Source organism: Alosa pseudoharengus, unplaced genomic scaffold (assembly GCF_046254945.1).
Source record: "Alosa pseudoharengus isolate Yale_2024_CS ecotype anadromous, Long Island Sound unplaced genomic scaffold, YU_APseudo_1.1 YU_APseudo_1.1_scf_1, whole genome shotgun sequence".
Lineage (NCBI taxonomy): Eukaryota > Metazoa > Chordata > Actinopteri > Clupeiformes > Clupeidae > Alosa > Alosa pseudoharengus.
Genome location: NW_027468564.1, coordinates 57,995,811 through 58,067,899, shown reverse-complemented (window position 1 = coordinate 58,067,899; position 72,089 = coordinate 57,995,811). Strand labels below are relative to the sequence as shown.

At 43.6% G+C, this 72,089-nt stretch overlaps 2 long non-coding RNA genes across 4 annotated transcripts; both read right to left on the bottom strand.

The window, feature by feature from the left end:
• Positions 1–27,252: 27,252 nt before the first annotated feature.
• LOC143116495 (uncharacterized) lies at positions 27,253–28,290 on the bottom strand. Of its 2 annotated transcripts, none has more exons than XR_012985812.1 (3): positions 28,260–28,290; positions 27,878–28,026; positions 27,253–27,714 (listed from the first exon to the last, which is right to left on the bottom strand). It is a non-coding gene; the product is annotated as an uncharacterized LOC143116495 (long non-coding RNA). The 2 variants fall into 2 exon arrangements; XR_012985808.1 differs by having other exon boundaries at positions 28,117–28,280.
• A 3,989-nt stretch (positions 28,291–32,279) lies between these two features.
• Positions 32,280–34,512, bottom strand: LOC143116484 (uncharacterized). Of its 2 annotated transcripts, none has more exons than XR_012985806.1 (5): positions 34,260–34,512; positions 33,154–33,283; positions 32,974–33,039; positions 32,474–32,563; positions 32,280–32,353 (listed from the first exon to the last, which is right to left on the bottom strand). It is a non-coding gene; the product is annotated as an uncharacterized LOC143116484 (long non-coding RNA). The 2 variants fall into 2 exon arrangements; XR_012985804.1 differs by lacking the exon at positions 34,260–34,512 and adding an exon at positions 33,397–34,228.
• Positions 34,513–72,089: the final 37,577 nt, after the last annotated feature.

Sequence of the window (72,089 nt, the reverse complement as noted above, 5' to 3'; positions counted from 1 at the left end):
AATCATATGAATCATTGATATCCATTGCAACACCCAGAGGAGTAAAAAATAATTTTACAAAATAGGGGAATGCCGCGATCAGCGGACTTTGACCTATGCACGCACGCACGCAGTAGCCGGCAGTCACGAGACTCTAATCATGTATAATGAGCACTGCATTAATCAGCGTCTCCGTAGCACACATGGGAAAGGCAGCGCTGTGCTACATAGCACTTTAAGAATGGCATCGCCGGTTCGAATCCGGCCTGAAGCACCGTCCGGCAGTTTCCGCGGACTCACGTTGTTTTACGCGACGGTGCCCTCTGCTCAGCGTCTTCCCGATCGCCCGCGACATCTTATGAAGCAGAGAACCTGAGTGTTTGTAACTGTTTGCGTCCTGTTTCTTGTGTTTTTTTACTGAGGGCAATCATATGAATCATTGATATCCATTGCAACACCCAGAGGAGTAAAAAATAATTTTACAAAATAGGGGAATGCCGCGATCAGCGGACTTTGACCTACGCACGCACACACGCAGTAGCCGGCAGTCACGAGACTCTATTCATGTATAATGAGCACTGCATTAATCAGCGTCTCCGTGGCACACATGGGAAAGGCAGCGCTGTGCTACATAGCACTTTAAGAATGTCATCGCTGGATCGAATCCGGCCTGAAGCACCGTCTGGCAGTTTCCGCGGACTCACGTTGTTTTACGCGACGGTGCCCTCTGCTCAGCGTCTTCCCGATCGCCCGCGACATCTTATGAAGCAGAGAACCTGAGTGTTTGTAACTGTTTGCGTCCTGTTTCTTGTGTTTTTTTACTGAGGGCAATCATATGAATCATTGATATCCATTGCAACACCCAGAGGAGTAAAAAATAATTTTACAAAATAGGGGAATGCCGCGATCAGCGGACTTTGACCTACGCACGCACACACGCAGTAGCCGGCAGTCACGAGACTCTATTCATGTATAATGAGCACTGCATTAATCAGCGTCTCCGTGGCACACATGGGAAAGGCAGCGCTGTGCTACATAGCACTTTAAGAATGTCATCGCTGGTTCGAATCCGGCCTGAAGCACCGTACGGCACTTTCCGCGGACTCACGTTGTTTTACGCGACGGTGCCCTCTGCTCAGCGTCTTCCCGATCGCCCGCGACATCTTATGAAGCAGAGTTTGTAACTGTTTGCGTCCTGTTCCTTGTGCTATTTTACTGAGGGCAATCATATGAATCATTGATATCCATTGCAACACCCAGAGGAGTAAAAAATTATTTTACAAAATAGGGGAATGCCGCGATCAGCGGACTTTGACCTACGCACGCACGCACGCAGTAGCCGGCAGTCACGAGACTCTAATCATGTATAATGAGCACTGCATTAATCAGTGTCTCCGTAGCACACATGGGAAAGGCAGCGCTGTGCTACATAGCACTTTAAGCAATGGCATCGCCGGTTCGAATCCGGCCTGAAGCACCGTCCGGCAGTTTCCGCGGTCTCACGTTGTTTTACGCGACGGTGCCCTCTGCTCAGCGTCTTCCCGATCGCCCGCGACATCTTATGAAGCAGAGAACCTGAGTGTTTGTAACTGTTTGCGTCCTGTTTCTTGTGTTTTTTTACTGAGGGCAATCATATGAATCATTGATATCCATTGCAACACCCAGAGGAGTAAAACATAATTTTACAAAATAGGGGAATGCCGCGATCAGCGGACTTTGACCTACGCACGCACACACGCAGTAGCCGGCAGTCACGAGACTCTATTCATGTATAATGAGCACTGCATTAATCAGCGTCTCCGTGGCACACATGGGAAAGGCAGCGCTGTGCTACATAGCACTTTAAGAATGTCATCGCTGGTTCGAATCCGGCCTGAAGCACCGTCCGGCACTTTCCGCGGACTCACGTTGTTTTACGCGACGGTGCCCTCTGCTCAGCGTCTTCCCGATCGCCCGCGACATCTTATGAAGCAGAGTTTGTAACTGTTTGCGTCCTGTTCCTTGTGCTATTTTACTGAGGGCAATCATATGAATCATTGATATCCATTGCAACACCCAGAGGAGTAAAAAATTATTTTACAAAATAGGGGAATGCCGCGATCAGCGGACTTTGACCTACGCACGCACGCACGCAGTAGCCGGCAGTCACGAGACTCTAATCATGTATAATGAGCACTGCATTAATCAGCGTCTCCGTAGCACACATGGGAAAGGCAGCGCTGTGCTACATAGCACTTTAAGAATGGCATCGCCGGTTCGAATCCGGCCTGAAGCACCGTCCGGCAGTTTCCGCGGACTCACGTTGTTTTACGCGACGGTGCCCTCTGCTCAGCGTCTTCCCGATCACCCGCGACATCGTATGAAGCAGAGTTTGTAACTGTTTGCGTCCTGTTTCTTGTGCTTTTTTACTGAGGGCAATCATATGAATCATTGATATCCATTGCAACACCCAGAGGAGTAAAAAAATATTTTACAAAATAGGGGAATGCCGCGATCAGCGGACTTTGACCTACGCACACACGCACGCAGTAGCCGGCAGTCACGAGACTCTAATCATGTATAATGAGCACGGCATTAATCAGCGTCTCCGTAGCACACATGGGAATGGCAGCGCTGTGCTACATAGCACTTTAAGAATGGCATCGCAGGTTCGAATCCGGCCTGTAGCACCGTCCGGCAGTTTCCGCGGACTCACGTTGTTTTACGCGACGGTGCCCTCTGCTCAGCGTCTTCCCGATCGCCCGCGACATCGTATGAAGCAGAGTTTGTAACTGTTTGCGTCCTGTTTCTTGTGCTTTTTTACTGAGGGCAATCATATGAATCATTGATATCCATTGCAACACCCAGGAGAGTAAAACATAATTTTACAAAATAGGAGAATGCTGCGATAGGCGGACTTTGACCTACGCACGCACGCACACAGTAGCCGGCAGTCACGAGACTCTAATGAGCTCTGCATTAATCAGCGTCTCCATAGCACACATGGGAAAGGCAGCGCTGTGCTACATAGCACTTTAACCATGTCATCGCAGGTTCGAATCCGGCCTGAAGCACCGTCCGGCGGACTCACGTTGTTTTACGCGACGGTGCCCTCTGCTCAGCGTCTTCCCGATCGCCCGCGACATCTTATGAAGCAGAGAACCTGAGTGTTTGTAACTGTTTGCGTCCTGTTTCTTGTGTTTTTTTACTGAGGGCAATCACATGAATCATTGATATCCATTGCAACACCCAGAGGAGTAAAAAATAATTTTACAAAATAGAGGAATGCCGCGATCAGCGGACTTTGACCTACGCACGCACGCACGCAGTAGCCGGCAGTCACGAGACTCTAATCATGTATAATGAGCACTGCATTAATCAGCGTCTCCGTAGCACACATGGGAAAGGCAGCGCTGTGCTACATAGCACTTTAAGAATGGCATCGCAGGTTCGAATCCGGCCTGAAGCACCGTCCGGCAGTTTCCGCGGACTCGCGTTGTTTTACGCGACGGTGCCCTCTGCTCAGCGTCTTCCCGATCGCCCGCGACATCGTATGAAGCAGAGTTTGTAACTGTTTGCGTCCTGTTTCTTGTGGTTTTTTACTGAGGGCAATCATATGAATCATTGATATCCATTGCAACACCCAGGAGAGTAAAAAATAATTTTACAAAATAGGGGAATGCTGCGATCGGCGGACATTGACCTACGCACGCACGCACACAGTAGCCGGCAGTCACGAGACTCTAATGAGCTCTGCATTAATCAGCGTCTCCATAGCACACATGGGAAAGGCAGCGCTGTGCTACATAGCACTTTAACCATGTCATCGCAGGTTCGAATCCGGCCTGAAGCACCGTCCGGCAGTTTCCGCGGACTCACGTTGTTTTACGCGACGGTGCCCTCTGCTCAGCGTCTTCCCGATCGCCCGCGACATCTTATGAAGCAGAGAACCTGAGTGTTTGTAACTGTTTGCGTCCTGTTTCTTGTGCTTTTTTACTGAGGGCAATCATATGAATCATTGATATCCATTGCAACACCCAGGAGAGTAAAACATAATTTTACAAAATAGGGGAATGCTGCGATCGGCGGACTTTGACCTACGCACGCACGCACACAGTAGCCGGCAGTCACGAGACTCTAATGAGCTCTGCATTAATCAGCGTCTCCATAGCACACATGGGAAAGGCAGCGCTGTGCTACATAGCACTTTAACCATGTCATCGCAGGTTCGAATCCGGCCTGAAGCACCGTCCGGCAGTTTCCGCGGACTCACGTTGATTTACGCGACGGTGCCCTCTGCTCAGCGTCTTCCCGATCACCCGCGACATCTTATGAAGCAGAGAACCTGAGTGTTTGTAACTGTTTGCGTCCTGTTTCTTGTGTTTTTTTACTGAGGGCAATCATATGAATCATTGATATCCATTGCAACACCCAGAGGAGTAAAAAATAATTTTACAAAATAGGGAATGCCGCGATCAGCGGACTTTGACCTACGCACGCACGCAGTAGCCGGCAGTCACGAGACTCTAATCATGTATAATGAGCACTGCATTAATCAGCGTCTCCGTAGCACACATGGGAAAGGCAGCGCTGTGCTACATAGCACTTTAAGAATGGCATCGCCGGTTCGAATCCGGCCTTAAGCACCGTCCGGCAGTTTCCGCGGTCTCACGTTCTTTTACGCGACGGTGCCCTCTGCTCAGCGTCTTCCCGATCACCCGCGACATCGTATGAAGCAGAGTTTGTAACTGTTTGCGTCCTGTTTCTTGTGCTTTTTTACTGAGGGCAATCATATGAATCATTGATATCCATTGCAACACCCAGAGGAGTAAAAAATTATTTTACAAAATAGGGGAATGCCGCGATCAGCGGACTTTGACCTACGCACGCACTCACGCAGTAGCCGGCAGTCACGAGACTCTAATCATGTATAATGAGCACTGCATTAATCAGCGTCTCCGTAGCACACATGGGAAAGGCAGCGCTGTGCTACATAGCACTTTAAGAATGGCATCGCCGGTTCGAATCCGGCCTTAAGCACCGTCCGGCAGTTTCCGCGGTCTCACGTTCTTTTACGCGACGGTGCCCTCTGCTCAGCGTCTTCCCGATCACCCGCGACATCGTATGAAGCAGAGTTTGTAACTGTTTGCGTCCTGTTTCTTGTGCTTTTTTACTGAGGGCAATCATATGAATCATTGATATCCATTGCAACACCCAGAGGAGTAAAAAAATATTTTACAAAATAGGGGAATGCCGCGATCAGCGGACTTTGACCTACGCACGCACGCAGTAGCCGGCAGTCACGAGACTCTAATCATGTATAATGAGCACTGCATTAATCAGCGTCTCCGTAGCACACATGGGAATGGCAGCGCTGTGCACTTTAAGAATGGCATCGCAGGTTCGAATCCGGCCTGAAGCACCGTCCGGCAGTTTCCGCGGACTCACGTTGTTTTACGCGACGGTGCCCTCTGCTCAGCGTCTTCCCGATCGCCCGCGACATCTTATGAAGCAGAGTTTGTAACTGTTTGCGTCCTGTTCCTTGTGCTATTTTACTGAGGGCAATCATATGAATCATTGATATCCATTGCAACACCCAGAGGAGTAAAAAATTATTTTACAAAATAGGGGAATGCCGCGATCAGCGGACTTTGACCTACGCACGCACGCACGCAGTAGCCGGCAGTCACGAGACTCTAATCATGTATAATGAGCACTGCATTAATCAGCATCTCCGTAGCACACATGGGAAAGGCACCGCTGTGCTACATAGCACTTTAAGAATGGCATCGCTGGTTCGAATCCGGCCTGAAGCACCGTCCGGCAGTTTCCGCGGACTCACGTTGTTTTACGCGACGGTGCCCTTTGCTCAGCGTCTTCCCGATCGCCCGCGACATCTTATGAAGCAGAGTTTGTAACTGTTTGCGTCCTGTTTCTTGTGCTTTTTTACTGAGGGCAATCATATGAATCATTGATATCCATTGCAACACCCAGAGGAGTAAAAAATAATTTTACAAAATAGGGGAATGCCGCGATCAGCGGACTTTGACCTACGCACGCACGCACGCAGTAGCCGGCAGTCACGAGACTCTAATCATGTATAATGAGCACTGCATTAATCAGCGTCTCCGTAGCACACATGGGAAAGGCAGCGCTGTGCTACATAGCACTTTAAGAATGGCATCGCCGGTTCGAATCCGGCCTGAAGCACCGTCCGGCAGTTTCCGCGGACTCACGTTGTTTTACGCGACGGTGCCCTCTGCTCAGCGTCTTCCCGATCACCCGCGACATCGTATGAAGCAGAGTTTGTAACTGTTTGCGTCCTGTTTCTTGTGCTTTTTTACTGAGGGCAATCATATGAATCATTGATATCCATTGCAACACCCAGAGGAGTAAAAAAATATTTTACAAAATAGGGGAATGCCGCGATCAGCGGACTTTGACCTACGCACGCACGCACGCAGTAGCCGGCAGTCACGAGACTCTAATCATGTATAATGAGCACGGCATTAATCAGCGTCTCCGTAGCACACATGGGAATGGCAGCGCTGTGCTACATAGCACTTTAAGAATGGCATCGCCGGTTCGAATCCGGCCTGAAGCACCGTCTGGCAGTTTCCGCGGACTCACGTTGTTTTACGCGACGGTGCCCTCTGCTCAGCGTCTTCCCGATCGCCCGCGACATCGTATGAAGCAGAGTTTGTAACTGTTTGCGTCCTGTTTCTTGTGCTTTTTTACTGAGGGCAATCATATGAATCATTGATATCCATTGCAACACCCAGGAGAGTAAAACATAATTTTACAATATAGGGGAATGCTGCGATAGGCGGACTTTGACCTACGCACGCACGCACACAGTAGCCGGCAGTCACGAGACTCTAATGAGCTCTGCATTAATCAGCGTCTCCATAGCACACATGGGAAAGGCAGCGCTGTGCTACATAGCACTTTAACCATGTCATCGCAGGTTCGAATCCGGCCTGAAGCACCGTCCGGCGGACTCACGTTGTTTTACGCGACGGTGCCCTCTGCTCAGCGTCTTCCCGATCGCCCGCGACATCTTATGAAGCAGAGAACCTGAGTGTTTGTAACTGTTTGCGTCCTGTTTCTTGTGTTTTTTTACTGAGGGCAATCACATGAATCATTGATATCCATTGCAACACCCAGAGGAGTAAAAAATAATTTTACAAAATAGAGGAATGCCGCGATCAGCGGACTTTGACCTACGCACGCACGCACGCAGTAGCCGGCAGTCACGAGACTCTAATCATGTATAATGAGCACTGCATTAATCAGCGTCTCCGTAGCACACATGGGAAAGGCAGCGCTGTGCTACATAGCACTTTAAGAATGGCATCGCAGGTTCGAATCCGGCCTGAAGCACCGTCCGGCAGTTTCCGCGGACTCGCGTTGTTTTACGCGACGGTGCCCTCTGCTCAGCGTCTTCCCGATCGCCCGCGACATCGTATGAAGCAGAGTTTATAACTGTTTGCGTCCTGTTTCTTGTGCTTTTTTACTGAGGGCAATCATATGAATCATTGATATCCATTGCAACACCCAGGAGAGTAAAAAATAATTTTACAAAATAGGGGAATGCTGCGATCGGCGGACATTGACCTACGCACGCACGCACACAGTAGCCGGCAGTCACGAGACTCTAATGAGCTCTGCATTAATCAGCGTCTCCATAGCACACATGGGAAAGGCAGCGCTGTGCTACATAGCACTTTAACCATGTCATCGCAGGTTCGAATCCGGCCTGAAGCACCGTCCGGCAGTTTCCGCGGACTCACGTTGATTTACGCGACGGTGCCCTCTGCTCAGCGTCTTCCCGATCACCCGCGACATCTTATGAAGCAGAGAACCTGAGTGTTTGTAACTGTTTGCGTCCTGTTTCTTGTGTTTTTTTACTGAGGGCAATCATATGAATCATTGATATCCATTGCAACACCCAGAGGAGTAAAAAATAATTTTACAAAATAGGGAATGCCGCGATCAGCGGACTTTGACCTACGCACGCACGCAGTAGCCGGCAGTCACGAGACTCTAATCATGTATAATGAGCACTGCATTAATCAGCGTCTCCGTAGCACACATGGGAAAGGCAGCGCTGTGCTACATAGCACTTTAAGAATGGCATCGCCGGTTCGAATCCGGCCTTAAGCACCGTCCGGCAGTTTCCGCGGTCTCACGTTCTTTTACGCGACGGTGCCCTCTGCTCAGCGTCTTCCCGATCGCCCGCGACATCGTATGAAGCAGAGTTTGTAACTGTTTGCGTCCTGTTTCTTGTGCTTTTTTACTGAGGGCAATCATATGAATCATTGATATCCATTGCAACACCCAGAGGAGTAAAAAATTATTTTACAAAATAGGGGAATGCCGCGATCAGCGGACTTTGACCTACGCACGCACTCACGCAGTAGCCGGCAGTCACGAGACTCTAATCATGTATAATGAGCACTGCATTAATCAGCGTCTCCGTAGCACACATGGGAAAGGCAGCGCTGTGCTACATAGCACTTTAAGAATGGCATCGCCGGTTCGAATCCGGCCTTAAGCACCGTCCGGCAGTTTCCGCGGTCTCACGTTCTTTTACGCGACGGTGCCCTCTGCTCAGCGTCTTCCCGATCACCCGCGACATCGTATGAAGCAGAGTTTGTAACTGTTTGCGTCCTGTTTCTTGTGCTTTTTTACTGAGGGCAATCATATGAATCATTGATATCCATTGCAACACCCAGAGGAGTAAAAAAATATTTTACAAAATAGGGGAATGCCGCGATCAGCGGACTTTGACCTACGCACGCACGCAGTAGCCGGCAGTCACGAGACTCTAATCATGTATAATGAGCACTGCATTAATCAGCGTCTCCGTAGCACACATGGGAATGGCAGCGCTGTGCACTTTAAGAATGGCATCGCAGGTTCGAATCCGGCCTGAAGCACCGTCCGGCAGTTTCCGCGGACTCACGTTGTTTTACGCGACGGTGCCCTCTGCTCAGCGTCTTCCCGATCGCCCGCGACATCTTATGAAGCAGAGTTTGTAACTGTTTGCGTCCTGTTCCTTGTGCTATTTTACTGAGGGCAATCATATGAATCATTGATATCCATTGCAACACCCAGAGGAGTAAAAAATTATTTTACAAAATAGGGGAATGCCGCGATCAGCGGACTTTGACCTACGCACGCACGCACGCAGTAGCCGGCAGTCACGAGACTCTAATCATGTATAATGAGCACTGCATTAATCAGCATCTCCGTAGCACACATGGGAAAGGCACCGCTGTGCTACATAGCACTTTAAGAATGGCATCGCTGGTTCGAATCCGGCCTGAAGCACCGTCCGGCAGTTTCCGCGGACTACTCACGTTGTTTTACGCGACGGTGCCCTTTGCTCAGCGTCTTCCCGATCGCCCGCGACATCTTATGAAGCAGAGTTTGTAACTGTTTGCGTCCTGTTTCTTGTGCTTTTTTACTGAGGGCAATCATATGAATCATTGATATCCATTGCAACACCCAGAGGAGTAAAAAATAATTTTACAAAATAGGGGAATGCCGCGATCAGCGGACTTTGACCTACGCATGCACGCACGCAGTAGCCGGCAGTCACGAGACTCTAATCATGTATAATGAGCACTGCATTAATCAGCGTCTCCGTAGCACACATGGGAAAGGCAGCGCTGTGCTACATAGCACTTTAAGAATGGCATCGCCGGTTCGAATCCGGCCTGAAGCACCGTCCGGCAGTTTCCGCGGACTCACGTTGTTTTACGCGACGGTGCCCTCTGCTCAGCGTCTTCCCGATCACCCGCGACATCGTATGAAGCAGAGTTTGTAACTGTTTGCGTCCTGTTTCTTGTGCTTTTTTACTGAGGGCAATCATATGAATCATTGATATCCATTGCAACACCCAGAGGAGTAAAAAAATATTTTACAAAATAGGGGAATGCCGCGATCACTCTAATCATGTATAATGAGCACGGCATTAATCAGCGTCTCCGTAGCACACATGGGAATGGCAGCGCTGTGCTACATAGCACTTTAAGAATGGCATCGCCGGTTCGAATCCGGCCTGAAGCACCGTCTGGCAGTTTCCGCGGACTCACGTTGTTTTACGCGACGGTGCCCTCTGCTCAGCGTCTTCCCGATCGCCCGCGACATCGTATGAAGCAGAGTTTGTAACTGTTTGCGTCCTGTTTCTTGTGCTTTTTTACTGAGGGCAATCATATGAATCATTGATATCCATTGCAACACCCAGGAGAGTAAAACATAATTTTACAATATAGGGGAATGCTGCGATAGGCGGACTTTGACCTACGCACGCACGCACACAGTAGCCGGCAGTCACGAGACTCTAATGAGCTCTGCATTAATCAGCGTCTCCATAGCACACATGGGAAAGGCAGCGCTGTGCTACATAGCACTTTAACCATGTCATCGCAGGTTCGAATCCGGCCTGAAGCACCGTCCGGCGGACTCACGTTGTTTTACGCGACGGTGCCCTCTGCTCAGCGTCTTCCCGATCGCCCGCGACATCTTATGAAGCAGAGAACCTGAGTGTTTGTAACTGTTTGCGTCCTGTTTCTTGTGTTTTTTTACTGAGGGCAATCACATGAATCATTGATATCCATTGCAACACCCAGAGGAGTAAAAAATAATTTTACAAAATAGAGGAATGCCGCGATCAGCGGACTTTGACCTACGCACGCACGCACGCAGTAGCCGGCAGTCACGAGACTCTAATCATGTATAATGAGCACTGCATTAATCAGCGTCTCCGTAGCACACATGGGAAAGGCAGCGCTGTGCTACATAGCACTTTAAGAATGGCATCGCAGGTTCGAATCCGGCCTGAAGCACCGTCCGGCAGTTTCCGCGGACTCGCGTTGTTTTACGCGACGGTGCCCTCTGCTCAGCGTCTTCCCGATCGCCCGCGACATCGTATGAAGCAGAGTTTGTAACTGTTTGCGTCCTGTTTCTTGTGCTTTTTTACTGAGGGCAATCATATGAATCATTGATATCCATTGCAACACCCAGGAGAGTAAAAAATAATTTTACAAAATAGGGGAATGCTGCGATCGGCGGACATTGACCTACGCACGCACGCACACAGTAGCCGGCAGTCACGAGACTCTAATGAGCTCTGCATTAATCAGCGTCTCCATAGCACACATGGGAAAGGCAGCGCTGTGCTACATAGCACTTTAACCATGTCATCGCAGGTTCGAATCCGGCCTGAAGCACCGTCCGGCAGTTTCCGCGGACTCACGTTGATTTACGCGACGGTGCCCTCTGCTCAGCGTCTTCCCGATCGCCCGCGACATCTTATGAAGCAGAGAACCTGAGTGTTTGTAACTGTTTGCGTCCTGTTTCTTGTGTTTTTTTACTGAGGGCAATCATATGAATCATTGATATCCATTGCAACACCCAGAGGAGTAAAAAATAATTTTACAAAATAGGGAATGCCGCGATCAGCGGACTTTGACCTACGCACGCACGCAGTAGCCGGCAGTCACGAGACTCTAATCATGTATAATGAGCACTGCATTAATCAGCGTCTCCGTAGCACACATGGGAAAGGCAGCGCTGTGCTACATAGCACTTTAAGAATGGCATCGCCGGTTCGAATCCGGCCTTAAGCACCGTCCGGCAGTTTCCGCGGTCTCACGTTCTTTTACGCGACGGTGCCCTCTGCTCAGCGTCTTCCCGATCACCCGCGACATCGTATGAAGCAGAGTTTGTAACTGTTTGCGTCCTGTTTCTTGTGCTTTTTTACTGAGGGCAATCATATGAATCATTGATATCCATTGCAACACCCAGAGGAGTAAAAAATTATTTTACAAAATAGGGGAATGCCGCGATCAGCGGACTTTGACCTACGCACGCACTCACGCAGTAGCCGGCAGTCACGAGACTCTAATCATGTATAATGAGCACTGCATTAATCAGCGTCTCCGTAGCACACATGGGAAAGGCAGCGCTGTGCTACATAGCACTTTAAGAATGGCATCGCCGGTTCGAATCCGGCCTTAAGCACCGTCCGGCAGTTTCCGCGGTCTCACGTTCTTTTACGCGACGGTGCCCTCTGCTCAGCGTCTTCCCGATCACCCGCGACATCGTATGAAGCAGAGTTTGTAACTGTTTGCGTCCTGTTTCTTGTGCTTTTTTACTGAGGGCAATCATATGAATCATTGATATCCATTGCAACACCCAGAGGAGTAAAAAAATATTTTACAAAATAGGGGAATGCCGCGATCAGCGGACTTTGACCTACGCACGCACGCAGTAGCCGGCAGTCACGAGACTCTAATCATGTATAATGAGCACTGCATTAATCAGCGTCTCCGTAGCACACATGGGAATGGCAGCGCTGTGCACTTTAAGAATGGCATCGCAGGTTCGAATCCGGCCTGAAGCACCGTCCGGCAGTTTCCGCGGACTCACGTTGTTTTACGCGACGGTGCCCTCTGCTCAGCGTCTTCCCGATCGCCCGCGACATCTTATGAAGCAGAGTTTGTAACTGTTTGCGTCCTGTTCCTTGTGCTATTTTACTGAGGGCAATCATATGAATCATTGATATCCATTGCAACACCCAGAGGAGTAAAAAATTATTTTACAAAATAGGGGAATGCCGCGATCAGCGGACTTTGACCTACGCACGCACGCACGCAGTAGCCGGCAGTCACGAGACTCTAATCATGTATAATGAGCACTGCATTAATCAGCATCTCCGTAGCACACATGGGAAAGGCACCGCTGTGCTACATAGCACTTTAAGAATGGCATCGCCGGTTCGAATCCGGCCTGAAGCACCGTCCGGCAGTTTCCGCGGACTCACGTTGTTTTACGCGACGGTGCCCTCTGCTCAGCGTCTTCCCGATCGCCCGCGACATCTTATGAAGCAGAGTTTGTAACTGTTTGCGTCCTGTTTCTTGTGCTTTTTTACTGAGGGCAATCATATGAATCATTGATATCCATTGCAACACCCAGAGGAGTAAAAAATAATTTTACAAAATAGGGGAATGCCGCGATCAGCGGACTTTGACCTACGCACGCACGCAGTAGCCGGCAGTCACGAGACTCTAATCATGTATAATGAGCACTGCATTAATCAGCGTCTCCGTAGCACACATGGGAAAGGCAGCGCTGTGCTACATAGCACTTTAAGAATGGCATCGCCGGTTCGAATCCGGCCTGAAGCACCGTCCGGCAGTTTCCGCGGACTCACGTTGTTTTACGCGACGGTGCCCTCTGCTCAGCGTCTTCCCGATCACCCGCGACATCGTATGAAGCAGAGTTTGTAACTGTTTGCGTCCTGTTTCTTGTGCTTTTTTACTGAGGGCAATCATATGAATCATTGATATCCATTGCAACACCCAGAGGAGTAAAAAAATATTTTACAAAATAGGGGAATGCCGCGATCAGCGGACTTTGACCTACGCACGCACGCACGCAGTAGCCGGCAGTCACGAGACTCTAATCATGTATAATGAGCACGGCATTAATCAGCGTCTCCGTAGCACACATGGGAATGGCAGCGCTGTGCTACATAGCACTTTAAGAATGGCATCGCCGGTTCGAATCCGGCCTGAAGCACCGTCTGGCAGTTTCCGCGGACTCACGTTGTTTTACGCGACGGTGCCCTCTGCTCAGCGTCTTCCCGATCGCCCGCGACATCGTATGAAGCAGAGTTTGTAACTGTTTGCGTCCTGTTTCTTGTGCTTTTTTACTGAGGGCAATCATATGAATCATTGATATCCATTGCAACACCCAGGAGAGTAAAACATAATTTTACAATATAGGGGAATGCTGCGATAGGCGGACTTTGACCTACGCACGCACGCACACAGTAGCCGGCAGTCACGAGACTCTAATGAGCTCTGCATTAATCAGCGTCTCCATAGCACACATGGGAAAGGCAGCGCTGTGCTACATAGCACTTTAACCATGTCATCGCAGGTTCGAATCCGGCCTGAAGCACCGTCCGGCGGACTCACGTTGTTTTACGCGACGGTGCCCTCTGCTCAGCGTCTTCCCGATCGCCCGCGACATCTTATGAAGCAGAGAACCTGAGTGTTTGTAACTGTTTGCGTCCTGTTTCTTGTGTTTTTTTACTGAGGGCAATCACATGAATCATTGATATCCATTGCAACACCCAGAGGAGTAAAAAATAATTTTACAAAATAGAGGAATGCCGCGATCAGCGGACTTTGACCTACGCACGCACGCACGCAGTAGCCGGCAGTCACGAGACTCTAATCATGTATAATGAGCACTGCATTAATCAGCGTCTCCGTAGCACACATGGGAAAGGCAGCGCTGTGCTACATAGCACTTTAAGAATGGCATCGCAGGTTCGAATCCGGCCTGAAGCACCGTCCGGCAGTTTCCGCGGACTCGCGTTGTTTTACGCGACGGTGCCCTCTGCTCAGCGTCTTCCCGATCGCCCGCGACATCGTATGAAGCAGAGTTTGTAACTGTTTGCGTCCTGTTTCTTGTGCTTTTTTACTGAGGGCAATCATATGAATCATTGATATCCATTGCAACACCCAGGAGAGTAAAAAATAATTTTACAAAATAGGGGAATGCTGCGATCGGCGGACATTGACCTACGCACGCACGCACACAGTAGCCGGCAGTCACGAGACTCTAATGAGCTCTGCATTAATCAGCGTCTCCATAGCACACATGGGAAAGGCAGCGCTGTGCTACATAGCACTTTAACCATGTCATCGCAGGTTCGAATCCGGCCTGAAGCACCGTCCGGCAGTTTCCGCGGACTCACGTTGTTTTACGCGACGGTGCCCTCTGCTCAGCGTCTTCCCGATCGCCCGCGACATCTTATGAAGCAGAGAATCTGAGTGTTTGTAACTGTTTGCGTCCTGTTTCTTGTGCTTTTTTACTGAGGGCAATCATATGAATCATTGATATCCATTGCAACACCCAGGAGAGTAAAACATAATTTTACAAAATAGGGGAATGCTGCGATCGGCGGACTTTGACCTACGCACGCACGCACACAGTAGCCGGCAGTCACGAGACTCTAATGAGCTCTGCATTAATCAGCGTCTCCATAGCACACATGGGAAAGGCAGCGCTGTGCTACATAGCACTTTAACCATGTCATCGCAGGTTCGAATCCGGCCTGAAGCACCGTCCGGCAGTTTCCGCGGACTCACGTTGATTTACGCGACGGTGCCCTCTGCTCAGCGTCTTCCCGATCGCCCGCGACATCTTATGAAGCAGAGAACCTGAGTGTTTGTAACTGTTTGCGTCCTGTTTCTTGTGTTTTTTTACTGAGGGCAATCATATGAATCATTGATATCCATTGCAACACCCAGAGGAGTAAAAAATAATTTTACAAAATAGGGAATGCCGCGATCAGCGGACTTTGACCTACGCACGCACGCAGTAGCCGGCAGTCACGAGACTCTAATCATGTATAATGAGCACTGCATTAATCAGCGTCTCCGTAGCACACATGGGAAAGGCAGCGCTGTGCTACATAGCACTTTAAGAATGGCATCGCCGGTTCGAATCCGGCCTTAAGCACCGTCCGGCAGTTTCCGCGGTCTCACGTTCTTTTACGCGACGGTGCCCTCTGCTCAGCGTCTTCCCGATCACCCGCGACATCGTATGAAGCAGAGTTTGTAACTGTTTGCGTCCTGTTTCTTGTGCTTTTTTACTGAGGGCAATCATATGAATCATTGATATCCATTGCAACACCCAGAGGAGTAAAAAATTATTTTACAAAATAGGGGAATGCCGCGATCAGCGGACTTTGACCTACGCACGCACGCACGCAGTAGCCGGCAGTCACGAGACTCTAATCATGTATAATGAGCACTGCATTAATCAGCGTCTCCGTAGCACACATGGGAAAGGCAGCGCTGTGCTACATAGCACTTTAAGAATGGCATCGCCGGTTCGAATCCGGCCTTAAGCACCGTCCGGCAGTTTCCGCGGTCTCACGTTCTTTTACGCGACGGTGCCCTCTGCTCAGCGTCTTCCCGATCACCCGCGACATCGTATGAAGCAGAGTTTGTAACTGTTTGCGTCCTGTTTCTTGTGCTTTTTTACTGAGGGCAATCATATGAATCATTGATATCCATTGCAACACCCAGAGGAGTAAAAAAATATTTTACAAAATAGGGGAATGCCGCGATCAGCGGACTTTGACCTACGCACGCACGCAGTAGCCGGCAGTCACGAGACTCTAATCATGTATAATGAGCACTGCATTAATCAGCGTCTCCGTAGCACACATGGGAATGGCAGCGCTGTGCACTTTAAGAATGGCATCGCAGGTTCGAATCCGGCCTGAAGCACCGTCCGGCAGTTTCCGCGGACTCACGTTGTTTTACGCGACGGTGCCCTCTGCTCAGCGTCTTCCCGATCGCCCGCGACATCGTATGAAGCAGAGTTTGTAACTGTTTGCGTCCTGTTTCTTGTGCTTTTTTACTGAGGGCAATCATATGAATCATTGATATCCATTGCAACACCCAGGAGAGTAAAAAATAATTTTACAAAATAGGGGAATGCTGCGATCGGCGGACTTTGACCTACGCACGCACGCACACAGTAGCCGGCAGTCACGAGACTCTAATGAGCTCTGCATTAATCAGCGTCTCCATAGCACACATGGGAAAGGCAGCGCTGTGCTACATAGCACTTTAACCATGTCATCGCAGGTTCGAATCCGGCCTGAAGCACCGTCCGGCAGTTTCCGCGGACTCACGTTGTTTTACGCGACGGTGCCCTCTGCTCAGCGTCTTCCCGATCGCCCGCGACATCTTATGAAGCAGAGAACCTGAGTGTTTGTAACTGTTTGCGTCCTGTTTCTTGTGTTTTTTTACTGAGGGCAATCATATGAATCATTGATATCCATTGCAACACCCAGGAGAGTAAAAAATAATTTTACAAAATAGGGGAATGCCGCGATCAGCGGACTTTGACCTACGCACGCACGCAGTAGCCGGCAGTCACGAGACTCTAATCAAGTATAATGAGCACTGCATTAATCAGCGTCTCCGTAGCACACATGGGAAAGGCAGCGCTGTGCTACATAGCACTTTAAGAATGGCATCGCCGGTTCGAATCCGGCCTGAAGCACCGTCCGGCAGTTTCCGCGGACTCACGTTGTTTTACGCGACGGTGCCCTCTGCTCAGCGTCTTCCCGATCACCCGCGACATCTTATGAAGCAGAGAACCTGAGTGTTTGTAACTGTTTGCGTCCTGTTTCTTGTGTTTTTTTACTGAGGGCAATCATATGAATCATTGATATCCATTGCAACACCCAGAGGAGTAAAAAATAATTTTACAAAATAGGGGAATGCCGCGATCAGCGGACTTTGACCTACGCACGCACGCACGCAGTAGCCGGCAGTCACGAGACTCTAATCATGTATAATGAGCACTGCATTAATCAGCGTCTCCGTAGCACACATGGGAAAGGCAGCGCTGTGCTACATAGCACTTTAAGAATGGCATCGCTGGTTCGAATCCGGCCTGATGCACCGTCCGGCAGTTTCCGTGCACTCACGTTGTTTTACGCGACGGTGCCCTCTGCTCAGCGTCTTCCCGATCGCCCGTGACATCTTATGAAGCAGAGAACCTGAGTGTTTGTAACTGTTTGCGTCCTGTTTCTTGTGCTTTTTTACTGAGGGCAATCATATGAATCATTGATTTCCATTGCAACACCCAGAGGAGTAAAAAATAATTTTACAAAATAGGGGAATGCTGCGATCGGCGGACTTTGACCTATGCACGCACGCACGCAGTAGCCGGCAGTCACGAGACTCTAATCATGTATAATGAGCACTGCATTAATCAGCGTCTCCGTAGCACACATGGGAAAGGCAGCGCTGTGCTACATAGCACTTTAAGAATGTCATCGCAGGTTCGAATAAGGCCTGAAGCACCGTCTGGCCGTTTCCGCGGTCTCACGTTGTTTTACGCGATGGTGCCCTCTGCTCAGCGTCTTCCCGATCGCCCGCGACATCTTATGAAGCAGAGTTTGTAACAGTTTGCTATGTAAACATCCCACAACTCCTTCGATATTTTACAATAATATCCAAATGGTCGTTACTTGACATCAGAAGCAATCGCTACCTGTAATTGCCTATGCGAGGAGTCGGCAGCAGTAGGCCTATGCAGCATTCATATCAGTCGAGCGGTAAAAAAGTTCAGCGAATTTAGCTGCTGTTGGACTTTACATTTCTGACATGGGATGCTGCCAATTCGCGGGGTATCAGACATGGAAATATGTAAAATGCGAGACATTCGCGCAAATAATGATGTGCTGTTAACATTCACAAAACAGCGATTTTTGAAAACTTCCTCGTGAAGAACAGGACCTTCAAGATATGGTCACAAGATTGAATGCAACATAAAACAATTACCATTTTAATTTTATAATCCTTATTAATGCCAACATTTCATGTCAATTAATCTCTCGGTGTGCTTATTTTTCCGGTGTGAGCGTTGTATGTTGGGTATTTCTCTTACCCCTCGGTTTCAAGTAAGCTCCCGATCTTACTTGGTTTTAAGGGGTATCTACCCCTTGCCCTTATCCCTACCCCTCGATCGAAATGAGAATTGAGATAGCCCTTCGTCTCACGTGCACGCGCAAAACTAAGGGGAAGGGGTAGGGGTAAAATAGAGAATTGAGATTGGCCCAAAGTCTGGGTACCTGATGCTTTCCCCTGCCAATGGCAACCTGATGAGTGAAGCCATTTCCGCTCTTTGTATAGAAATGTGGCCTTAAATGTCTTTGTATTTGCCTTTAGGCTGGTAAGGCACAAAGACCTTGACCAAACAGCCAATTATGAGATAAGAGACCCTTGTCCAATCTTAATAAAACTACAAGCTGACCTTATGCTGATCCACCACTCAAGGGGACAGTGAGTCAACACATTTTACATTTACATTTACTGTATTCATTTTAGTCAAAGCGCTACAGTTACAGTAGTGGGGGTGTGAGATAAACATGGCCTGCTCCAGGAATAAGCACAACCTGATTTTTCTTCTGTTGAACATTGCAGCTCCTGTTCTGCTGGTCTCCCAGGTGGCCTTGGAGTAATAGCAGTAGCTAGTCGACCTGTCTTGACCATTGATATGACTTTTCTATATATCTTGACACTGCCTGGATAAAGGCTTTAGAAAAGGCCAGAGAATGAAAGCAGGGGGCATCTGGAGGGATCACTCATGGACAGTGATGGTTTAGTGGTTTAAGAAACTCCCTTGGATAAAAGTGTCAGCTAAATGAATCAGTCATGTTGTACTTTACGAAATTCTACACTGATTTGACTCTAGGATGGCCTTTCGCCACTTACTAATTCTGTCATACTGAGACCACAATCAAAACAAACCGCAACTGCATACTCACCCCAGGGGACCTGGCCCCTTTAGTTCAGCATACTTAAAAGATTGGTTGAAAATGTTCTGTGGCTTTGTGGTTTAGATGCATAATTCAGTACCCTTTTCAGGTCATTTTTGTAATCCAAAGGCAAGCACAAAGCTTTCGCAGAAATCAAATAATCTCTGCCACACTATCATCTTCAAGAGGCCTTACAAGGGGAACAGCAAAGGGTTGAAGTCAGAAACATTACATGTGGACGCTGATGATCAAACAGATGGTCAGGTGGCACCCACGTTTTCCACTCCACCCACCGGATGAGCTGGCTGTAAACTATGAGGACACCATGCTCTGCTGTCTGTGGAAAGGCCAGCCATTCTAAAGCCATTCTCAGTTAAACTGCTGAATTTCTCTGTTCAAAGAAAAAGGCACATTACTCAAATTAATGTATTGGATTTGACTTTTGCATTGTCTTGCATACGTATTAGAGGCTTTGGCTTTGGTAATATTTATATTTCCATAAAACTGATGGTGTAATTGTAAATGACCTCCTAAAAGCACGTAGCTTAGAGCAAATCAGTTGTTGTTGAAGAATTCATACATTTCCCTCTAGCAAACATCATATGACTAATCAGCCATACTTTGCTAAACACATGCTGTTTCAGTTCATTAAAGGTGCCATGTGTAATGTCCGCCAAAAAATCAATTCATACTCCACATTCCATAAAAGATGGGGGCAGTATACCTCCAGAAAGTGAGCTGGTCTACCCTACGGTAACAACCGAGACATGTGTATTGCAGTTTGGCTGGTGGTTATGTTGCCCGCATACCGCCTCCCATGGCCGAAACTGGCATTATGACACCTGTCGGGCTGTGGCTAGTAATTTAGCATGCTAATTCAGGTTGATATCCCTGCAGCGCTATACCTTGTCATTTTTTAAATGACATTATCGCCCTAATTTCTTCTCATTCTTTTGATGTGTGTAGCTCATTTCTTGGATATTTTTACCTCAAGTCTTACACATGGCACCTTTAAGTTCTGTTTTCAGGCCTTTATTTATATTTCTCTGACCATAAAAAATAAATACACCAAAAAAGTGAACAAAAAAAGTAAACTATGTAATGGTGAGGGCAGGATTCTGGGAGCCAATCAGATTGTGGGATTCCCACAGCCAATCAGATTGCAGGATTCTGGGAGCCAATCATAGTCTGTATACCAAAAAGAGGGTAGCACAGAGATTCACTTAGTGCACACATGTATTTTTAAATCACATATATATTTTTAAATCACAGTGATGACAGTGTGACATCTAACACCTTAAATAAACATAGAAATTGTTTAGTATTTTGTATTCAATTATTATACTATAGGCCTTATATACTATAGAAATCCTATAAGCGTAGTATGACTTTAGCCTAGTTATTTTTCGTAAGAGACTGTTACTCGTGGTAACGCTTATGTTGGAGTGCGCAGACAGATGCTTTATGACCGAGGTCCAAGTTTGGCTAGAGGAGGGAATATGACATAGCCAGTTGCCTTTTGGTGTGCCACCCAAGATTTGCAATGGCCTCAACTGGCCACCCTGTTGCAGTTTTTTTTAATTGCTAAAACACAATTTCTGAAACCTTGCTCCATTTGCTTAAAACATTAAACACAAAACCTCATCTTCAAGCACTATTTACAAAACCTCTGACTCCTCTTGCAAAATCAACTTGCGCCTAAAAACAGTTTTACCTGTGCTCAAAATGAGGGATGCACCGATCCGACTGTTTCAGTCTCGAACAAACATGTTTGATATTGTCGTAACGGCAAAACTAGAAAAGGACTGACTCCGACTGACTTAAAACTGCTAAGATTGGCACCTTACACTTCACGATCTAGTTGACGGGAGCGCGCCGCGATTCCAGTACAACTCCCATGATTTCTGTCCGACTTTGGAAATTTAGTCGCCGACTGTGAAAACAGGCCAAAATCGTACAATGTAAGGCCGCCATAAGAGATGAAAATCAGGATCTCACAAAACAGGACGTTCCTCGGTTTGGCAACAGTCAGAGAGCAAAGATGACCCACGCACAGCAAGAGACAATCTGACAATGAGTCACAAGTAGAGCAGGGTATAAATAGCTGTTACGGCCCTAGTGTGTTTTGGCCGTCTGTCTCTGTGTTTTGCCTTTGCCCTTGTTTAGGTCCCACCTACTGCTGATTGCCGGAAAGGGAGTTCCTAATTGGGGTTGATTGGACAGCCCTTAAAAGACCCAAGATGGCATTAGTTCAGTGCCTTTGAGCCCGCCAGCATCCACGGTTGTGTGAGCCGTGGATGGCTGTGTGTATTATGGTTTATGTTGTGTATTGTCCTGAGCTGTTGTCATGCTGTGTGATCTTGACCAGCTCATTTTTAGATTACTACAGTGGTAGTGTGCCGAGTGCGGCAATTACTCCCAGTGGGGAGAGTGGCTACGATGTAGCAAAATACTGGCCAAGTGTGGCCAGGGTGTGCCGGGTTCGGCAAGACTACTCCCAGTGGGGAGGTTAGTATTTGTATGTTTATGTGTTTGTTTGTTACTATTTGGTTTAGGCCTAGCCGTCTTCATACTTTAGTGTGATTGTCTGTTTGAACTTTTATTTTGATTTATCAATAAACCGATCATCTCAATCATTTACTTCCTTGTTTTTTTTTTTTTACTGTTCTCCTTTATTTAAGTTAACTAGTTACGCAGCCATATGCCCCTAGGCATTTTAACATCCAGGCGTTGGGTAAAACGAGCAAATAAGTAACAGGTGAGGACCAAAAAATGGCGGGAAAGAGAACAAAGGCAGGAAGTAGGGGTGTGGCCAAAAGCACATGGAATACCAAAACAAAAGCAGACATTAAAGGAGACATATTATACCTCTTTTTAAACAAGTTAGAATAGGTCTATGGGCCATACAAAACATGTTCATAAAGTTTTTTGCACAAATTCAATCTCACATAAAGAGATCTCTGCAGCCTAATTCTTGCCAGCTTCAGTCCCTTTCAGAATGAGCCGTTTTAGGGCTCCGTCACTTTTATGCAAATAAGCTATTGCTGGCCACGCCCCACCTGTCAGATGTTTACCCTGCTCGTTTTCTTCACGTGAAAACCTCCACTGCTCGAGTGAAAATGACGGATTACAGAGGCGCACTCCAGCCCAACATGTTCGACCCAGAGTCTGACCCAGATCAAGATGAAGAGGAGCCACCTGCAGAAACACCTCCACGAATGCTGCAAGCAGTTGCTGAATGGTTTGTTAACTTTTTAAATCAATGTATTTATCCTCCATCTGTGCTACGTGTCATGTTAGGCTTGGCTATTAGCCTTGACCCTTTTCAGCCTGTTACGAAGTAAACATAATGTAATTTTTAGTGACATAAAGCCAGTCTTTTTACAATATTTAACATTTGCTTGCATTTAAAAACTTCACTAGATTCACAGCACTTGATTAGCTTATATTATTAATTATGTAGGTGTGCATGTGGAAATTGTGGGGTAATGCCAACTGAGGCAGAGTATATGCTGCCAGGAGATTCCACAGGTAACATTTCTAAGCTACAGAAAGGCCTGTAGATATGTCACCGTGTTACTAACTTATTATGACCGCCGCGCAGCGAAGCGGCGGTCATATAGGTTTAGTCAGATTTTTTTTTTTTTTCTTTTTCGCATGTCCAAATTTCTGTCAATGATTCCCGGGACACTGAAAGACCGGGGTAGACGAAACTTGGTGGGCATGTAACCCCATATGGATAGCATGGAACCATCGTTTTTCGTTTTGATCTGTAGCCCCCCCGCTGGACTGCACCCCCCGAAAGGAGGGTAGGGCAGACACAGTTTTCTGTGAATATCTCGAGAACCGTAAGGTTTAGGAGGACCATTTTTTTTTTGTATGTTGATCGATCTCAAGGGGCCATGTCAACCCATCCCATAACCACTCATTTCATGTATAGCGCCACCTAGTTAAACACAAAAAAGTAAAAATGAGGTGTTGTAATCGCAGGTATCTGTGACCTAACATAGTCAAAACTGCACGAAATTGGAAGTGTAGGATCATTATGACACCCTCTGAATGCACGCCAAGTTTCGTGGAATTCCGTTCATGGGGGGGCCACACAATAAATTAATTTATGTTACTATACACCAACTGGCCTGTAGGTGGCCGGAGACAGTTTTCTGTGAATATCTCGAGAACCGTAGGGCCTAGGAGGTCCACCTTTTTTTTGTATGTTGATCTCAAGGGGCCATGTCAACCCATCCCATTACCACTTATTTCATGTATAGCGCCACCTAGACCAATTAGGTGTTTTCATCACAATATCTCTGGCTGACATTGTCAAAACTGCACGAAATTGAAAGTGTAGGATCATTATGACACCCTCCGAATGCATGCCAAGTTTTGTGTACTTTCGTTCATGGGGGGCCTTACAATAAAACAATTTATGTGTACATTTAGTGACGTACACCAACAAGGATTCCCGGGACACTGAAAGACCGGGGTACACAAAACTTGGTGGGCATGTACCCCCACATGGATAGCATGGAACTGTCATTTTTCGTTTTGATCTGTAGCCCCCCCGCTGGACTGGACCCCCCGAAAGGAGGGTAGGCCAGACACAGTTCTCTGTGAATATCTTGAGAACTGTAGGGCCTAGGATGACCATTTTTTCTGTATATTTGCCTCCAGGGGTCATGTTAACCCAGTTCATGTGCACACATGTGCACAAACAGATACACACACACACATTCACAGTAATCATACGTATGACCAGGGCCGGCCCGAGGCATAAGCGAACTAAGCGGCTGCTTGGGGCCTCCTGGCCACCAGGGGGCCCCCAATCGAGTTTCTTTTTTTTTTTTTTTACATAATAAATAACGTAAACAAGTGACATCAATGAATGAATAAATGAAACAATTATCATTCAAATCAAGAAAATTATGATTTCATGATCAATATGCCTGCCTACTGCTACTGTGTCTGCCAGCCTTTGAGTCACGCGCATAAAGTGCTAGACACCTCAGGTGCATATACAATTCGTGCAGACACTGCATCAAGTTCAACAATCGGAAGAGACGGTAATGTTAAGACAAGTCACAAAAAAGGACGTATCTCTCTGGTGCCGAAAACAGAACGAAGAAAATGACAGAGGAGGAGAAAAACGAGCAAGATACAGGTATGTTTTGCATGATTATTTACAGTATGTTTTGTGCTTGAGGTAGCTAGCTAGCTGTCATGATCTAATATAAGCCATCACCAGAGCTAAATCTCCGCCATCAACAGAGAAATGTCTCCCATTAATATATATTTATCTAGATGTATTTCAGATGTCAAGGATATTGGGATTGTTTTGGATGTTCAATCAAGCATGTACCCTTGCTCTAGGTGGGCTTATTATGTCGTAAATTAAAGTTAGCTAGCTGACTGAAGTGGACATTAGCACTACAGTAGCTACATGAAAACGTAGCTGAAGGCAAATTTACCACAGAGGGATTGTTTCTGATTTCGTACCTGAAAGTGTTGATAGTTTATTACTGCTCTATAATATGTGACATAGTGGTAAGTCTGATACCAACAACAGACTAAGCCCAGGCTCCCAGTCACAACCCAACCCACTGACTAACGCGACTCTGGGCATCGGTAACGTTCCAGCTTCATAGGCAAAGATGGAACAGCAGTGCGCTCTGCTCTAAGATCTTTGGAGAGAGATGGTAGTGTTTGAGAAAATATACCATGTTGGGTGGGGAGACTTCTGTGATGAAAATAAACTTACATTTGATTAAGATAGTGGCAAGTGATGTAGCGGTGCTACCCTAATATTTAGGCTGCAGTAGATCACCATGTTAAGCGTTCACCATACTGCAATTAAGTATACTCTTTTGATTATGCCTCATTTGCCAATAGAATATGAATTGTTACATGTGGAATTGCTTGTTATTTGAGTGAAGTAATGATAGCAAAATAAACTCATTCTGCTCGATCAACTAGCACTTATGCAATATTTTTTTTTTTTCAGAGACACTGTTGAAGTCCTTTGGAGCACATCTCTACCTCTACCTAACTCTACCTACCAGAAGGTGAGGTTTTCTTGATGGCAAATGGTTACATAGCCTGTTAATATGACACGACACATTTAACATCGTTTTTTTATTTTTTTATTTATGTATTTATTTAATCATTGCAGGTTCGTCCACTGCAGAGTTGCAGATGCCTAAAAACCAGGAACGAAGTAGGAATAATTATCTATTTTTTGGGACATTTTATTTTTGATTATTAATGTTTGTCTATTTTGTTTTTATTTTGTAGTTGAAAATTGCTCATTTAATGCACATTTGCGGATTTGTTCAGCAAATCTGTTGAAAAACAAGTCATTAAACTGATGTACTTGTTTACAACAAATACAAATGCTGTTGTATTTTGTTATTTGTCAATTCAACTTCAGTAAACCACCCTTAGTGCTTCACTTTGAATATGAATGTTTCAAATAAATCTGTGATTTTAGTACCCTCTAAGATTAAAAGGTGACAGGGTTGGTGTAAATAACAACTATATTAATACATTGGTTTACCAAGCACATGGGGCCAGAAGTCTAGATTGGAGCCCCAAAACATTTTTGGCATGTGAGCAAGGATGGATTACTGAATGAGCCTACCGAGCCCAAGAGGTCAAGGGACCCTGAACCCCAAGTAGTTGTGTGAATTCACTACCAATAAGTCAAAAAGCAAAAGGCTATGAATCTGAACAAATTTAGGTACTGCCCTTCTCCAGCTGACCATCCCAAAAATGCACCAGAATACAGGAAATCACATCTAACCCCCCCCCCCCACACACACACACACACACCCACCCGTTTGTACCCACATTTGCACAAACAGGGTAGGGGGAGAGGGTCCTTATGCATCTGTGTCCAGGGGGACAGTAGTTCATAATCAGTCGCTGTATTAATACATAACCTCACTGTATTAATTTATAATATGACATTATAGTGTGAAGTTGTTAATTATCGCCAAGCACAGGTGACTGCGTTGTGGGAGGGGGCCCCCAAATCAAATTCTGCTTAGGGCCCCCAAAAGGCTTGGGCCGGCACTGCGTATGACACATACTCACACAGTAGACATATGTACGCTTCCATGCACAGGCACATACGCAGGCACGCACACACACACACACACACACACACCCACACACATAACATAAACATAACACAAACAATCAAGAATTTCTCATAATTATGAACAGGCAAGATGGAGGTGGGGTTGTATAAAATGAATTTTACATGTGAAATCTATGAACTAATCATGTTTTGGTACTTGTTGTCTAGCAGATACCAGTGAGAATTGAGTGTGGATAATGCAATTTAGTGAGACAGTTAGAATCATATAGGCCTTTCAGCGTGATTTCTTTTTGTGGAAAAAATGTGCTGGACTGGGCGGCGGTCATATTTTGTACCGCTCTGCGGTACATCTAGTTTACAAATGAGCTAGCGAGTATGCCATATTACTCACTCATTTACGAATAATGCTAGCGACTGTGCTAGCATAGCACTCACCTTACCTTACCATTATAGATCACACAACGTCTGCAGCAGCTGGAGGAGATCCCTCAATGCATAATTGATCATCCATGTTTATACCCGGTGTGCCTGAATGTTTATTCTCTTCAGAACGCACTGAACATCTACAGACCTGACCATGGGGCCTTACGGCTCCGGGGAATAGAGCAGTACGTGTTATTTATTAGGCTACTTATTAGTTTTTCCAAGTGTTCATGAGAAGTGATAGGCTACCGTTTTTATCAGCAAAAGCAGATGTTAGTCTATGTTCATAGGTCACTAATGGCCTTACACACCAACACATGCCCCAATTGTTGTTGTCTTTCTTTTTATGTATGGCTATTGTCTGCAAATTCAGCAGGTATCAAACATACACACATAAGACATTACAAAATATATTTATTACAGAAAACAGAAATAAAACATAATATTTCCTTGAAATATGACAATTGCACTTTGCATTTTTGACAGAACTGACAGATTATGTAACCTGCTAACTAATGCAATGTTTTTTTTTAGTCGTTACAGGTATCTTGCCTACAGGAGCTTTGTCAGTTGGTGTTGGGGTTTCCTTGGACGCAGAATAAGGGTCGTCAATCCGTCATGTGTGGTCCTGCGTGTTCGTCGGGAGTTTCCTGACAGCCAAGGACAATACGTGGGCTTCAAACTGCCTCCCCTGGATTGAAGCGAGAAACGTAGTTGGCGATCACCTCCTCCTTCTCTGGGTGCTCAAACTCTGAGGACAGGTCCGGAGGAATGCTTATTTTCAGGAGTTCCTCCCTGTATGCTTCTGGGTCCATAAAGACCTCGCCCATGATGAAGCCCATCAAGTGTTCCACATACCCTGTGCAATATTTCACAAACACTTCTGTAACTATGTACATAGTTTGTAGTATTTCATTGTACATTTATTTATTGTTTTGTTCATTGTAAAGCCACTATAGTGCAATAGCATACATAATGAACAGATCTTTTATTGTTGATAAATAAAAGATTATGTAACTTACGGAATGTTGTCTCAGTTTTGATGGGTTTCACCCTGCACTCTCCCTTCCTGTACTTTGGGAAATGCATCCTGTAGAGAGGGTCCCCAGAGGATGAGGTGGCCTGGTCTCGTGCAGCATTCTCATTGTAATGCAGAGCAGCCAGGTAGAGTCTTGCGCAGTAAAGAGAAAACCAAACATGAAAATAATGGCATGCACATAATATGTATCATTACCATCTGTGCAATCGAAGTTCCCGTTACCTGCAAAGCATCCCAAGGAAAGGAAACACCACATTTTTTGGAGCAAATTGCAAGATCACACTGTGAAATGACTCTAATGATGAGGTCTGGTGGTGGGGGCTAAGCTTAGCAATGTCCTTGAGGACTCTTTTGGCACTCAGCACCTTCTCCAGCTGGTAGAACGCTGGAGTTCCTACAACAGACAAAAAACATTGTTGTTCTATCACAAAACCATGATATGCCAACAGTTGCAATGGGCTAATATAACCAAATTAGTTGAATCCATATGACTGACTTCCAATACACTAGTTCTGATTGTCAACTATAAAGGACTTGTACAATGTGTTTGAAGGAACACTTGTAGGTGCATTGCCCTAAAGACCTAATAGTAAACAGAGATTGGAAAGAAAAGGGTTGTTGAAAACAAATGTAATTGCACCTAAAGCTGGCACTACCTCTGTATTATTTATCATTTCATGCTTTATTCAACAACTATGACCAAATTCACTTACCCTTTGAATTTTAAAGAATGAGGCTCCACTCACATAGACTGCCACAGAGAGCTGAACATTGCCAGCTGGTGTGTTGTTGAGTAGAGGTTGGCTGTCCCAGGTTCGGCGGTACTCACAATGGGGGCACTGCTGCACCACGGAGATGAATGTCCCGAGCCGTCTCGTTTGAATGGTGCACGGATGCTTGCACACAGGACACACCTTGAACAGCTCCATGATGCAGGTCTCGTAAACTATATATTTACTCACTTCATGGATTGGAGTAGATGGCATATCTCTGTAAATGAATAAATAAAGAAATAAAACGCAACAAGTGATGGTACATAATTGGGTACAAACAAATGACAATAAGTTACTGAGGTAACAGCTAGAGGCTTAACCTTATCAGAAACATTTGTGAGAGATCATACTTTGTACCTTCACTTCTGAAGTGAGGCTGAAGAGTCCGCAGAGAGAGCTGTGTACCAACAGTACGTTTCAGAATCTCTGGGTGATCTGTTTGACAACCAATTTCTCTTGTTGCCGGAAACTGTGAAGTGCAAGCCTGTAGGAGGAAAGAGAAGAGGGATGAGAGCAGAGATGAGTAACATTTTAATACATTGCATGGGTACAGTACAACAATTTATGCTCAAATTCTGACAAAAAGCTTGCATTCAGCAGCTACAAAGCCTAAAGACTGATAAAACGTATAGCTTCTTGAGGTCTTGAATTTCATCTTATCAGAGCATACACTCATCAGTCATATTGTTTCACCATGAGTACCAATTGACCGATCCCAAGCCCCTCCTCCCATTGTCAGTCCCATAGTTACTGTTGCTAAGTCAGACAAGTTTGCAGGAAAGTGTGCGAGAACGCATGTTCAACATGGGGACGCAGCACCCCCATTTAGCCTAGTGCAACAGTGTATGGATTTCTGGGCGTCAATATTGATTTATTCAAAAAACAGAGGTCAGAAAGGCCTTCAGTATGCAGAAGGACACATTCACAATGTCCGCTGTCATCAACGAGGTGGAACACCACAAATTGAGGACAAAAAAATCCGGTGTCGTGGATCCTAATGGGATGCATGTTAACTGGATAAACAATTAGCACGTTATCCCGAGCAGGTAGTTTACCTTATTTGCTGCAGATGTGACTCTGATTCAATAAACAGGTCTGTGCGAACATATGGTGTTGACGTGTCCATAACAAAATCTAACCATATTTCGAGGATTAGTAAGACGGGACCAAGTGCTGCAGATCCAAGTTCACGGAACTTGGGAGAGTGACTAGCCTGTTAAGCAGCTCATGTTGGGGAGGTGGAGAGAATTCCACACAGCAAAAGGACTCCGCGGCGGATGTATGACGGCATCCGGAACGGACCCGCGAAACGGACCCGTATCGGAGTCCAGATGCTCTCAGGAACGGATCCGCTACGAAGGCGGATCGCGGACCCGCCGTGGCTCCGCGCTGCATCCGCCCCGCATCCGCGATTAAAACCTTACCTCCGCGGCGGGTCCGTTTGGGACCCGTAAATTGATACATACACCCGCCGCGGACCCGCAACGGACTCATAAAGGCTCATCTGGCCCGGGTCCGTTTCGGACCCGTTTATCTCATTTTCAAAATTCCTTCTGTTTTTGCTGTAGGATTAAATAGGATAAACTATAGGATAAAAGTAAAACTATCACTAGGCCTAGCCTAGGCTACTACAGCAAGATAGGCCTACGATTAGCATCGCCTCGTATTTTTAACTTAACAATACTGTCAATAAACCTAACAGAAAAGGTTTAAGTCAAGACATCAATTTACTGTACAAACGTGATCACTACTCAATGGAAATATAAAATGGACATTTATGGAAAGTTACAGGTTATAAGCTATTCTGTTTTTGTTAAGTAGCCTACGTTGCCTAGGCTACTCTACATTCATTTTGAGGTCAAAACCTAATTTAGTGCTTTATCAGCCTAGGTCAGTGCAGACATGAAATATTTTATCTAATAGGCTACAACTTCAATGAAATGCTGCGCTATGCACATCTAAAATATCAGAAAATGAATAACTGGTGAATGACAAGAAGTTCAATAAAAAGATTGTTTAATGCTTATTTCTCCTACTAATCCATTTGTGTGGATGGAGGCGGAACATGTCTCCTCGTTGCCCGATCCACCGCCAGTTGAAACACCTAATTGCGTGCTTGGTGACCTCAGCGTCCGTGGCTGACCGTGTCACCATGTTTTTCCTCACAGCACCTGTAATCAAACAGACAGATATGTTTATGTTTATGGTATGTAGCATCCAAAGCCAAGTATGCTTACACAATACAATATATGAGATAGGTATTAACCCTTAGAACCCTAAGCTGTTTTTAGGGCATTTTCACTACCTTTATTCATAAGGATTTATTCTGGTCATTGTAAGTGCCACACACATATATTATATATTATTTTTTTCAGGAGAGTTTAGGCTATTCAGATCTGCCATCATTTCATGTATTAATACTAGCATTGATTTTATTTTGATTTTTAAAGAATTAAAATATAAAAAGTGTATTATAAAAATTCTTATATTTCGACATGTATCTCACCACAGCAAGCTCACAGCTCTACATGCATTTCATGTGTGTGCAGGGCAGACTGTCCTGAATCGGGCAATATAATTGCCATGTTGGAGGGATACTCTGGGGCTGAGCAATTTACAGAAATATTTGCTGTGTGATTTACGGAAATAAATGCCATTTTTTATTTAGTGATGAAAAATGACCTTTCTGCGCTCCATATCTGTGACACGAACTGATCTGACCTGACTTGACCCGAGGTTGCGTGTTAGCCTGCGTGCCTGTGTGTATGCAGTCATAATAATTCTCAACTCTTTACTGCATTGCCATGAACAAAGTAAAGGCAAAAAAGGTGTTTATTTGTTGAACAAATTGGGATGCAATGTGAGCCTTGAATTGGATGCCATGCAGGAATTTGCTAGGAATATGAACATGCTTTGCCATAGAGAAACACATGATAGCATTGGATTATAAACATGCTTTGCCACAAGAACAGACAAAAACGTGGGGTAAGTCCAGCTATATGAAGTTATTATTTTGCTGTCACTTCGTCTGTTTTATAACCCAGAAGGATGTACTTGGTATCAAATGATAGCTCTGAGTCTCCTCTTTCATCTGACATGCGTGGCATATCTATGCGATCACGGGTCCGCGAGTAATTCAAACGAGAGTAATGAGTGTGCAGCGTTGGTTTGTGTACATGACGTTATTATTTTGCAGTCACTTCGTCTGGTTTTATAAGCCAGAAGGATCGATAAACATGGTACCAATGGATAGCCATGTGCCCCCTCTTTCATCTGATATGCTTGCCATATCGATGCGATCACGGGTTCGCGAGTAATTCAAACTAGAGTAATGTGTGTGCAGGTGAACGCAGAGAAGTATAGACTGTAAATATGATGCAATTTGATTTAATTTCATTATTTTTTTTAATTTTCATACTTGATCGTACAGACAAGTGTGTAGTCTCGTTGGAAAGCCCCACTTCTGCTCTGTCGTGCAATAAAGGTTTCATCTCGCTGCGATGAACCATTCCGGAGCAATGTAACAGAGAAGAAAGGGTGTGTTTTTTGACGCACTTTGCGTCAATCGGGTTCTAAGGGTTAAGGAGATAATATTTAAAAAGAAACATGACTTACAAAGCTCCTCTGTTCGCTGCACGTTGAGGGCTGGTGTGGGGGTGGAGGGAGTTGAGGAGGGACTGCCATTCCTGGCCCATAGTGAGGTGGGCGGTGTGCGAGAGGGGGAAAAAATTTATTAAATGGTAGTCATCATTGATAATACACATGGGGCCTTTCTATTCACTAATATTTCAGAGATCAGTCCCTACCTTGAGTAACTCTCCGTATGTTAAATGCGGGTGCAGGTGCAGGGAGTTGAGGTGGTGAAGAGTGTTGCGGTCCTGCCCCATGGTGAGGTGCTAAGGGAGATAAATGGTTGTGATCTGTTAACCATGGTAGGCTGAGAGCTACAGGGCCAAACAATGGCAAACAAAAACAAATCTCTGGTCATACTGGACATGAATTTGTATGTTTCAACATTTTGGTATGCACTATCTATATCAACTCCATGAATGGATTAACATTGAAATCAATGTGTTTCAATACAATCTGATAATAATGAATTAACTTTTCAGGCAATATTGCATGAATGCAGATGTTTTAACTGACAAAATATTTGGCTGAGATTTTGAAAGTAATGTATGAAGTATGCAGAAAATCTGAGATGGTAATGCAGATGCAATCTGTTGATTTGAAATAGAGTGACTACTGCTGTGTTAATATAGATGGGGCCACTGTATTCAATTTTATTTCAGAGATCAGTCTTTACCTTAACAGTTTTCTCCAGGTTGAGGGGTAGTGACTCGGCTGCCTGGCACTCGGCAAGATGGTGGAGCTGGAGGAATAGATACAAGGAGAGGGGAATGTCTTTAGCACTAAGAATGTTAACCATATCTCTAATATTAATATAATGATTTAGTTATTTCAATGTTAAGAGATTATTACTTACTTTGCCAGTGCAATTGGCTTGGGCTTGAGGCTTCAACTGATATACCAGGCGAGTTGGAAGGTACCTCAGAGATGCAAAGTCACCATTTACTGGCTCTTCTTCACTCTCATCAGAGTCCCCGAAACGATGGCTGTTAAATAACCATATCATTATGGTTATTGCAATCCCAAAATTTCCAAATATACATATAGTACAAGCATCTCTGGTGTATTTTGGAATGCTACGGGAATGTGTTCACATTACATTTTAACAACCCAGAAAGTATCTTCATCAAGCGAACCCAACAGAGGCAATCATAACGTTAGATAAAAGTTGACGCTGCAGAACAAACAAAATAGAAGATGGGGACCAAGTTCCATACAGTTAAGTTACGTTAGCATAATAAATCACAAACAGACGCCAATACCCATTAGTTGTCTGAACCGACTTAAACAGTGATTAAAATGCCGAGGCTTTCATTACAAAGATGGCAGAAGGACACTAAAGTTACGTATGAGACCAAACTTGGCAAAATGCAAACGTTAATGCACAGCTAGCTAGAAGCTAGGGCTAAACCATTATCAGTGAGTCAACATGCTAAAGTTGTAGGTAGCTTTCATAGCAGACGAGTGCTTCACTGACTTCATTGACTGAAATACCAGTGCCAATGTATCAGCTTAATCAAGGATTGCATCGCAAACGTGATCTCAAACATATATATGTATAATAGACATTAGCAATAACTTATGCAATTGCGCTTAGCAGCATGCTAGCTATCGATAGCAGCTGTATGCCGCTAGCATAGTAGCACTATGGACTATGGACAACAGCAACACATTAACAGACAAGACCAGACTAACGTTAAATAACAATGTGTGTTTTTTAAATCACACTACCATAACATATTCTGCCGAAATTGCTAACCCATTTTAAATCAAATAGGCTACAGACTCATATGAGCATCACAGCTAACAATAACGTTAACTTAGCCTGTTGCTCAAAATTACAAACGTCTGCACTAATATCAAACAACGTCATTACAATCAATAAACATGATAAGTATAAAACCACAAAGGCCAATGTTTAGCTATTGTGAATGTCGCAATATATTAATAAATATCACTTACTCGAGAGGGTTCAGCGCAACTGTGTCCCAGCAAAGAAAATATCCACTAGTATGACTCTTCTCGGCTCTTGGTGTACAGTCATATTCAACCGTTACAGTACAGGCGCGTCCGCGCCCGCGGATCCGACATGGGTCCACTCAGGACCCGCTGTTTGACAGTAGAATTTACGGAGCCGCCTGGAGGCGGAGCTGATCCTCTGTGCGGCACCAAAACGAATGCGACAGTCACGCGGGTTTGGCGACTTGAAGGCGGATCCGCCTAGGAGTCTACTGCTGTGTGGGAAGCTTCTCTTCGGTAGGCCGAGAGTCTACTTATTATTTTGAATGGCTGCTTTAGAAGGAAGAGTTCAAATAAACATGATACAAGTGTATTGAAAAGAACCCACTCCGAGTTCAAACCCATACCACGCATGATAGGCTATCTGCATTTTGCAGACGTGGTTTGTCTTGCACTAGACTTCATCATTATGCTATAATTAATTTAAACGTGGGCAATGTAGTAGGCTAGGTCTAATATTGGCGATTTCGAGACTGCATAGCCTATAGCAAGGCATAGTTTTGAATCAGCACATGATTCGATCTTTAGAAGACATTGTCTATTTCTCGTTCAGCCATCAATAATGCATCGCAGTAGGCTAGGCTAGTATTGCGTTTGTTCGTAGGCTTGTTGTCGTTTCATCAGTGGAAACCAGATTTAGTTATGTTTTTGTGTGTAGTTATGAACACAAATAAAGGGAACATTTTCGTACACACTCAGATTTCTTTACTGAAAAGTAGCAGCCTATCCAAAGTTAGGCCTATGTGTGTTAACGTTTCACACGGTCAGGATATCGGATGTCACTTCTACAAGTATCTCAGGCTTATCTTTGAACCTTTTTGAGCTCTTTAGTTATTTAGTTTCTTAGGCTACTCACAAAAGAAGCATTATAGCCTTCGCATAACTGGCGTATTGTCATACAGAACGGACACTAGAAAATTCAAAATTGACCGAGGTTGACCGAGGTCCTCCGAAGTCCTCATTGTGACATAGTAAAAGGGGGCGGGGCTTGGGATCGGTCAATTGTGACAAACCCTTGTACATGAATTCTAGAGTACAGGAAATGCACGTTTATTTTGAGCTAAAAACTGAGCCTACAACTTCTTGCACTATGTCGGTAATATATCTCTCTTTATTTACAACAGCAAACATTAGCCTAGACTAAGAGCTTTTACTGGCCACCTTCATTGTAGATAACATGACCATATCTAGCTCATCATCAGTAAGGACAAAACGACTACAAATTGTGACAAACCCTGCATCTTAACTGAAATAGAGCTAGCTGCTATAGGGGAAATGTGCAAACACTGAATAACGTTATAAAGTGAGGCTACAATCGCTAACATTAGCTTATACTAAGGGCTTTTAGCTGTCGGTGGCCTCCATTGTGAATAACATGACAATATTTAATGGAGGTCTAGCTTCTAGACATTTTAACAATCATTACTTTCAGATATTATTGACTGGGATTGTCAAATATGACTCGATCGGCTGTGTGCTGCATTTGCAATTTGGAATGGAGGAAATGCTCACTCCAAGCAGATGCAGGGCTAAAGTTAGCCGTAATGTTTGCGTTAGCTTGTGCTAAATGGCAAAACACAAACAGCCTAACGTTAGTTCATGCTTAACTGCGATAGAAACACAAAAGTCATTATTTGAAAGTACTTACATGTCTCTCATCTTGTGACTTGCCACGAACAGTAGGTACAGATCCCTCTGTCAAAGGAAGTTTGATGGCTAATCCTGCAGTGTAGCAGTGTGCTACTGTCCTAAGTTTTCAAAGCAGTCTGCCTTGAAGTGGTTCGCACACTAGGCCTGTCACGATAACAAATTTTGCTGGACGATAAATTGTCTCAGAAATTATTGCGATAAGCGATAATATTGTCGTTCTGAGAATTTTCCTCGGGAAGAGGAAGATGGCCCACTTGTTGTGTTTTTTTTTCCCCAACTGGGAAAACTGCAGCGGATGATTGTGTTTTAGATGCATATGCATGTTTGTTGTGTTGCCGCTTTTAATTGCGACTGTTTTCCAACAAATGCGACACACCGACTCGCACACGTTCAGTGGTTCACCACGGGCATTCGGTTTAAATCCGAAATGCTCCCACACTGCAGCTGTCGCGTTTGGCTTAGAAACCAATTCCATCTTTTTTGTCTTTATTAGGCGTAGCCTACTCGAACTCGCAACTAGCTTTCTCTCTGCCTAGTGCCTACCGGTATACTTCTCACGCGGCTCTTTAGCTGCACTCTGTGGTAGGCTACGCCAGTAGTCCCGCCTCCCCACACACCATGCGACTGACAAGTGACTGACACTCATCGTTACTCTAAGGACCCGAGAGAGAGAGACGAGGAAAACAAACAAGCATGCAAATGGCATTTATCGCGGCCAGAAAAATTATCGAGCTAATTTTAATTATCATGCGATTAATTGATTTATTGAATATCGCGACAGGCCTATCGCACACACCACACAATTTTTCCAGACTGTCGCTGGAACATGGCCATCGAAAATGAAGTGGAGCCACTCGGTTCTTCTGTCGTCTTTGGCTGGGAGAAAGTGCAAGGATTTGTGTTGATCTGTGCAGCCAACAACACAACACTTCATGTGTGACTTGCTCTTGCTTGTAGTCATTGCGCTTGGTGTCCGTGCTCGTTAAACCAGCAAACTAATGGCGGATCTTCAACTAATTGGGTGGGTGGGGCTATATGGGGGTTGAGAGGTGAGGGGTGGCGCCAGGGTGGTTCTATGCAAATTCCCTTATTTTGACGTCAGGTTAAGGGAGCCAGAAAATGGCTCATAGAAGCCTATGATTCCTGACACCAAAATCGTTCAACTGACTCACAGAAAACGCATGGATGGCTTTTTTGCACGCGTGGAGTGTTGTTAGGAGCAGTAGAGACCCAAATGGAGGTACAAAAGGATGCAAAAAGTGAAATTTGCATAATATGTCCCCTTTAAAAAACACCAAAACAAGCCAGCAATGGCTACAAGAAAATAAAGTTCTGACACAGTCTTTGAAGTTGAAGTAAATTTGGATCGGCCCATGGATCTGCTAATTTTTCCAATCCCCGATCCAGCTATTTTGTCAATTTTGGGGCCGATATCTGATCCAAATATCGGATCGGTGCACCCCTACTCAAAATCAAACTTTCGCAAAACAGATTTTGATCATAGTCATAAAAAAAAGTGTTTTATCATGTGAACAAAATCAATCAGGTTCGTCTCAAGATTCAAATCAATACCTTTGGGGGTGTTAATGAATTCTAGGAGCTCATTCTCGTTGTTGCTCTTATAGCCTTACACCCATTGAGACTTAAGCAGAGATATTAAATATTAAATAACTCATCCATATTTGATGAAAATGCATTAATATCTGTTTAATAACATTTGCATCTCTTAACTCATTGAATGCCGCGCTGTTTTCGGAAGCTTTGGCCCAGAGTGCCAGCAATCTTGATCATTGTTGATGATTTTTGTAGAGCCACAGCATATTCTATGTTATAGCTATGGACACATACTATGGCTTGTTTGAAACGTGAGACTTTAAGCTCTCAGTGGGTACAAACCGTTTATTTCTACATGCCTCTGTTCCTAAGAAATCCCAAGCTAAACAGTGGCTAGTTTTCATCAAAATCGCTGTTTTATTTCTAGAAATGGAGATGTAGCGTCTTTGAAATATGAAGTGTTGCCTGTAAAGATTCCGGGAAGTGACCTAACGAGACCTGGCAAAACTGCCACCTAGTGATAAACCCACGAAAATGGCCTGGTTTTGACCTGACGTGCATGTGTCACTGATTCAACCCAAAGTGGCAACCATCAAAAGCAGAGTTTTAAGATTAAATGTCCAGATAAAATGTCCAGATTGTGCGTTTTCATGAGTTTTTGATCGTCATATATTTCCAGGGTGCGATTTGTAGGGGGGGATGGTTAGGATTTCCCCCCCTCTGGTTTTCCTATCCCTACCTCTGCTAAATTATTTTTATCGTCGGGGGGGGACAACATTTATCCCCCTCTGCCCCTCATATTGATTAATGCTACTTCATATAAGTAAAGCGCTGCAACGTGAGAACAGTCTAGTAGGCTAGCCTACATAATAATCTGACATCAGAAATGCACCGTCACCGTCAGCACTGATGCTGCTGACACAGTGGAATGTGTAGGCTATTTGGTTACCAACTAACACACTGTTAGCCAATTCACTAACTTAAGACTTCAGTGCCATCATATACAACGTTTTTTTACACAACAAATACAGAAAGGATGGAGGCAGCAAAAGTAGAGAAGTCATTTCAGATGGGGCAAGAACAACGTGAATTTGTATGCTTGTCAAAACGTAGTCCTACCCTGCATTAGAGGAGCTGATCATCATACCAAGCACACTCGCTGTTTAAAGTCATACACCACAGTAAACTAAAACTAAAATGTTACAAAGGTGGCAAAAACAATAGGGTATTATTAGCCATGACATTACTAGGCTATGAATCGTTCGTTCATTTTTTTTTTTTTTTGGGGGGGGGGGTGGTTTTTACACGAATCGCACCCTGTATATTTAATTTCCATTCATTACAGAGTTCCCAAAATCACATATAAGGTGTGTTAGAGTGTCTAGTTTCGTAATTAAAAAAAAAAAAAGCTAAAAACGTAATATTACGGTTTTGGCACTCAACGCATGGGAAGGAAAAAACGTAATATTACGTTTTTGGCACTCAATGAGTTAATATCATGACAATGGCCAGGGCTGTGAACTCAAGCAATCCAGCGCTTGGACATGCAGTTAACCTGAAACAATGAACACAGATTAACAGACTGAATGACGGACAGGAACAGCCTCAAATACGAGCAGCAAAGCTTTAAGCAACAATGCTAAAAAGCAGATCTCTCTGAGAGCTGAGGCAAGTGCAATGATTTGCATAGAGACCAACCCCCAGTGGCTTCTCACTGACCCAATTAAGAAATAAGAGTCAAGTCATTTCAAGCACAAAAGAGAATGCCAAGCCAGGAGCAGAGCCCATATTCATAATTCAGAATTCATGCTCACCAAAGGTCCAGATTCAGGCGAGGCAGCCTAGGAACATGTCTGCCCTGTTAATTTGAATGCAGCAGGTTGGAAAGTTTCTCGCTCTCTTTCTCGCACCTCTGCCTCCCCTTTTATCTTTTACACACTTTTTTGCTCTGCTGTCTTTCCCTAAAGTTCTTGCCCCTCTGGCCCTGTTATCGTAATGCAGACATTATTCTCTTCCTCCTTCTCTCCTCCAGTCTGGCTGAGAGAGACAGTACATGACGGCCATTCTTGAGACAGGAAAAACTTGATGCAAAATGTTTCATTTCAATTCAATTTAATTTCACTTATAGAGTACCAAAACATTACACATGTCTCATAGGCTAGTGACAAATGGTCAGAAAGGGCTTTCGTTTTTGAGATACCCCTACCGGAGGTAGAACTAAACCCAACAATGTTTTTCCTCATCTCTAAGGTCTCCCATATATGAAATGGATTCTTGGCTAAAAATACTTTACTGCTAAGATTGTTAAATTAATAGATATTGTTATACACCCCAAAACCAAAAAAGGACTAAAATATAGCCTGTCCGTATTGGAGTTATGGCATATAAATTAGTGCAGATCAATTACACAAGCTCTGAGACCTTTGAAACTTGCCATGTTTATAGTCAGGAAGTTGCTTTACCTACTAGAAAAGACTGGATGTGAATATCTTGATGTATGGAATGAGTAGAGACATGTAAACATACACCTAAAATAAACGGACATGCAAAAAATATCTATGCAGAATGTTTTCATTTACTTTGTGGCTGCTTTGCCAGGGATTATCATAGAAACACATATGATGGCTTGTTGGAAAGGTGGGGTTGTACTGAATCCAACAATACCAAATATGTAAATATAGTATGACAAATTAGGGTGTTCTGTCACTCAATGTATGAGGTGTCCAAAATGAAAGAAAACAGAACACTGGCAAAATACAGTCTCAAGTCCAAATCACATTATCAGTGGTGAGAAGAATGTTGACAAATTCATTGTTACTGCAAGGTAAGTGCTGATCTATATCTACATTTAATAATGATACATTTCATATGAAACACAGATCCAATTGAATCAGGTTAACATTGGAATGAAACACCTTTATTAAAATATTTACATTCACTTGAATTTTGTTTTGGTCAAGTCATTACTGAATAATGGAAAATAATATTGTTAGCTTTTGTCTGTCCAGACCAGCAGTGGACAGTAGAGCCTACACTGCTTACTTCACCCCTAAGTAGCTAAACAGTTAGTTGTAGAAACTACTTTCCCTAGCTAAGAAAGTACTTAGCCCTCTGACTAATGTTGCATGTGTAATTCAACTTGATTTGCATTTCAATGAAATATCTGAAATGTATATCATTTTTCCTTTTCACTAGTCTCTTGAATTATGGAGAATGTCTTACAGACATTGGATCCAAAGCTTTGTATCATTTGTGGAAAACATTTTGAAAAGGGCAAGAAAAAAGATCCCTATGTCCAAAACCCCACAGTAGAAGGCCTCCAACGCATACTTACCCTTGCTCAGCAGAGAGATGGTGATGTCCATAAAACTCTGGCTCCATATACAGATGATAAAGTTTCATATCATGTATCATGTAGAGCGAACTACTGCAGTAAGACAAAAATCAGTGAGCAGCAGCAAGTTGCAAATGTTGAGAGTGAGAGCACATCTGCACCAAGAAGGCTGAGTAGGGTTGATACAACATCATTTCAAATACGGAGAGATTGTTTCATTTGTGGGAAGGCCAGCTCTAAACCAGAACCTCTGACAGCAATTTCAACTGGAACAGGCGCAAGTACCAGAGACAAGGTCCTTCAGGCAGCTTCTGAAAGGCTTGATGAAGATAAAAAGGGAGATCCAAGGTCTAACAAGAGCCAAGGAGCAGGACCGGAGCACTCAATGCTTAAAGTGATTTTTATTAGTGCAAACTGACTAACGTTTCGACGCCCAGGCGTCTTCTTCAGAGTCAAAACCAAAGATGATGAAGATGTACAACTTTGAATTCTTTCATGCCCAAATCTCTTTGCATACGATACCAAATACCATAAAATGCCTTGCACACTACATATCTAAATGAAATATAGCAGAAGCCATAGAAAAGAATAAAAAAGCAGACCAATGTCTATAACAAAGCCTTTATTAAGCTCACTGAAGACATTGATAAAACAGTATTGTCCAAAGGTATGAAAGTGAGGACTCTCAACTCGTTCACTGATAGCTATGAGATAATACTAAAGACCATTGCTGAGCAAGAAGGTGTGTCAACACAAGAAATATAGATCAAGGACAGTGGTGTCTACATCCCAACTGTTCTCACTTGAGACGCTGAACATGGAATTGTTGATGCAGCCATCAACAACTTTTACCAAAATGAAGACACCCTGGATGGGAAGCATACAACTCATGTTATGGCATCATTGTGTTCCGAAGAGGCCAATTCTCCACAGCAGATAAATGCCTATAGCACAGGTTCCACAGAGGTCCCTCACCACCTTAAACATGTTTGATATGAATGGAGATAAACTTTACAGGTACATTTTGTCCATTCTTTTGTCCATTCTTCACATTCAGGGTGTCTTCATTTTGGTCAAAGTTGCTGATGGCTGCATAAAAAATTCCATGTTCAGCAACTCCAGTGAGGCCAGTTGGGATGTAGACACCACTCTCTGTCCTTGATATCTGGTCTGCTGCAACAGATGTGACAAGTGCCTGACTTCTGTATAGGAAACACAGTACCCCATTGCACTGAGCTCATTGATGACTGTCTTACTACCAAACTCATGATGTATCAAAATGGGAAGTCCCAGTGTGATCAGCGTATGGATGTGACAGCTCTGTTCAATGAGATCATGACAAATTGCGATAACACACAGATTCTCCTTTGAAGCTGGGTCATCATTAACCTGACTCTCGCTAGATGAATTTCGTTCCGCCTAGCTCCACTCATCCATCTGGGATCGATCCATTGGAGTGGTGCTTCAGAAGGCTGGGCCTTATTAAAAAATCCTTGCATAAGATTGGATAAGCCACTTGTCCGTCATCTATTGATGTGCTACTTCAACCACTCACATCGAAGCCAACCCGTGACGCTGAGAACAGTCTCACAGTCGCTTCTATGCTAAGGCACATCTATGAAACTCCCGCCCTGCGTCCTGATTGGCTCTACCATACAATCTCGTGCTGAAATCACTCTCAACGGAATCAATCCCAGATGGATGTGAGTGGAGCTAGGCGGAACGAAATTCATCTGGCGCGAGTCAGGTTAGCTCATCATCACATGTTTGGTAATCTCTGTGGGCATGTTAATCAACACACCAGTTCACAAAGTCATACAGGATGTTGGGTACATATGTGCTGCATTGGAAACATAATAGACAGTCACTGCTGACATATTACTCACTGTCATACTCTACCTGATCCATGGTCTTCCTCAATATGTCTGCAGCCCTGTGTAATATTTGGATTTTATGTCTGTGAGTTTAACAGCTTCCCTCAGTGCACAATATGGTCATACTATCTGAGCAGATCAGATCTGACTGTCTTTGGACGTGGAACAAATGCAAGCCTGTCTTTGTGCTGTATCAGCTTTTCCTTTAGTTTCCAGGATCTATATTTCTTGTGTTGAACTATGGACACACCTTCTTGTTCAGCAATGGTCTTTAGTACAGTGGGTTCCTGTTAAGTTTGGACGGGTTCCTTCAGGAATCACGATCCCCATTTTCTCGGCAGAAATGGCACAAACTGCAGTTGACACAAACAACCACAAGGTGTCACTTTGGTGCCACTACTATTTTTGATGCGACTTGACTTACTGCTTCCATGAAGCAGTTTCCAAGTCAGTAGAACAATCAGAGAAAGCTGAGCCATTACCAAACATATATGATAATACAATAGCGTGAGTTTATATATATTATACCCTATTTGTCACGGTTACTTATAGATTTGATAGTGTAACGATAAGCGCATAAGAGCATAAGAGACTTTCAGCGGGGGCACGGAAACTTAAATTGATCACGGTAGTTTAAGCTTACACTTGACAAAACATTCTAATATGAAAATGTAGATGCAATTGTTGTAAGATGGTGCAGCTCCTTTAAGAAAGCACCGTGCAAAAAAGTAGATGTGCTGTTGAGACTGGAGCGAGTCATATTCAAAATGCAAAAAATAACACCGCAGATAAAACCAATTATCCTCATTCATTGCAACCGCAGCATGCCTGCTTGCCGACGTTTAAACAAAAAAGATATCAAAGCACCTTTTGCGTTTGAATGTAACACGAAAACATTTTTAAACAGCTGGACAAATGATTTAGCTAATTGATTATAGCCTGTACACCAGCAATTGTTGAACATTTGGAAAAAGATCGCTCAGCTGTTGCCACAGTCACAGGCAATGTCAGAAACAACATGAGAGCAGTAGCCTACACACTTTCCCGAATGTGGATGTTACACTGTCATAATCTACCACCAGCATTTTGGCAAGTTGAAAAATAGATGACTTCTGTGAAATCTCGCTTTAAAGCAAGACCTAAATGAGTGGAGTTGTGTTGGGAATGTCGGTGCAATGTCCATGCTATAATGGTCTGACAAATGTACTGCCTTTTCAAGCAGTTCATCATCACCTGCGAGTTGAAGGATCATAGGACGTAAAGACTCAAACACATAACAAGTTTCCCGCATGCTTGCACATCTTTGGGAGAGCTGACTGATGTCCAGAGTTGCATTAAATACCTGCACTTTGAAGTATCTCTCTGCATCGGTTAAGCGTTCATCTTCCGATAGTTCGTCAAAGTGACGCTTCACTCTCCGTGCTCTAACATTTTCAAATGTACTCTGAACCCCCATTTATTTGCGAGTGTCTGCGCTGTAGCCTTGGCCTGGTCAAAGGCACGCAGGTAGTCAGAAAGGACCGGTATAGAATTTTCCAGCAATTGCATTGCGGGGGTAGCGACGGGCCCCGGGAGGTCACAGGCCCTGGTGCGACTGCACTTGCTGCACCTACTATAGTTACGCCACTGCGTGGAGCACTAATGTGTCTACTGTAAATCATTCATGTGTGAAAGTCATTAGGCTGGAAGCGCTAATGTGTCTAAGCTCATTACTCTACTTTCAATAGGCCTACTGTACAGCCTGAGAGGGGGAACATAACCTATAGCCTAGGCTACTGTAGAGTAGGCCTACAGTAGGCTAAACAATCTGTTGTGAAAGTCTGCAACGAAAGTTTCCTAATGGAAGCGCTAACGTGTCTATTGAGCTCATTAGCCTACTTTCAGTAGGCCTACTGTACAGCCTGAGAGGGGGAACATAGCCTACTGTAGAGTAAACAATCAGTTTACTTAGTTACATTTGTTTAGTTAAATCCAGTTTTCTACTCTATCTCCATGATATGCTTAGCCTATAGAAAGACGAAGTCGGGAAAGTGCTTCAGAGAAAACGTATTTATTGAAATAATGAACAGTCTACATTCTACATTCTAAATTTAAAGCACGTTGAATCCCTGGGAAGATCTGCGTGTTATGCGGAGGAATTCGTTGATCTTATTTATGCAGTCCTTCAGTTCACTCCTCCCCATAGCAGGGAACTTTCGTTGCAGTGTTGAGACCACAACGTTTTTCACATTCTGCGGCAATGCTCGCTTGCCCTTCGCTCCATCCCAGTTGGTGGTTTTGCTCCAGGCTTTATAGTGTTCCTCTGTGACGATGGACCTGAAGAGCAGGCATCCGTATCTGCCCACTTGGCCGTAGCTCTGTTGGTGAATCTTAGCGTGGTCTTCGGGACGTCTGCGTGTTGACTAGGAACTTGGATGCTGTCGTTGAGTGTGACGGAGAGGGCCAATGGAGACATCTGCAAGGAGGACGTTTCTGGAGCTGGTGTCGAGGTGCACCTGGGGATTGGGCTCTCAGGCGTCGAATAACTTCTCTGCTCACGTAGCGTCGCCTGAAGTTCTCCGATTCCAGCTCTCATCTCCTGTAAAATGTCTCTGTGGCTCTCCAAGTGGCTGGTCTCTCGGAGTTGTTGAAGCTCTCGTTTGAGGTTGTTGACCTCCGCTTTCAACCGATCATTCAATCATACATTTGATCATACAATCCTTAACGTGAAAAAGCTTAACATAGCTTAATGTCCCACAACAAGAAGTCGTTTTATGCGCTCATTATAAAGAAAGTTTATGTAAATCATTCAAAATGTGTGAAAGTCATTAGGCTGGAAGCGTGTCTACTGTCAGTGACTAATGCGAGAAGCGGGTTCTGTGTTGTAGGCTATGCATTTTTCCGACACTTGGCTGCAAGCTCCCCTCCCCCACCCCCTTCTTTCACAAGCAGTGCAGCTTTCTGAAGCGGTGCCTTTTGAAGCTAATATAACAAATACCACCAATATTGTTGTGTGGCAATAAAAGTATCCAGGGTTTGCGCAAGTAGCCTAAATATATAAATAAATTAAGGACATACAATCCTTAACGTGAAAAAGCTTAACGTAGCTTAATGTCCCAAAACAACAAGTCGTTTTATGCGCTCATTATAAAGAAAGTTTAACGTGTCCCAAAACAGCTGTCAATTAATCACCAAACGTCAAGAGGGTTGAGTCTGAATGACACCGAGTTTTAGACACTGAGTTTTTGAAGTTAAGAAATATTTTCGTAATAAAAATGGTCATTTAACCAATAAAGGCTGAAAACATGTAGCCTACAGTAAAACTCCATGCAACCCAGCAGAAGACTATTATAGGCTATTGGCAAATCATTGAGTATCATTCACACATTGTATTCTGCACAGTTTCTACACGTGGAGCGCTAATGTGTCTAGGCATACTGTAAATCATTCAAAATGTGTGAAAGTCATTAGGCTGGAAGCGTGTCTACTGTCAGTGACTAATGCGAGAAGCGGGTTCTGTGTTGTAGGCCAGTGTTTCCCAAAGTCTGGGTCGCGACCCACGGGTGGGTCGCAGGAGATTTTATTTGGGTCGCCAGCACAATTTATGTTGTGTTATAGGCCTAGGCCTAACTGATACCATTTGTCATTTGATACCAGGAAAGCTAACAGTTTTCTATTAGAATGTAGATTGTTAACTACCGCAGTCATGGTTTTGTCATAAAAGCTCATGAAACTGGGGGACGAACGCATCGCAGAGGGCGTGCCAGCATGGATATCTACCTCTCAAAATGAAACCGTTCTGTGGGGCGCCTGCCATGTACCTCGCAGTTGCAAACTGCAAGGGACATGAATCCGCCTATTTGCACGAACATTAATAGATACCAGCTTCTCAACTTTGCCGATTAAAATCTAGTGACCGTGCTGTCAACTAAAGCAGACATCCATAGACCGGACATAAGGCCATTCAATTTGCATACAGATTCGATTGCAGATGCAATCTTTAAAGTTAATAGCAACCTCCTCACATTCTTATTTCTGATTTAAAATGCACAACAGTGCATTATAGTCTACAATTTAAATGGGCATTTTAAACACTATTCCTCTCGTTTTCTACCTCGCTAACTCCAAAGTAAAGGCACATTCTTCCGGCTATTGTGCAAACGCCTCTTGTTCTGATATAACGACTATACAATATAATATAATACAACAATACAATATAACGACTTTAGTTTTTTGCTGTTTACATTGGAATTGACGTCCACAGTGTTATGGACACATTTGTCTGCAACGCAACGTAGCCTACAACATTTTATTTTTAGAAATACAGGAACAGCTTATGCTGACGAATGACGACCGCGCAACATGCGAGAATTTCCCCTACTCTCGGATGCGCATTAAAACGTATCTTTTCAGTAGTCATTTCCAACTTTTCACGCTGATGGTGCTCAAAATGCAACACAACCGTGTTCAAAGCAGGGATCCTATAGCAATGTGTGGTTGGGGGAGGCATAGAAAAGTTGGAGAACCTGTGGCCTAAAACAATATTGGTGGTTGCAGGGTAGATTTGAAGTGAAATGGGTCGCGATGGTCTGTCATTTTTAAAAAGTGGGTCGCCAGAAAAAAAGTTTGGGAAACACTGTTGTAGGCTATGCATTTTTCCGACACTTGGCTGCAAGCTCCCCTTAGCTTAACGTAGCCTAGATTAATGTCCCAAAACAAGTCGTTTTATGCGCTCATTATACATGGATTTCTATGAAACGTCACGAAAACATGCGTGCGCAACCAAGAGGCAGAAAGCACCATAGAACAGCATAGAGCAATGCAAAAGAGCAAAAGAATAAAATGAGTTTTTGTGCTGACAACTGCACTAATTCGAAATCACGATGTGCACGAGAGAATGTTAAATATGTTCAATATCCCTAACGGAATGCATGTCTTCGCCAAAAATGACAAAATACGATGTTAATAATGCAAATGAACGGCACACTTTGAAATATAGTCGGAAATGAGATGTTATTATCATTGAGACAACAGGGGTATACAATAAAATCCGATTGTAGCTTACAGCAGCCGACTATTTAGGTTAAGTTTATAACGTTGTGGACGGCCACCAAGCATCTTCTGCCGCACGGCTGCGGCACAGTCTTGAGTGACCGGATTCGTTTTCCTTTGTCATATGAATGCTGTCATTTTGTTAACATTACTGTTAAGGAGATGCTGTAGGCCATAAATGGGCAACATACGGCCCGCGGGCCACATCCGGCCCGTGGGCTTTCCCTGACCGGCCCGCGTAAGGTCCGTGAAAGAACAATAGTCAAGAGCCTAGCATAGAGATAATGCATGCAAATCAATATCGTTGTTTTTATTTTGAAAGCGACTGCTATTTGTACGCCCATACATTTGTGCGTGGATGCATACGACGTAAACACCCTCACTGATGTGCTGGTGAATAGAATTTATGCTTCTGCGTCGACACAATGCAGTTGCCTTTACGTCGGCGTAAACCTTTCAAAGTTTTGTGTCTCTTATGTCTGCGTCACTCACCACCGCAAAGGTTGTTAGAACGAACTCCTACTGCTGCTCGTTGGCGATACGAAGTGTTCATTTCAAAACGTTACTGGCAGATAGACAGTTTACAATCGGATAACGCCGTAATTGTAACCATGTCTGAGTTTATTTGCAAAGCTTATGTTAGCGAACTAGTATGATGCTACTACCCACAGGTTGCAGAAGCAGCCGGCTCAACACACAGAGCGAGTTACCAATCACAGTTATGTGCATAAAGTTAAAGCAAAAACATAGCCTACATTTTAAAAATAGTTTTCTTTGTGCATGTTAATTAACTAATGACAGCCTACTATTGTCTGCTCCACATTTTCGTATAATTCTGCATAGAGTTAATTTGATGATTTAATGATGAAATATTGCTGAGTGTTGATGAAATGGTGGCACAGGCCTATCGGTTGTACTGACTCCTTCACATTTTCATGACCTAGCCTAATTATTTAGATATTGTAGTACTTTTTTATATCAGTCTTTGAAAACTGAAAAAAAATGTCAATGTCAAAAAATCATTTTCGAGGATTAAATACTGGACATAGATTAAATATTGCTGTTTTTCCTTTGTCTCCCTCACATTTTCATCTGTTCTTACGACTAGTAAACAAAACCATATGATTTACTTGATGTTATACAAGAACAGAATAGAATTGAACAGAATTGAGTTCAAGAAATCTTGCCACTGAATCCAAAACTATGTTTAACATTATGTACAAGGCTTAGGCTACAGTGGACTAGCATGTTGCAGGGGCTGCTAAAAACACAGAGAAACGCACTGAAAACTCGGCCAATCACAGCCCTTGCTGTCGAATGCGCCGTCTGGTTCGATCGTGAAACGCTAAGCGGCTGCAGTTGTACTTACATTTCACCATTCACCATGATCGTGAATGTGGTGTCAATTTTTAACGGGGACCCACTGTATGTTGTCATAGCTATCAGTCGAAAAATTGAGTCCTCACTTTCATATCTTTGGACAATACTGTTTTATCAATGTCTTCAGTGAGCTTAATAAAGGCTTTGTTATAGACATTGGTCTGCTTTTTTGATTCTTTTCTATGGCTGCTGTTATATTTCGTTTATATATGTAGTGTGCAAGGCACATTTTATGGTATTTGGCATCATATGCAAAGAGATCTGGGCATGAAAGAATTTGAAGATGTACATCTTCATCAAGCCTTTCAGAAGCTGCCCGAAGGACCTCGTCTCTGGTACTGGGGACAGCCATGGCCTACTGGTTAGGGTTTCGGGCATGTAACCGAAGAGTTACCGGTTCGATCCCCGACCCAGAAGGAAAAAAAGTGGTTGAGCGGGGGAAGTGATTGAGCACTGCTCTCCCATGCCCACATCCACGGTGGCCTTTAGCAAGACACCCAACCCACTGCTCCCCGAGCTCTGCTGTAGTAAAGCAGCTCACTGCTTTGGGTTAGTGTGTGCTTCACCTCATTGTGTTCACTGTGTGCTCTGTGTGTTCACTAATTCACGGATGGGATAAATGCAGAGACCAAATTCCTTGTATACGCAAGTATACTTGGCCTATAATTTACATTGCGCCTGTACCAGTCGAAATGGCTGTCAGAGGTTCTGATCTAGAGCTGGCCTTCCCACAAATGAAACAATCTCTCCGTATTTGAAATGATGTTGTATCAACCCTACTCAGCCTTCTTGGTGCAGATGTGCTCTCACTCTCAACATTTGCAACTTGCTGCTGCTCACTGATATTTGTCTTACTGCAGTAGTTCACTCTACATGATATGAAACTTTGATTTTGGAGGAAATATCATCTGTATATGGAGCCAGAGTTTTATGGACATCACCATCTAACTCTCTGCTGAGCAAGGGTAAGTATGCGTTGGAGGCCTTCTACTGTGTGGTTTTGGACATAGGGATCTTTTTTCTTAAGCAGTGTAGGCTCTACTATCCACTGCTGGTCTGGACAGACAAAAGCTAACAATATTATTTTCCATAATAAAGGTGTTCCATCCCAATGTTAACCTGATTCAATTGGATCTGTGTTTCATATTAATTGTTTAATACTGGGACATATGAAATGTATCATTATTAAATGTAAATATAGAGCAGCACTTACCTTATGTAACTTACCTTGCAGTAATAATGAATTTGTCAACATTCTTCTCACCACTGATAATGTGATTTGGACATGAGACTGTATTTTGCCAGTGTTCCGTTTTCTTTCATTTTGGACACCTCATACATTGAGTGACAGAACACCCTAATTCGTCATACTATATTTACATATTTGGTATTGTTGGATTCAGTACAACCCCACCTTTCCAACAAGCCATCATATGTGTTTTAGCCAAGAATCCATTTCATATATGGGAGACCTTAGAGATGAGGAAAAACATTGTTGGGTTTAGTTCTACCTCCGGTAGGGGTATCAAAAAAATTGGGGCCATTGTCACTAGCCTATCATGGCGCTTTACAGTGTTAAACATTCAGAGAGAGCCCATGAGTAACAGGGGCGAGGAAAAACTCCCTAGAATTGGAGACACATATAGGAAGAAAACCTTGAGCAGATCCACGACTCTAGGGCCAGACCCATCTGCCTAGGGTCAGTTACAGGGCAGTAAGGTCTGTATACATGATAATGAATAGGTTAGTTAAGTGTAAAGAATAGAGCATGGTGTTTACAGGGTTTACAGGGTAAATGCTTGGTCAGTAAGGTATAACAATGATATAGGTACAGAATTTTGGTAAAGGGTGTAATTACAGAAGTCAATTATTATTTCTGGCTAATTGGCAAATATTTTACAAATACTGAAACTACAAATACTGTTTCAGATCTATAATTCTTCTAAACTTACTTATGGGTTATCGAAATTTACTTTGTATGATGGTATTACTGGGTAGCTCACAAACATTTAGCAAATAAGGAACACTATTATTACTAAAGGGTATGCCACTATTAGAAAGACTGTATAGTATATAGTATACTGTCACGTATTACCAACTGTCACGTATGTCCAACCTCTTACGTGTATGTGTCAATTAATATTCATTTCAATCAGGGGCGGACTGGGACCAAAAATCGGCCCTGGCATATTTGGTCCAAGCGGCCCTCAAATCGGTTGGGCACACCTAATTAAATACAAAATATTTGCATTACCCTTACATATGCATATATTTTCAACTGTCATGGAGCACTGAAAGTGATGTAGGCCTCATTGGTTATCACTCTGACTGATCAGAGGTAGCCATGGAGCACATGATCTCCATATTCAAGTAGCCTAGGCTATAGCCTACAAGCAATTATTAAAGAAGAGTTTCTGCTTGAATTCAAAGTATCATTTCAAATTATTCAATAGGCTACATTTAAACTATACAATGCTCAACTGACAGCAGCACCAAACAGTTAATGAAGCCTTTGTGTAAAGAGCTAAATTAGGCATACCTAGATTGTCGTAGACGTTAATCACTGTAGGACAACTGAGACAACACAAAATAAACAGGGCTGTTGCTGGTAATATTTTATTCCTGTAGGCTATACTACATTGCTTGTACGTATTTTGGAACATTATAGCTACATTAACTAATTATCTTTGATGTCTTCCAGTAGCCTATCACATGTTACTGTAGGCTATATTAGTTGGCTTGTGCATGAATATGACTTTATGTTTTGTAGCCTACATTTCCGTCAGTTTACAGATCTTTTAGCCCATCTTTACCATGATAACCCTTCCAAGATAGAACCCTTTCTACGCTCTACTTTGAGAGACCAACCACCACTCATGCCATCGATGTTGAATTTTGGGCGTCTGACGGAAACTGATCAATCTGACCAACAATTAACATCCATTTGACAGTCTTTTGCTGTCCGGGTTTGCAAATCATTCATTTAGAACAGGGATTCCCAAACTGTGGTACGCGTACCCCCGGTGGTACGCGAGCTGCCACTAGGGGGTACGCGAGATGAAAAGGGCAATGGCGGAAAGGAGTTAAAAATGATTAATTAATTAATACTATAATTAATTCATAAATAATACATAATTTCGAATCAGGTTATAATGATATGGAAACGTGAAATTAAAGGAAATCATTTGTAAACTCTATAATAGGGTATGTTTTCATTAAAAAATAAGCTACACACAATAGGCTACACGTGATTTCCTGCGGGCAGCCAGAATATCTGGTGCGTTAGTTTTGTTGAAGTATAGGCTAGGTAGAAGGCTGTGTAAACATGGAAAACTGGCTAAAAACAGGGACACTGTCCAAAAGGCCTAATTAAAGCGATCGAAGAGGAGAAGCGAGAGAAACAGAGCAGGACACAGGTAACGATGGGATGGGGGGCGGACTAATGAAGGTGGAGATGGAGCGCAGGGGGATAAAAGAAAGAACGAGACAGAAAAGACTGCGCGAAGAAAACGAAAGTATGATGAGTCATATAGCCCCAGGCTTCACGTGAATTGGGAGACAGATTGCCCAAAGCCACAGTGCGTGGTCTGCAGTGAGATGCTACCTAACCATTCTAAGGTGGTTCTCCACACTGTTTTGTTTTTTTAACGTGAGAGCTCATAGACCAGTTGCACAATTTTATTATGTTATAATGTAGGGCGGCTAATTAAACAACGATGCCTGGAATGCGTCAATAGAATGAGTTACTTTTTTATGTGTTGGATGGTGGGGGTACGCGAGCCGAGTCAGGATGTAGAAGGTGGTCCGCGGGGAAAAAAGTTTGGGAACCGCTGATTTAGAACATTTAAGTTGCGCTATTTGTTATTATAATCACAGCACGGCCTTACGTTATCATTACCATATCATTACCGCAATAAATAAGTCATCATAATCATCATCGTCAGCATGGCATGTCACACATACAGTAGCCTACCTGCTCCACCACTGAGTTCTTATCATGTAGCCTAGCCTTAACTAGGCTCCACCACCTGTCCCTTTGCTCTGTATGGTTGCTTACATGCTCGTTCAAACTCAACGAACTTGAACTTGTTGCTGACATATGCTAGCCTACTTGCAATATTGTATTTTTGAAGCTTCTACATTGGTGTTACTTTTGCACTATTGTCACTGCCGGCACCCGCCGCAATTTCGTGTAGGCAACTTCGATTAACTTTTGATGGCTCACAAAATCCTGGCTCTGAGCCAAAATGCGAGGGGTGGGGCCTGATGTGAGCTTTCATTGGATCAGTCGAGTGTCAATATGGAAATGTAAACAATGGGCCGCTGATTGTCCTTCCTTTTGGGCCGACCGTTGGCCCAAATGATTAAATTATATAGCCTATTCTATAGGCCCAAAAGGTGCGTCGGCCCACCGGGAAAATGCCCGGTATGCCAGATTTTTAAGGTTTTAAGATTTTTCGAACGAAACGGTTGGTAATTAGCACGTTTACGATATGTAGGTTGTGCTGGCTGTAGCTGAAGTGTAGCTTAATACCCTTTACTTTCCTCAAAAGATTAATACCCCATGATTTACTGTACCTCCTAAGTACACTGTAACAAAGGCTGTGTGTGCTGTATATTTAAGGAACTCTTTTTTATCTTCTAACTTTTAATAACAGATTGATTGATTGATTGATTAATTGATTACTTTATTCATCCCCAAAGGGAAATTATGATGTTACAGCAGCAATTAATAATATTAACATATATCCCACTGCCGTAATAGCCACTAGGTGTAAGTATATGCAAGTACCCTTTACTTTGCTTTAACTTCCTCCTAAGTACGCTGTTTGTGCTATGCTATGTTATATTTATATTGCTTTAGGCACAGGATCAACTTTTTTCACCTGGCAACGGGGACACTGGGAGTGGTATTGTTGGACCTTGTTCTGCATACCTGGCCAAAAGAGGTGTCGACGTAGGCAATCTCTCTCCACTCCCAAGTGTCCAAGAGCAGCTCGCCACTCTTGTCCCATTGGAAACTTCCCACTTTCCACATACCTCCGCACTTGGTCCAGGTCCTTGTCCTCAAGCTGTTTGGTTCGCCAACCTTCCATCGACTGTCCTTCTGTCGATTGTTCATCTGCCACAGTCGCCACATTAGTCACAACAGCACCTAGAGGGGCTTCAACAGGTACTCTGGAAAGGGCATCTGCATTAGCATTTTATCTACCAGAACGATACTTCACATGGTAGTAGAAGGCAGCTAGTTGGGCTACCCACTTTTGTTCTGTGGCTCCCAGGCGGTAGGGGCCTCGGTTAGAGCAGCTTTTAGGTAGTCAAAGGCTTGTTGACATTTGTCAGACCAAGAGATCTGGCGAGATCCTGTTCTTTTATCTGCAGGGGCTCAAATTAAGAGGGCATTCAAGGGGCGTGCTATCTTTGCAAAATTGGCAACAAAGCAGTGATAGTAACCTGCTAAGCCCAAGAAAGTACATACCTCTTTTATTGTGGTCGGAACCGGCCATCCAGTCACAGCAGTGACCTTGGTAGGGTCTGGTTTCACTCCTTCTCCAATGACCACATGGCCCAGGAACCTTACTTCTCTCCATAGCAGCTGGCACGTATCTACCCTCATCTTGCACCCATGGTGTTGCAGTCGCTCAAAGACAGCCTCCAGGTGGCGTAAGTGGGAGGAAAAGTCTGGGGAATAGACAATGATATCGTCCAAAAAAGCCGCTGAAACGTGGCTGGTGCATTACAGAGGCCAAAGGGCATCATTTGAAACTCATATAGACCTAGTGGGGTGGTGAAGGCAGTCTTGGGTTGGTCTTGGGGGTCAACTCCAACCTGCCAGTAACCACTGGCTAAGTCAAGTGTGGTGAACCAGGAGACTTGGGTCAGGGAGGTTAGGGTTTATTATTTTATTATTGGGGTTTACATTTATTATGAGCCAGGGTGACCAATAGTGACGGCTCTGCCAACCAATCACGAGTGATTTTTCTTGTTTGAAAGTTGTGGTTTCATCAAATACGGAGTAAGGAAATTCAAGCCTGGCCTGGCCAGGTGTGGTTTTGCTGCATTCATATGCTAATTAGAGCCATTAGCACTCTGCGTGCTCTCCACATACATCAAAGTACGGTTCCGACAATTTGTGGCATTCTCAATTTGTGACAATTTGTGGCGTTCTCGGGTAGCAAATTGTCGGCAACTGCCGAAAATGAGGGAGATCTCCGGCCGTTTACAGGGACGAAAATCACACATCAATTTCACGTAGTGCTAGTCCTGCCCCATCGGACCCATCCGTGCAGGCCCCAGACCACCAACTCACTTCTGGCTGGGATGGTTAGGCCCCTACGGCTTGCTGGATGCACAAACCCCATGTATCCATCTTCCCCCTCTATTACAGCTGTCCACTGGCACACAGCAAATGCACCAGTCCAGGCTTTCCCTGTCCCTTGATCCTAGAAAACAGTCTTCAGGCCCTCTGGTTGATTAAGTAAGTCATGCCAGCAGGTTGTGATAGTATTCATACCAATCAGTAATGGGGCAGTTAGGCAATGGTCGGCTACAATGACAACCCCCCTCCTTGAAATACTGGCACCTCCTACTTCGAAATCCATCACTGCATAGCCTTGATAGGGGATGGATAACCCATTGACCGCTCTAAGTGTCAATTTGTTGGGGGCCACGCCATGTGATAGGGCATCTGCTGGATAGTGTTGATCAAATATGTGATCATCCGTATGAAAACCAGCCACATGTCTCCCCAGAGACATTTTGAGTTATTCACATATTCTGAAAGTGTAGTTCCAAAGCTATCCAATGATGTCTCACTCATGATCTGATAATATTTTAATCAGTTGTGGTCATTTGAATGAACCCCTCTGAAAACTGGCCTAATAGATTTGCAAATTGTCACCTCACCTGAGTCAAAGGAAAGACAATTGTGCTCATTTGCATCTCATTGAGATAAGCCCTCCTCTACAGATGTCACACTGTGACACCTGGATATGTTAGCCTGCAGGGCAGAAAGAATTGTAGTGTTGTTAATATTGATGTAGTGTTATTTTCATTAGGCACTTCACTGGACTTAGAATAATCAGAATTAGAAGGTACTTTATTGAAATGGAAATGCTTTTATTACAAAAGACCCTGAATAGCATACATTAATACATAGGATAAGATGTTACAATCCCATAATCCAAGGTATAAACCACATGTAGAAGTTCCTAATAGAAGGACAAATAACATGTCAATATGAATCCAATAGAAAAATAAGAATAAAGATCCTATACACTAGACAATAAGAATAAAGATACTATGAAAAAGATACTAAATAACAAACAAGGCCCACATGAATGTGCTGAGGCTGTGTGATAAGGGTGACAGGGCAGAGACTAACCCTGTGGTACAGGAGAGTTCAGGTATTATTTGGTAAAGTGCAAAAAAGTAAGGCAAGACAGTGCAGTTTTAAGTCAGTAGACTTTGGAGGCAACACAATAAGTCAGAACTAGAGTTAATTGAATTTAGTCCAGGCTGTTGGAGGGAGGGAGAGGCTGTGCATAAAGGCTAACATAGCAAGCAAGAGGCTGTGAAGGAGAGTCCAATTATTTGGTGAGATCACATCCGCATCCTCTTCTGCATATTCTTCTGTGCACTCTTCTGTGCTGTGACCCTTGGCGCTGGGCATGTGATGTCTTTTGCCTCATCAGCACAGAAAGGCCTGATTTTTTCATGCAGATAGGTCTGCCTGTCAATGTTCAGTCCAGGTGGGACCAGAACAGGAAGACTGTCAAGAGGGGGCAGAACCGCTGAATTGCGCAGTAGCTGAAATTCCACAGGTTCTGCATCACAGTGACTTTTTGCAAGCACCACACCTGGTCTCTTGGCATCAAAGCTGTAAGCAAATAACAGGACATTTTAAAAATGGCTAACTATTTCTCATAAAACACCATCATTAAACAATATATTTTTTATATGAACACAATGTGAAAGTTTCAGTATAAATACTGAAGTGCTGATAACTCTTGATCTTTGGAAGCCTTCTGAATTAGGGACTCAGATGCTTCTGCTAGTTGAAGTTCTTGACAAACACTCTGCCATCTGCCGTTCCAACAAGCTGTGGGATATTGAGGTGACTCTCAGGAGAGCTGTTTTCCACTACCTGATGACAGCAAGGGCCGCAATGTAAAAAAAAGAACAGAAGAAGAAAAAATATCTTAAGTTAAACGTTTCATTGAAGCAGAACAGAGAGAAGCACTGAAGTCATTAATGTTCTAGTAGACTAGTTGCTAAACCATTAGCGTCACATTCAATTCAAGCAACAGGCCCCTTTGCACCTTACTCTGGATTTATTCATACAAACTATCCTCCAGTAGGCTAGGTGCTGAATCATTAGCATCAGTCCATTCAAGCAATTCAAGCATTATTCAAATTAATAACAGATGCTCACATTACTAGCCAAATCACAGCATTAGTTTCGATGTGCATATCACTTTAAACAACAGTACTGAGCTAGCTAATAACAATGTAGCTAGCTAGCAAGCAATGTAGCAGGGATTGCAATGTAACAGCAGATAATGTCTAATAAGGGGAGAACCGCCACTCTCGGGAAACTTCCGGTTTCTGAACTGGTTGCAGTTCCTGTTCTGGTTCCACATGAGGGCGCTCACGAATAAGTGCAGAATGAATGGAGGTCTATGGAGCTGTACCCCTCAAATCCACTTTTCTCGGGATATAATTTTTTGCCCAGAAATGTGAATGCTGCATGCAAAAGAGGGGGCAGAGAAAATACACACTGCTGAGTATTATAGTTTTTGAGTCACTTATTTGTTCTAAAAAGCCTTTCAAATGTGTCAATGACGTCATTCATTAGCAGAAAGCTAGTGTGTTGTGGGCAACAACGACCCAACCTGTAAGAAATCGAAAGGACGTAAGTACTCGTTCATTCAACTTTTGACCTATAATCCATATTGATCTTGCAGAAACCACAATCCAATCTTCAATTTTTCAACGACAACCAGGTGAAAGAGACACATTTAGCCGTCTAGGTCCATAGACCCCCATTGTTTTTGCACTTATTCGTAATCGCCCCTAGCGGAACTGCAGCAGATTGCAGGTACAATGGAGTTAATAGGGAGTGATCCGGCTCTCCGTAAACGGACTCTGGTAACAGGGACTACTTACGCCATGAGAAACTAAAAAGTATTCCTGCAGACTTCATTGCCTCCGATGAAATACGTGGTCTGGGGGGACTTCGTCTGCGGCTTTTTGGTGGATGTAGTCATCTCCCAAGTAAGAGAGAGGTAAGTAAGGTCAGCTGTAGATTAGGGATGTTCTCCAGTTTGATAAAATCGCTTTCATCGTCCGTGCACTCATCTTCAGATTCAGAAGTTAGATTGCCGTCTGGATAACCAGAAGCATCCGGCTTGTCGCAGAAGTACTCCCACAGAGTTGTGCTGTAAGAACCACGGTTGAGCTCTTCTGCAATACATCTTGCTTGGTCTATAGCATCTGATATCTCACGGTCTGCTCCTCTGCTGTATATTAAGTAGCCATGTGTATCACTTGTAACATGCAGCTGATTGGCCGAGAAATAACAAAAGCACGTCGATGGCCAACTGCAGTTCAGTATGGAAATTAACTAACACGCCCCAGCACAAAGATAGCGAGGCAGAAATTTGCCAACACTATACCCAATTTCAACGACAAAATGTATACTTTTAAGGCAACCAATGCTGTTATCTGAAACATGGAGTGGCTTCTTCATGACTTCAACTTGCACATTCTGCAAAAAAACGAAAATCACTAATTTGAAAAAAAAGCTTAAATTGTGTTTTGCGCGATTTGTTCTAGGCCGACTTGCTGCTGGTTTTCATATGGCGGGTCACATATACTGTCGCATTAATGTCACTTGCGAGCCAGTGTCTATTAATCCAATCAGAGGCACACCATTTACTTTAACCTCAACCTTGGGGCAGTCACCTACAGTGGGCAGTGCTTCGACTTGGCCAGCTTCACTCGCGTGGGATCACGCGGTATCACGCGACTTTAATTTGTATTTTCCCAGTGAGACGCTGCAACAACCCAAACAACCGGTAGATGGCTCAAGTGAGTAGGGTGTCTCGTAAAAAGAAATGGAGCCTGGAAAACCCTACACAGACTTCACTACAGACTTTAGCAGACTGGTTTAGAAATAATTTAATAGCCAGAAATATGCCTGCCCTGCCCTAATAAAGAAATATTTGGTTAACTGCGAGTGAATCCCGTTTGCAGCCGTAGAAGAAACGCAGGACAAATTAAACATTCTGGTTTTCTCCGAGTGCAACGATGATAGACAAACATCATTTGGACAAAATATAGAGCATATTAACCTCGTTGCTCAGCCAAATGCCTTCCTGTTACGTCCTGTTATCACGGAGTTACAGGCATAAACGATTTTTATATATAAGTGACACATACACGCAAGACGGTGGAAATACGGGACCGACGGTAATAGGGGGAGTTCCGATATGTTGCTAGTGACAAAATATTAACTTTCAGGGCTATATTTTGGGTCACCAGCGCATGGCGTAAAGGTCGTTATTCACCGGCGCGAAGTTGAATTCGTTATTTTGCACGTTTATTTTTTAAGCATTGCGCCCAGGGGTGTGGCAATTAACAACCTAGGGAGGGACCTGGCGCATTGTCTAGAAATCGCTATCATACACCACCTAAACCTGGTCAGAAGTCAATGGCGAGTTGTTCATATGCTATTTTAAGAGCGCATGTCAACAGTTATATTGGCAGGTGCACACACCATCCTTCTATCATTCTTGAACGCACACCAGCGCACGTCCATGCAAAGCATTACAAATTGCACGATTACAATGGGAAACATAATTAGAATAAAGATATTACGAAACACTCTACATCTCATGATGAGTAGTTATTCACCATCATTTGCCAATTGGTAATGACGGTTAAAAGTGGGGAGAGGCGAGAGACACATATGGAGCACAGCTGAAGACGCACTGTCACGAGATATAAGCAACTCCTCTGCAGGATAAATGTTGTTTTATTCAGTCATTTGAGCAACATTAGGGTAAGTGTTGCTTTTTCCAGCCTATGTTTTCGATGGTAACCCATTGTCAGTCAATAGTGAAAGTAACTGCATATAACTGTCTTGTCGTTGACTGACTCCTTGGTGAAGTTAGTTTCACTTTGCCAATGAGTTCAAATAATAGACGAGTGCAAATGCGTGAAGGCTATGCTAGGTTTTAGTAAAGCATGGTTAAAGAATGACTATTCCATACGGTCTCGCAAGCAGCCTCCTTCAAATGCGCCGTTGAATGCCAAAATACGATGCATTTATTTGACATATCGCGCATTGCGCCGTTAAAGGGAATGACAGATGTCATTCTCATTGATTTAAAATGATGTTACGCCCCAAACACACCCTTATGACTGATTAAAAGACCTAGGAACACCTTGTTACGCCATGCGCTCCACTTTTGAGAATGAAACCCCTCCCAATGTGAACTGGACATCCTACTAAATTTGAATAGACTTTTGACGAGTGACGATGCACTTTAGAATGTCATGATAGGGCCCTCAGTGTTTTACGATGTCTTTGTCATGGGGAAGTGTTTTTCCCCATGCATTTATTCTAGGCTACTGCAGTGACTGCCGTGAGAGAAGCGGGTTCTGTGTTTTGTTCATGTCAGTGACTGACGCGAGAGAAGCGGTGTCTGTGTTGTGTTGCATTGCGTTGCGTTAATTTATTTTCATTGGGCATGCCGTGCCGTCCACAGCTCTTCAGTTCAGTTTTTTGAAACAATGAGTGCAGGAAGCGCGTTTGTATGGTTATATTGCTTGACGGGGGGATCCCAAGCAGCTTTCAGCCATAAGGCTACTTTGAGAACATTTCAATTCACCCGACACTAATATTCAAAATGTTGACAACTATTTCGGCATAGCCTATAAAGCAGTTTAATTAAATGGAATGTAGTTGTAAACAAACGAGCTACTTGGTGAGGCTTGGCCTCACAGATGCGCTCGTGCTTTAGATCAGGGGTCCCCAACCTTTTACGTAGCCTACCATGGACCGGTTTGATTCCCATTTTTTTTTTCACGGACCGTGGGGGGGGGGGGGGGTGGGGGGTGGGGATATTGGGGGTTCGGGGGTTCCATGTTCCATATGTGTTGTGCATGCATTATTTGAAAAGAACTAGCTCCAGTTATGTATGAACAGTGAAGGTAACGAACTCTTAAAAACTTGAAAAACGTGAACTTGAAGAAGTGAAAATGTAACAATATGAACTATGAAAATTGAACAACTTGAAGCTACATCTATCAAGTGTGAACATGCTTAACAAAATATGGGAACAAAACATGGGAACTAAACATGCATTATGAATATAATCAGTGGGAGCCACATTTGCACATTCTGCAAAAAAAAATCACTAATTTGAAAAAAAAGCTTAAATTGTGTTTTGCGCGATTTGTTCTAGGCCGACTTGCTGCTGGTTTTCATATGGCGGGTCACATATACTGTCGCATTAATGTCACTTGCGAGCCAGTGTCTATTAATCCAATCAGAGGCACACCATTTACTTTAACCTCAACCTTGGGGCAGTCACCTACAGTACAAATATGGTCCTTTGTCTTGCTTCCCCCAAATTCCCTGCTACTTGGACCTCAGTAGCAGGACAAACTAGTTTAAATCAGCTTTAAACTCGGATGAGGGTCTACAGAACCTGGCAATATGTCTGGTGCGGCCACACTGACGACATATAGGCTTACCGTCTGTCCTAGGTGCTGGCTGATAGGGGTGTTGTGGGCATCGCGTACGCTCGCCTGCAGCGGGTTGTAACTGCCAGGTCATTTCTTGCCTTAATGCGTTCATCTGCCCCCTCACTTCCTGGAGGAGCTCCCGTCGGAAAGTCTCAGCCCAGTCGTCCTTCCCTGTTACTGATTTAGAAGCAGAGGACTCTCCCACAGCTTGAGCTACGATTTCATGTCCACTCCCAGGCCGCTGTTCTAGCAAAAATATTTCTTCCAGTACTGTGTTAAAGGTACCTGATCTCCATACAGGGTGTCTAGATGTTTCAAATCCCCTAAAACACAAACCTCCCGCTTAGCTTCAGCTGTTAATGCCCCCAATACTATACTGACTTTTTGCTGTTCACTAAACTCCCGTGCCTGCAATAAACCCTGAATCTGTTCTTTCCACTCACTGAATTTTAACCACGACCCGCCCCTTTAAATTTAGGGATCCAAGGTGCACCCGCATAAATTGGCATCATCATTGTTTTTAAAATAGACAAGAAAAATGTGTATATACAAAAGTTATAAACAAGCTATGCAGTTTGGGTGACCTGTGTGGAGCTCCAAACCAAGTCCTGCCAACTACTGCCAAATGTGATACAAGCGATGTAGCTCGACTACGCCACCCAATTGGAGAGCTGGGACTCTATTAAATTTAGTTTGGTGGGAGCAACACAACAGATTTACCCAGACAACAATTTCAGTATAAAAACATATTTATTATAATCTCTAATTACAATAATAAAAAGGGGTACATCAAGCACACATGCACTCGCTCACTCAAGCTTAAAAGCTAGACATCAGACAAACACATTCAAAAGTCCACTGGAAGTTCGTAGTTAGAAGCCCACAGTCCATAAGAGGTTCCTCTAACACAAGTCCATCCCACGCCAGGCAGTGACGTCTACACAGCAGGCCACCTGTCAATCACTCGCACGCACCAGCACAACACTCACATGATCAGAAAGAAGGCCGCCAGTATCTCCACATTCGATAACAAACACAGCACAGCACCACACTAGAAGAGCAAACAATCGTGCAATACCCAATACCCAAATTTGTGAAAATGCATAGGCTATTTATAGTGATATGACTACGGCAGACAGTCTGGAGCGCTCCGATTTAGTGAGACGTGGATCTTAACTTCAGATGAGGCAAGGCAGCATAGCTTGACACAGGGTGTCACTCACCAATAAACTGGGAGCAGACGAATCTGGCTCCCAGTTCTGTTGAACAGTGCTCCACAAAACCACAGGCCCAGGACGGACGAGGCAGGGCTCTGGACAGCACAGCAGAGGACGGCAGCAATCATAGCACAGCAGAGGGGAAGACGAAGACACACAGCAGCCACCGGATCGATAGCAGGACCAGCACATCAGGAAACTTCGGGCTTCAATACAATATTCCATGCAACATTGTGGCAACAAAATACGACAATTGCGACTACCATCCAGCAGTAAAACGTGGGGAACAGAGCTGCAACAAGCAGAGGTCAGTGCAGTGCTTTCTCGTCTGGCTCCCTCAGTCACTGTAGCCAGACTACTGGGTCAAATGTCACTATGAAATGCGATTAATCAGCATTCATTTTTTAACATTTTTTAATGTTATTCTTTCTGTAATTAATCAAAATTAAATTGTTATTTTGACAGCCCTAACTAAAAGTATAAAATATAGGTGGGTCTTAAAAAAATAGAATATCACGGCATATAGGCCTAAGTAGCCTACTGCCCGCTGCATTCAACCTTAATGGAACACACTGCTATTTAGACGAGGCAGACAGACACAACGTGCGGCCACTCATTCTTTTCTGTTGAACTAGCCTAGCCTACTCATCACACAGATATCCCATGAAAGAGTGTTTTTTTTTAGCTTCTAAAAACGAATCTAGCCGCTATTTGTTGCGATAAACAGTTCATGGTGAAAATGAATTTAGGAATTACTCAGCATACAGTTCTGTTGACTTTTAGCATGGAAGCATTAGGTGCTCTAATGGCATAAATGTTCTCCTAGAAGGCTGCATTGACTCTGGGCTTGATGAAACAATGGGCCAACACCAGCAGATAACATGGCACCCCAAATCCTCACTGTGGAAACATCCAACTGGACTTCAAGCAACTTGGATTCTGTGCCTCTCCACTCTTCCTACAAACTCTTGGATTCTGTGCCTCTCCACTCTTCCTCCAGACTCTTGGATTCGGTGCCTCTCCACTCTGAACAACCATCAAGTCTGCAGTCTTTCCCATAATTGTGGTTGTGTTTGACTGAGACTTTGAAGGCTCAGGAAACCGACATTTCTGTAATTAGGGGGAACATTTTTTCCAAGATATTCAAATTTTTTGACACCCACTTGTAGTACAAAAGTATAAAACAGGGTCCTAGGTAGGCTACACAGGGTAATGTTTGTTAAGAAAGCACTCAGGCAAACTGGAATGACTCAGGACTGGTTTAGATGTGTCATGTTACTGCGAAAAGTAACTGTGGTGAGCATCAGCTGATAAACCGGGCAGCAGGCCCGCCTAAACTAACATTATGCATTATAGGCGGGCCAATATAGGGTTCAACGTAAAAAAAAATGATACAAAAGTTTTTTTCATGGATTCTGGTACTGTTGGACATGTTAAATAACATACTAAAAATCTAGTGAAATCTGACCTTGGGAAAGGGGTCATTTTCAAAATGGCCGCCAAAATGGCTGTCAAGAGGTTAAAATGGCTATATCTCAATTACTATTCAGCCTACAGGGGTGAAACTGATGTCAAACTGTGGTCATATTAAACAAGAATATGATTTGAAATGGTAATATTGAAAATGTTTCAATGCTCTACTTTTTTCAGCCATATATTAAAATCAATGCGTTTTAATACAGAGCAAATGTAATACAGGATTATGAACCATCTCCATGGCATGGAGGAAGATAAGACATGTCTTAACTCAGGGATGTCAAAGTCAAATACATTAGAGGGCCAAAAAAACAAATTTGCTACAAGCCAAGGGCCGGACTGGTTCAATGTTTATTAAAACATATAAAAAAATGACTGCACGTAACCTATTAAACCAAGACGTGTACTGTATTTTATTTAATGATTAAATGAATAATGACTGTGACTGAAGTGCGGGCAAAGTTTTTTTTCCCATCCTCACCGACCTTGTCATAAAATTTGTTTAAATGATCATATGATGCCTCCTTTGTCGTCTACATTAGCCTTTCTCAAACTTCTTTGACCTGAGGCCCAGTCAAGGCATACTTTGGGGTTATAGGGCCCACCTACATGAACCCACCCCCTCCTCCCACCCCCCATCAAATTATCATAATGATATCACAATTATTATTATTTTTATACTATATTGCTATACATGCACTTCAAAACAGTCAATGTTTAAAGTGCTAAGATTGTTCACAAAAGTTTGTGAAAACATGCACATCAGTACCCTGGAAATCCAGAGTTCTCGCGAGAGCACAATTTGAATTGTGCCCGCAAGATACTCTGGCCACGAGCAATGATCCAAATTTCTTCTACCTCTCGAGCGAGAGGGACCAATCAAATCGGTGTAGGCGGGACAAAGGCGAGCTGCACTGATGACGACGGTGCTGCAACGTCCAGAATCATCTAGAAAACATTGCAAGATAGCTACCGATGAACACCAGTTGTTTGAAACGGCTTTGTCCGCTACAATAAAGGATTTAGATTTGGCTTTTCAACTAAAAGAGGAGCAGAAAATCGCCCTCAAATCGTTCCTTTGCAAGAACTGGATACGTCACACTGTGAATTGTTGTGATTGGTCGTAGCGTTATCCAACTGCGTGCAGTGAGAGTTTCAAATGCATGCTTGGTGCCGCCCCTCGAATTGGGCCATTTTCATTACTCGTGGCCAGACCCTTAATCTGAAAGATTCCAGGGTCTGGTTTACCAGGCTAGCACATCAGAGTACTGCTTTACTAATGTAAAATATAATTAGGCCTACAATAGTTTCATTGTTTTTGCATTGTTACATGATGCTTGCATGAGAAATACTTCTCAAAACAACAGCAGTTATATTGGTGCCGTTGTTTTGGGATGTTTCCCTCATGCAAGCATCATCCACTGATAGAATATTTATATGCTAATTACATTTCATTTGAATGCCTGAATGTAAGGATTCAGGAAACACAATACCAGCTTTTGTGAATGGTAAATGGCGGATCAGATCATGCGTAAATCACTGATCTGGAAATCTTTAACTATCTTTAACTAAGACTAATTAATAGCTTTTGGCTGACTTTAATACTTAATGCCAAACAGTGTTTTATATAGTCTGTGCTCTGTTTTTTATGGAAGTTGCATAAATCCACGTCGTTCTATTAAATGTCGTTTCATAATTAAATAGCCTTCCAATAGGTTGAAGCTTAGCTTTGCTACCAACGTGCACACGCATGCATTGAATAAACGCCTATACCACGACTTAATTCTATGCCTCTATGTTTGATGACACCAAACAAGTATTTCCTACTAATTGCAGAAATGTTTGTTTTCTTTTTCTGTCCGCGGCTCCTTGATCAATTGCGCAGCAAATTATCAGACGATGGCCCTGGAATAATTTCACTCTTCAGACCATTGTCCACATTGCGGACCGCGGCCCATAGTTTGACAAATGGTGACCTGCATGCTGCCATATTAAGGCCTTTTTACGGTGTGTTTTAGCCGGGTTTTCGCGTGGAAGGCTCTGTAGAAATCTGACACTCTATTCAACGAAGTTAAACTGAAAGAGCGTGCCGTTCACAAACGAGTTCACAGTAACGTTCATCAGGCAGTAGCCTAATACAGTACGTTCAGTTCACGTTCGCTCAAAATATGAACGAGTTCATGAACTTTCGTTCAATGAACGTGTTCAGGCACAACACTGGGGAGGGGGGTAGCTGAAAGGGCTGAATCTGCCCTGACTGAATACTGATGAATAATGAAGCCGAGGCCCACTTGCGGCGCCGCAGTGAGTTCGTGGGCTACCGTTGCATGGTGGGAAATGGAGTATTGGTGCGTGCAAAACAGCAGCCGGCGGCTGTGGCCTGCGGACCGGTTCTAATACTAATCAACAGAGGCGGACAGAGTACACAGCTTCATTACTTGAGTAAAAGTACAGATACCCTTTGCTAAATTTTACTCAAGTACAAGTACAAGTAAAAGTACAACAGTCAGATGTCTACTTAAGTAAAAGTACTGAAGTACTTGTTTTTAAAAGTACTTGAGTATCAAGAGTACAAGAGTAGCCTACATTTTCTAAATATTGCATTACTACTGCCACAGTGCTTACATTTATGTACAGAATCGTCCTACATGGAGTTATGAAAAATGTTAATGTTAATAGCTTGGAGAATGTAAAAGGAATTGAAAGTAAAATCAAGTAATTTTTTTACCATGTTGCCAGGGATGGGCAGTATTGCTAATACATGTATTTAAAATACGTATTTCAAATACAAAATACTATTTTGTAATTAAAACACTTGAAGCGAAAACTATCATTAACTTGTTCAGAAAATTGAAATAGTCTAGCGAGGTGGGGCCACAGGTTGACACATTCCTGGGATGGACCTGCTGCGTCTTCATCCATTGTTTCCACCATGGTTTCGTCTCTTATTTAAATCTGACCATGGAGTTGACTTTGGCCGAAAGCTGAAGGTGATTGCTGATAGGCTGTCCCAGTCAGTGGCACCTGCACAATCCAATCACGTTTGAGAGGGAAACAACAAATTGAGGGTTTCCGAGATTTTTCTTTTTTCCTTTTTTTTTTTTGAAGTAACGGGTACTCACAGTTATGGATAGAAATGTAGCGGAGTAAAGAGTACAATATTTGCCTCTCAAATGTACTTGAGTAAAGTCATGAGTACTCCCCAAAAATGTTACTCAAGTAAAGTACAGATCCCTCAGAATTGTACTCAACTGTACTCAAGTAAATGTACTCTGTTACTGTCCGGCTCTGCTAATCAAATATCATCCCAGGGGCCGTAGATAATTCATTCCGGCCCGCGGGCCTTGACTTTGACATGTCTGTCTTAACTGGTGTTATATCTCATCTAGAGGTTATATGCTTTTAGAAAATATATAGTTTTAGGTGTTTGATTTGTTTTGCCTGGACAATATAGGCTAAAATGTATCCCCTTTACACTAGATTCGCCTATACAGAATAGAGGGCAATGCATTGTTTATGGCATGGAGGAAGATGGGACATGTCTGAACTGGTGTTATATCTCATCTGCAGGTTATATGCTTTCAGAAAATATGTAGTTTAGGGTCTTTGATTTGTTTTCCCTGGACTGTACATGCCAAAATGTATCTGCTTTACACTGGATTTGCCAATACAGAATAGAGGGCAATGTATTGTTCATGGCATGGAGGAAGATGGGATATGTCTTAACTGGTGTTATATCTCATCTGCAGGTTAAATGCTTTAAGAAAATATATAGTTTAGAATGTTTAATCTTTTTTCCCTGGACAATATAGGCCAACATGTATCCGCTTTACAATAGATTTGCCTATACATAATAGAGGGCAATGTATTGTTTCATGGCATGGAGGAAGATGGGACATGTCTTAACTGGTGTTTTATCTCATCTACAGGTTATATGCTTTTAGAAAATATATAGTTTAGGGTGTTTAATCTTTTTTCCCTGGACAATATAGGCCAACATGTATCCGCTTTACAATAGATTTGCCTATACAGAATAGAGGGCAATGTATTGTTTCATGGCATGGAGGAAGATGGGACATGTCTTAACTGGTGTTTTATCTCATCTACAGGTTATATGCTTTTAGAAAATATATAGTTTAGGGTGTTTAATCTTTTTTCCCTGGACAATATAGGCCAACATGTATCCGCTTTACAATAGATTTGCCTATACAGAATAGAGGGCAATGTATTGTTTCATGGCATGGAGGAAGATGGGACATGTCTTAACTGGTGTTTTATCTCATCTACAGGTTATATGCTTTCAGAAAATATATAGTTAAGGGTGTACAATATAGGACAACATGTATCCACTTTACACTAGATTTGCCTATACAGAATAGAGGGCAATGTATTGTGCATTCATGGAGGAAGATGGGACATGTCTTAACTGGTGTTATGTCTCATCTACATCTCATCTTTTCAGAAAAGATATAGTTTAGGATGTTTAATTTGTTTCCCCTGGACTGTACATACCAAAATGTATCAGCTGCACACTAGATCCGCCTATACAGAATAGATTATATATTATGCAAAGTGTGGTGGAAGATGGGAACATAAGTTGATTGATGTTATACAAGTATTTCATGTACAGGGTATATGCTTTTATAATATATATAGTTCTGGCTGTTCTATGACTTTAGTGAGCCATAACCCATGCATAGGCATGCATTATATATTTGTGTGCATCAAATACATGTTGGCATCTATCATAAGGGGGGAGCTAATTAAACTTAATATTAAACTATATTTATTAGTATATTAGAAATAATTACTCATCATTCATTATTCATCATCATCCATCATCCTCCAGTCCTCTGAAAGGAAGTTGTGCAGATTGTCACATTGTTCATTTTGACATGTTCCACAGGCAGCAGTGAAGCATAATCCGTATCTACATTAAAGCAATGGTTCGGAGTAATTTCACCCTATGGTCCTTTGCACCATGACCCTGAGCCCTCCCAGAACCTTTTTTCCCTTGATCGAACCCTGGTCGAGTAGCGCGGTCAGAAACTAATGACATTCTGCAGTCGAAATGGAACCAACTTTTATCTCGTAAATTACCCCACTAATAATGCCCTGAATGGTACGAAACTTCTACAGTAGTACAACTATGACCTTTAGTCCAATAACGAGGCATTAGAAAGTTTGTTTGAAATTACTCCGAACCATTGCTTTAACAGAAGAGTGTCTTGCAGAAATGCACACAGTTACAGCGGATCACACACACACACACACAGACACACACACACACACACAGACACACACACACACACACACACACACAAATCAGTCTGTAGGAGTCGATTGCATCACGTCGTTGCACGACATCACGTCACGTGACATTTCAAAATTCCAACCTGTTAGTAAGCTAGGGTTTGCTGTTGCATACAACTTCATTTCAATTTCGAAAGAAATACTGGACTATGTTTTTTTTTATTTTTTTTTAAACGAAATTGTGAATTTCCAGAGCGTGTTACTCCACACTCGGCAATCGACTCCTACGGACTTTCCCCCAAAGATGCCAGCTGCAGCAGCAACATTTCCGGAAAGGTACTGGCTTGATGAAATTCATTCTGGACTCTCTATCCGACCACATAAAGACCTCGGGATACTTCGGCTTCAGGGACCCTCTACTCACTACCACGTAAGTGTAATGTTGTTTGGAACTGTAGAAGAGGTATAAAAATAGCGTTTTGTAGCGGCAAAATGACATGGCCTGGTCCCTTCCAGGCTAACGAGTTTTGACTAAAAACGGTAAAATCGAACTTTCTCAAAACACATCCGAATGACATGATTTTGATGTCAACTCAACGTATGTACTCCCAATCATCCGTAAATTGATCTAAAGTGCATTTTACTCCGGATAATTCCTTTCATTATGTATTCCGCGGTATGTACAAAGACTGCTCCTGAAAGCGCACGTCTATTCTGCGCCTAAATACTTCCGCCTTGTAAAAGCAGGTGTTAATCCAAATTGCAGTTCAATGCGTCAATAAGAGAACCTTTCAAACACAACTGAATCGCTATTTAGAGCACCAGTTTTGTAAGTATTTGTACTATCAAAAGCAACCTTAACTTTCGTTGGGCTTTTGAATGTCTCACTTTCACTTTCACGTCATTCACTTAAACTTTCCTACTTGCTAGATTTGACCGATTTTCCATAGCCTACGTGCACAAGTACTTTGAGTAAAACTACTTCATTATCTCCCTGCTTGTTGACATCTTATCATGTATGGTATATGATCGCTAAACGTTTGATTCTTTTTAATGTTGTCATCAGTTAACTTCAATCAACTGCGCTTGTATAGGCTCTGCCATTCAGTTGTGGACGTTCGTAAATTGCATTTATGGGCGGAGAAAGGCAGAGAAAGACGCAGTTTACACTAGTTTGATAAATATGATGGAAACTTGGGTCTGACAGTGTTCGCAATCTGCGGTTTGTCCATGACGCTGATAACGCTACGTTCGCAAATGTACGTACATCTGGCCCAGTGACCGCTAAATCTGATTAAACATGAAAAACACTTTACTAGGCTGAATAATGCTTCAGATATAGCCAAAATTAGCTTCTAGTGGCCATCTTGGATGCCATCTTGAAAATGACAAGTCTTTGAAAATGATGAACTGATACTTTAGTCTGACATATATGAATCGGTGACCTCTAAATCTGATTAAACACGAAAAACACTTTGCTAGGCTGAATAATGCTTCAGATATCCCAAATTAGCTTCTGGTGGCCATCTTGGACGCCATCTTGAAAATGGCCCCTTTTACTGGGGTCAGATTTTACTAGATTTTTAATATATTATTAAATACATCTAAAGGTATCATAATCAGTTGAAAAACCTTTTGTATCAATTTTTTTGAGGTTAGGTGTTTTTTTTTCATATATTGACCCGCCTATTAATGGGACTCAGGTGGATAGGTGCCGATCTGGTGGGTGCTGTGTTGGTAGGTGTGCGTGACTTGAATTTACTGTGAGAAGCCACAGGTAGCAACACGTGCAAAAACCTTCTCTATCTGGCTTATTACAGACCCGATTTACCAATGCATTGTGTGTTGTCTCCAGAGGTTTCAATGTCATTGTACAGCCTGAAGAGCATGACTACAAAACAAGTCCCATATGCTCAGGAAACGTTAACTGATCATGACACTGAGATTTTACACACTACAGCTGCTGCTGAAATGAGAGATGAAGATGGATGCTAATGTTACGCCCGATGTCAGAACTGGCACGGATTACCATGGGATCAGTCTCCGAGCAAGTTGAGCTGAAGGTGGTGTTCATTCGTCAGCGTTGAAATATCCATGAGGCAAGCTGTCTCTCCTCACGTTTGAGAGGTTGTCACATAGTGCTCATTATCAAGGATTTCAACACAGCTGAAGAATTCTCACGCCGAGGTGACAGTAATCACTGCAGCGCAGACATTAGCAAAGATCAAGACTCTTTCTTTCTTTACCA